General features: G+C 44.4%; 2 protein-coding genes across 3 annotated transcripts; one reads left to right on the plus strand and one right to left on the minus strand.

The window, feature by feature from the left end:
* Positions 1-34,018: 34,018 nt before the first annotated feature.
* LOC135376390 (uncharacterized) lies at positions 34,019-37,151 on the plus strand. Of its 2 annotated transcripts, XM_064608903.1 has the most exons (3): positions 34,019-34,367; positions 34,476-34,537; positions 36,139-37,151. In XM_064608903.1, the coding sequence occupies exons 1-3, from the start codon at positions 34,067-34,069 to the stop codon at positions 36,958-36,960; spliced, it is 1,185 nt and encodes a 394-aa protein (XP_064464973.1). In that variant the 5' UTR covers positions 34,019-34,066; the 3' UTR covers positions 36,961-37,151. The 2 variants fall into 2 exon arrangements, with proteins under 2 accessions (XP_064464973.1, XP_064464966.1); XM_064608896.1 differs by having other exon boundaries at positions 34,019-34,537.
* Positions 37,152-51,177: 14,026 nt separating this feature from the next.
* Positions 51,178-58,456, minus strand: LOC135394461 (uncharacterized). Its single transcript, XM_064625201.1, has 13 exons — positions 58,207-58,456; positions 58,030-58,104; positions 57,351-57,404; positions 57,215-57,245; positions 57,078-57,146; positions 56,683-56,733; positions 56,354-56,461; positions 55,321-55,410; positions 55,189-55,254; positions 54,935-55,033; positions 54,626-54,831; positions 53,828-53,987; positions 51,178-51,266 (listed from the first exon to the last, which is right to left on the minus strand). Exons 1-13 carry the CDS (start codon positions 58,357-58,359, stop codon positions 51,178-51,180), a joined length of 1,251 nt encoding a protein of 416 aa, XP_064481271.1. The 5' UTR covers positions 58,360-58,456.
* Positions 58,457-72,089: the final 13,633 nt, after the last annotated feature.

Raw genomic sequence — 72,089 nt, forward strand, 5'->3', positions numbered from 1 at the left:
GTGTAGCGGTTGGTGCTAAGGTGTTGGTGCAGGGGAGTTACTTCGTACAAAATTTACATTTACCAGCAACGGTAACGCCATCAGGAACGCTAGTTCAAAAAACATTGCCCCGAACAAATGCGGGCTTCCGTTAAGAAAAAAAGATATATATTCAGTAAAATAAAATATTACTTCACAGCACTTAGATTCTGGTAATGTCTTCTAGTTGTGGATGCTGTCAGTGTATATGCATGTCAGTGAGCCAAAAACACTCGGATCATCATATGTATGGACATTATTTAAATTATCTACATACCTCAGTCAGACTGCCTTCATTTGACTGATCTTTTGTTACAATATATGGGCATACAACTCACATAACATGAAAGACTACATACTATCCATTTGGTCATAATATAATTGGACAAAGTTAATGTGGTCCATTCCTTGCATAGTTTCTGAAGGTTGTTGCAGAGTCCAGTTTTATTACCTCAGTATGATCATTTGCAAACAGATTGTACTTGCTGCTCCACACACGTGTGATGGAAAGTAAGAGAATAAGGAATTTCCTTCATGTATGAGGATCATCCAACAAAAGTTCCTCTGCTGTGATCAAAATAATAAACCCATAGGACAACATTGAAAAAATTTATGTACAGATTAGAGCTCAACGTTACTCCCTAACACAGTCACCTTATTTAGCTGAACATTTTTGATACTGTGATACCAAGTATTCAATACGTTGTCTGTGCCATGCTATGCCCTGTTTACAAAATGAGGCATTCACTTTGCATTTCACCTGATCAATTTGTGTTTCATGATCACTTGCAAATTGGTGACTGCCGAGGGGTGCTTTGAGAGGAAGATGGAACAGCAGATTGGGCAAATTTTCATTGAAGTAGGAATCATCACCTTGAGCACGAGGAGAACGAAGTATACAGGAAGCCCACGAAAAGGAAACTCACGTTTGTGTGTCTCCTGTATACTTCATTCTCCTCATGCTCAAGGTGATGCTTCCTATTTCAACGTTGTACCAGCTCGCTTGTGTACTTTTTCTCTCTTTGGCAAATTTCCAGATGAATTTCTGGAACAAATCCCGAGTCTTTCAAGACGAGTGCAGACAGCGTTGACGTGGTTGTACTACACCCTTCCAAGTCCTGTGCGTTTTTGTTTCATTGTAGTTTGACGCTTTCCCAGGATCTCGCAGTACATCTGCATTTACTGTCATTGTGCATGTGAGATAATCTACAAGTTGCACACAATGATAGTCCTAAAACATTGTCGGCATAGCCTTTCCAGACGAAAACGCGAGTTTGACCTCCTTCAGAATGCTTTCACCGGGCACCCACCATGACTTCCTATGGTATTTTGTCTCAGCACTTGCATAATGCATCCAGGTTTCATTAATAAAAATTGTTCCAAGAAATTCATCTTGACCGTCTTGATACCATTGAAGGAAAATGCAAGCTGCATTCATTCGTTGCTCTTTACAAACGTTACCGAGCAAATGTGGCCCCCATCTCGCATAACTTTTGTTGCCCATGCTGAAGGAAATTTGTTCTCATTAGTATCAGAGTGCAGTACCAGTGACCCGCCAGTCTCCGTTAACAATTCTCGGAATTTCAGAAAAGAAACGTCGTTTCGTGGTGTTATAGCTGATCTCCCACTGTACTGTTCATTGTGCAGATTTTCACGACCCTGTATAGAGGACACACCATTTCAATGCCTGTAAAGTGTTTTGTATAAACAGGTGTTAACTGTCAGTGGATATTCTCTAAAGTACTCTTTCACTCTTTTATTCTTTAACGAAAAATAGGATAACTCTTCCGTTCTAGGATAGTCAGACGTACTCGGAAATATTACATCCATGCTTGAATGCCTGACACATTAGGTGAACGGCACTCCATTAACCAACATCTGCAGTGCCGGGATGTCACACCCAACTACTACACCATTCAGTTTGTCCTAGTGGTGTTTCCTTTGAATAACAAATATCGGGAAACTTATTTTTGGATGGCCCTCCTAATTCCAGTTCTCTTTCTGCATTTGGCTACATTTTTTAGATTTCTTGTGACGACTCTTGTGGACAAATACCAGCATGGAAGACTTAATAACAATTGGGGTTTACATTGCGAGACAACTGAGATCATGAGCGACGCCACAGCAGTCAGTCTGTGGATTGCCCACCTGAGTGTCCTTAAATGTGCAATGAAAGCTCACCACACAACACACCGTATTTAATGTCCCTTGTGGAAGATGGCATGTCTAAGCAACCTGTATCCTGGCACTAAGTTGCTGCTGTTTTTGGCCGGGTTCGAACCAGCGATCTCGGGATCAGAAGGCGAACAGACTCACTCACCAGGGCCGGTTCACGGACAACTTGAACACCACAATTATGTTAACTCTGCCATCAAGTAATTCAGTTTCCTGCATATGTTTTGTAACAATTGAACTTCAGTTTTGTAAGCCTGAAAGCTAAGCTTAGAACCACCTCTTATAATATAGTGACTGTATTTGATGTGTGAATGTGTTCACACCTCTTAAAAAGCTAATAAAACAAAAATCTTGATGATTTCTAATATGTGGTACATACAAGGCCAGCTACAAGACGTCTACAATTAGACGTCAATTACTAAATGTCTACAAGATGTCTAGTAAATCACTAATTTTAGACGTCTAAATAATGGTAAGACTTTTAGACGTCTAGTCAACGTCTAGTTTGGGCACTATCCCTAAAGTCTAGGGCTAGAACAGGTCTGGACGTCTAGTTGACTACCATGTGTTCCCTGGGTGACACTACTTTTGTGGTATGTGTGTTACCAACAGGGACAACAGAAAAATACCCCCTGCTAAAGGTACAAGTACCACAAAAACATTGCCAATTTTCTTTCATTGCTGTGTTTGTGAAGTGTCCAGCTTCCAATAAAAACAGACATCCTGTACAGTGTCTTCCATGGAATGCTTCCAGTGAAACATGGAATTACATGTACATAAAAGGTGTTACACTGGGACTGGAGCATGTTTCTGGAATGATTGCGCTAGTTTGCTGTCCTGTACCCGATCAGAAACCACACGGAACCTATTTCTGAAACAACAAATGAATATGTATTTTATTTTCTTCATTGGGAAATTTCTTGCATCGGGGTCATTTGAAGAGTTGCTGCTTCTGTCTTAGGGGTGCGCTCATTTTGCGCTTCGACTACACATTGTGAAAGAAGTATAACAAATATAAGACTAGTACTTGTAGGCCTTGCTAGAATGATAACTGTGATAATGTCAGAATGGAGCAGCATGAGCCAAGTAAGCCGACATAGCATCTGCGTGGTGATGGTCTCCGCTTACAGCTTGTAATTGGAATGACTGTCGGAATAAAAACTTATGCATACAGGTTGTTGTCTCAACAAAACACCCAGCTCGTAGCCTCATATTGCTTGATTTTTTCCACAAATGAAAGCGCTTTTTGCGTCACAACTCCAGGTCCACGCCTCTTGCTTTTGGCTTTTGTTCCTCTTTCAGGATTTATCTGGAGGAAGCACCTGCAAAGCAAATGCTGATGAAGTACAACTTGTACGAAATACATCTTTAATAAGCCGATTGCAGCTTGTGATGAGTACTATGACGGCAAAAGGAGAATCGCAGTAAAAAAATCAAAAGTATAAAAGAGAGATAAGTAGCTTAGTTACTTTACAACGATAATGTAAAATACTGAACACTAAATGAGAGAAAGCTTCAGTGAGGAGCCGCTATTACTTCGGACACAAACTGTTCTTCTTAGGGGCACCACCCTTTTCGTGGGTATCGTATTTAAAGGCTAGGTTGATGACGTGTCAAAAGGAATGTGTACAAGAAGAAAAATCTCAGTGCACGACCCGAGGTGTGGGTAAACAACTGCAAGTCCTTAGGGGTTATTGCTAGAGCAGGGCTGGGAATGAACGTGTGGAGAGTCATACCGAAAGCAAGTGAGAACAAAGGGCAACGTGGAAAAACACAGTATGTGCAGCCAAACAAAGCTGTTAGCTAGTCACTTAGTCCATTTTTAGCGACAAGTATAAGGACACTCGGTTAGACACTGAATAGGAAACAACAGGTCGCAACTTTCAACCACTTTTACTGGAATGAGCCCCCCCCCCCCCCCCCCCCCCCGAACATAAAACCAAATACAATCTTCTCATCTGTACCCTCCCCCTCTTCTTCCATACCTGAGCGCCGCACACTGCGCCAATCAGCCAGAAGAGGGGAGGGTACGGATGAGAAGATTTTGTTTGGTTTTATGTTCGGGGGGGGGGGGGGGGGCTCATTCCAGTAAAAGTGGTTGAAAGTTGCGACCTGTTGTTTCCTATTCAGTGTCTAACCGAGTGTCCTTATTCTTGCCGCTAAAAATGGAGTTGTACCAACCTGCCCTACTTTTTCTGTTGAGTCACTTAGTCTTTACAAAAACTTTTTTTTTCTATTTCTTCGGGCCTTATTGCTTTCCTTCTTTTTGTGACATCACAGATGACTATTTATACTGAGACCCCAAGAAGCTCTCGAGAAAAATTGCAGGAAACTCTTTCACGTATAAAATGACGTAAATTGGTTACACCACAATCATGCCCTGTGCAGTCCCATACGTTACCATGGCGAAAATCAAGAGACATGTGCACTATTGAACTGTTACTTTTGCAACTTTATTTTGTGATTTGACATTATTTTACCTCTGAAGGAAGTCAAGTGTAGCTTCTGCCCTGCGAGGGTAGGCGATGTTGAACACGAAGTACAGAGCCATCAGGGCGCAGAGTGCATTTGTAAAATCAGAGATAGCAGTCATCACAATCTGCTGATCAGCTGCAACCATGAAGGTACGGCAAGTGTAGGGGCTCCCTGTCAGAAGAGGAAACATGATCAACTACAAGAGATCCTTCGACACTGAAAATGCGTTCGTAGGTTCAGACTGACTGACAGTATAGTATTTTCAATTGTGAACTGTGATGGGAATTACAAGCCTTTCACTCATAACACCCCGCCCAGTCGTAAGTCATGACCTTCTTTGGCGGTCTCCTATTGCAATACCGATAGGACTATTACTGTAGCAAGCGAATTGTACAGTTGGTGCTAAAACTGTTATAATAAAAATGTAATCTTTTATTGTTACCTGGAGGACGGGTCTTACGGACAAATTTCATTTCAGAACATCATAAGACAAATATCCCTAACGCGCCACAGCCAAAGATTGTATGACACCTACCAGCACACACAATCACTGGTGTCAGGGGAAGAGGAGCATCTTGGATAAGCACATCGGTCTGGAAAAAAGAAAAAAGAAACATGAATGGGAATGGCAAAATTGACCACGCCAGCCAAGAATTGGCAATCAGCAGGTTGTGTGGCAGTTTGTGTTACTGGGAACGAAGGTTAATTCATTCAAAATTTTAGCAGCACACTGCTAGACGCAGGGCTCAGCTTGGCAGAAAAATTAGCTTGCAGACGTAAGTAAAACAGAGCTGAATGCGTTGACTGCAGATGAGGACGTATGCCTCACTGGAACACATGCTCAATTGGATCTAAAGCCAACTCGATAGTAAATGAGAAAGGAAACACAGAAGGTGACAGTACATATAGCCTCAACAGTGCCGAAACCAGCTTGGGCAAGCAAAACAAAGCAAACACCTTAATCTATTCTCTAGACTAACGCAAGAAGCAGGAGCATCCCTTTCCAGTATTGAATTTCATTGCGTAGAGAATCATGCAACTGTGCTTCAAATAACGATCTCACCCCAAGCTCCACAATGAGGTAGGACGAGTCCTCATTCAAGCTTGCTATGGTCCCAAGAAGCATCCCTACGGGGTCTCCGTAATGAGTTTGAGATTCATGAAAGGCTTGACTGACAGACTGCATGATCTTCTGCACCTCTTCATTTTGACTTGTCGTTAGGAACTGAAGTACAGCCTTTACCTTCTGAGACATAGCATTACTAAATCGTTCTTTACAATCAATACCAGTGAGCCTCTTGAAATGATTGAGTAGGCATTCAGTCGTTAGCAACCACGGCCATTTGTCTTGGACCTGAGAAACTGATAGTCCTTGATTGATGTGTTCCCTTTGTAGAAAATAAGTCTGCTGCATCATGTCTATTGCACGGCTAAGGCTTGCATTTTCGATGGCAAACATTTCTTCCAGATCAGCTCTTTTGTCTTCTTGTGTTTCAGCAGTCTCACCTGCTGGTGGGGAGCAGTTCCATTCAATACAACCACACTTGTCACTGGCTACACGTTTTCTGTGTGATGCACGTGCCACCGGCACTGCCTCCGCAGAGCCACGATTTAGGTTGTCGAGTCTGTTCTCAAGTTTTGCACGCAAAGAGTCATACCCTGAGCCAACAACAGCTCCACCTAGAGTATCTGACAGTGAGACTGGGTGCGCCTCCACAATCCGCCTGGCAACTTCAGCAAGGGCTGCCCGTCCTGGCCTGGCACAAATATTGTGAATGTCACTGCACACCAGCCGCACAAATTCCAGCAGATGTTTCTTTTTCGGGCGCTTTTTCTGTTCCAAATCACTCAGGAAGCCAGAGTTTGCACGATGAAACGGTATTGAAATTGTTGTTGGCCAGTCAGCACTGACACGTTGTGGCACTGGTGGCCGTGCGTTCTCCAGAAGTTGTGACTCTGGGTTGTTGCCCGGAGGTTGTGACACAGTTAGAGCAGTGCTGTCAACTGGAAGTTCAACGTAAAGTAAATGAAATGTTTCCTACTCAGCTGTATAAATATGCAAAGGATACGAAAACATTCTTGTCACAAATGTTAGTTGAACGTATACATTATATAATTATAATTTCAAGCTTTACCTCACAAGGTAATTGTGATCAAACATTTTCATGTTAATGCACAATAATATAGTGCTACAGCAGCAATCAAAATTTACCACAGCTGCATTTCAAAGATACAGGCTTTGTAACCTTGCAACATCATTTGCAAATGCAAATTGCTAAGTAATGTACAAGTGAAGCACTTCTGTTTTGCACAACCTATGCACTGAATGGTACACCTGCTTACAATCATTCCAGAGGTGCAAAAATTTCCTGCTTTGGATGGGGTTTAGGATAGTTGATAATTCCCTCTCTTGAACATATGTAACATCACCAGTGGTGCGAACTCCCAAGTCCCATAGGCATTGATGTAGCAGGGCTTCCTTTTCTCTCGAAAGGTCTGGGAGAAGTTGATTCAGTCTTGATTTGATATCTGCAGACAGCTCACACATACCTTGGACGGCCTTGTACTGCGGAAAGCAACGGCAAAAATGTAACACAGGCTTGGCACCTTGCAAGTTAGGATAACAAAGGAAGCCGAGCTTCTGCAAGCAAGTTTATCAAAACCTAAAAGTTCTGATTTCCCATCGCAAATAACGAAAAAGAAAATTAGGGCATATATTGCGAGGAAGCGCACACCCTGCCCTGTATGCTCGCGGCATTCAGCTTAACTTACTCTACGGAATGCACACCTGCCACTGGAGCACTCAAATCAAGTGGCACTTGGCACCGTTGCATAGTCATCAAATATACTGTGTTTCAGTACAAGGGTCTTGAAATTGAGGCAACTGTACAGAGGCAACGGATAGTAGTCCAGAAGGTCTGTAGCCTTCACACAGGTCAAGGGAGTTGTTTCGGCAACGTCTTCAACAGCATATACACCCAATTCATGAAGATGTCTTACTGGTGTTTCTGTCACAATCAAGAAGAGGTTGTCATCTTCGCACACAGCTAGAGCTTCTATCCTTGCAAATATAATCACCATTTCTTCTCGTCTGATGGCTACATAAAGGCCCACACTGTAAGTCGTGCCAAAACACTGCGCACTCCGGCACATTTCTGAAGGCCTAGGAAGTGCTGACCTGCAGTATTCTAGTACGTAGTGAGGAAATGTGTGCTTCTGAGAAGAGTTGGTTGATGTAACGATGACATCAGCTCCAAACATGGTACCAGTGGAGAGATAACACTGCAGCAGCTCGTGTTTCCTTGCCAGTGTCGATGTCAGATTTACGAAATTATTGGAAACTCTTGCCACCTTCTTTGAGTATGAATGCTTGGACTCAAATCGTAGCGTCCACAGCCAGATCAGTGGGCCATACTTCAAAATCAGTTCTGGGTAGTGTAACAGGAAGTGATGTTTTGGTTTCAATGTGACTCTTGGAAATAGCTCTGTAATAAGTTCAAGGTACAGCTGAATGAGCTCGTTCAAGTACAATATTTGAGTCTGTGAGATCTTCCTTGCACAAACGAGGTTCACAATATCACGAAGCAGAAGGAAGAGTTGCCACACCTCGTCTGTAGGATCAATAATATCTGCCAAAAGGACAGGCAGGAACCTTAAAAAAATCCAGTTTTGAGCAGCTTGACCACCAAGTGTCTTAAATCCTTCCTTGAGTGCTGGAGGCCTGTCTGCAGCGTCGTGACCTTGTAGTCGGAGTTTCTCCAAGCGGGCATTAAGAAGGTTTACGGAAAACCATCCCTTGCTTTGAAAATAACGCAAAAAAATGGCAACATCGTAACTGATAACGCCTTCCAAGACATCATGGCCTAGGCAAGGTGGAAGTCCTCTGCACACGTGAAATCCTGGTACCTCATTAAACAAGGACTCGAATTTAACACCTTTATTGTTTGCGGCGCCTGTGTCGTTCAAGTGAGCCACACAGTCAGCATAGTTCTCTGGTGTTCGGATTTCACCACTTGTGGTTGCGCAGTCGTGAAATTCCTTCCTGGTAACTAAGCAAAATCTGCAAAAGTATTCACCACTGAATGATTCTAGAAACCCACCGATCTGGTGGGCACCTAAGTTGTCACCAAGGATGAAAGAAAGCTTGAATTTGTAATGTTTGTTATCAACACTCAAGCCAGATATAACAAGTTGTTTCACTTCAACTTCACTGCAACTTTCACTTCACTGCAACTAATCGTCCGAATACTTCTCTGTGGCCGAACTTCTTCAACAGCTTCTCAGTACAAAAGAGGCAAAGCTGAAGCTGATCCACCATTGAGCGGTTATGCTGCTTCAGGTTCCCTAGTGTGAAGTATATCCCTAGTACCTTGTGCTTCTGCTTTGCAGAGCCAAGTGGATTCACAACCTCAAAGGAGTCTTGATACAGCATCAGTTGTATTTCATTACTTGAAAAGGAAATGTCTGCGTCCTTAAAAAGTGACCCATCAGTGAAATCGGAGAATGACATGCCAGCATCGTTTCTGCTGTTCAGTGCCTCCAATTGTGAAGTCACAGAAGGGTCGCGTAACATTCGTTGCATGGTCACTGTCGGTGGTACATAGTGCATTGTACCATGTTCCCTCTGGTCACTTCTTAGAGAAATTGCTACTGGTTCAGTATATCCAAAATGTTCCTTGAAGAACTACATTTGCAGGTGCTGTGACGACAACTCGCCATTCTGTCTGCATGAATTAAAAGGCATATTTTGCTCCAGATCTGAAAGGATGCCTTCCTTCAAGCTCTGCCCAGAGTCTTCTGAATTCCTCTCAAAGCGGTCACACACTTTCTTCTTTACTTGATCCATTTTAAGTTCGACAATGGAAGCAACATCCTTTAATATCTTGTTCATTGTAGTGGACGGGATGTGCAGCTTTGTTGTTCCTTGTAAGATCAGCCGTGCAACCAACTCATTTTCACAAATATCCATATCCACATCTTCAGTCATGCCTGTACTTGTATTTTCAATCTCCAGCCCAAGATCGCTCTGAGAAGTTTCAGCTTCAGAAACAAATTCGCTCTCGTGAACTCTGTCACTCATAGTTTGCTCCACATGTGCAGACTGGGCTCTACCATGATATCGTGACATGTGGATGGATACTGCATTCTTGGATTGAAGTTCGGGTCTGTTCTTACATTGCGGATAGGGGCAGAACACAACTTGCCCGTTCGATATGTGCTCACGCAGGTGGGTTGCAATGAGGTTACCGCTGCAGGACCTCCCACAGAAGGAGGCACTGCACTGCAGGAGGATATCATCGACCACATGTGTCCCTTTATCAACATGATTTCTCCTGCAATGGTTGGAAAACGCAGAGTACGTCGAGAATGTGGCGTTGCATGCCCGCTCGAAACACGGAAATCTGTAGTTGTTGATGTTGATATGCAATTTCTGATGACCAACGTAACTCGCTCGTGAAGAATGTGACGTTCTGCATTGCTTACACGTGTACATCATCACTCTGTAAAGAAATAACGAAGCTCTAAAAGCCAAATTTAGAAGGCAACTAAACACATAGCTCAAATGACAATTCGAGAAGGCACAGTCAAGCCAGCAAAGTGAATCACGTGGGTTCTACAGAGCCAGTCAACACCGCAACACAAGAGAAAAAAGTATTTAAAATGCAGTTCAAAGGTTGTTGCAGTATAGTAGAGCTCCGCACGGAACCTGGACCCGCACCATCCTGTTTTGATGTGGTTCGCCTCAGCACAGTGACACAGCGAATCGAGCCCGACCCGGCCCGTGTTTGCCTCAACTATCTGGCCCGGTCAGGTCCGATAACGCAGCGAATAGAGCCCGACCAGGACTGGCCCGAGTCAGCATGCAAGTAGAGCGCATCATTCCACTTTTCTGAATATGCAGCTGAAATACCTCAAATACCTTTCAATGACAAGGCAATTTTGCTGTGACGGTCATCCCAGTTGACGGTAACCGCGCGTAAACAGTCGAGGTACAGCGTTTAACGACGATAAAACCTGCGACACGGCACAGAAAAATAACTCAAAAGCGTATACTTGCGTCGGAAGGGCCGCGTTCGCCGAAGGTCTAAATCTCAACGAGGGCATAGAAAAAACACTCACAAAACTTGGACCCCACCGCACCAAACGTAGGCATGCAAAAATGACGTCTATGCGGCTCTGATAACTTATATTCTTTCAAAAACGGGGCGTCCCCTAAACAAACAAACAACAACAACAAAAAATACAAGAGCAAACATGCGTACATTGCGTGATCATTCTTCGTCGTGAGTAATTACCTGCTTGACATGGCCCTGTCGGGCCAGTCAAGCAGGGTGGGCCAACCAAAATCGATGTCGGCCCGGCCCACAGCGCACTGAATAGACGGCCCGACCCCGGTCCAGCCGACCCACGGTCCGTGCACAGCTCTACTACACAATGATTATTCCTTGGAACAGGTCAAACTAGCTGTAACGTAAAACGTAAAAACCAGTAACGTATCTCTTGCCAAACGCGGAAAGTGTTCAAATAACGTTACAGGGCAATTAGACGGCGAAGAAGCACGCTAACGTAAACCAAAACCTACTCATTCCAGTCACAACCTATTATAGAGCTAGAAAACTGCGTATTCCTAGTATGTCGCGATAAAATGAGCTACGAACCAGCAAATCGAAGTGTTCTGCTCTACACAAGGCAAATTAATGTTCTGCGAAATGTTAACTTCGCGCGGGAAGGAGCATAACACAAACGCATACACTTCGGTTGGATATTGCAACCTGTAAAATGCAGTAAACAATACCTCAGACATCGCTACTTTATGCTCATGTTAACAATACAGAGTCATGCTTACCTTTGAAGACAAAAAAAGCAGAAGATGTAGCAGCGGGAAGCACAAACAAAACCACGCGTTCCTATTTCGCCAGTTGTTCATAGATGAGCCGACACAGTGTTGCTGCTTTGCCGGTGTTCGTCGGCGTTTCTACGCTGATCCCAACTGGTAAACAGCGGCGCGGAGCGTCGAAAATGGCCGAAAGTGCGCTATTCCCGGAAAGTTCCGTTAAATTAGGATAACGTAAGCGACCCGTAAAATTTTACAGTAACGAGTCGGGTAATTCTTCCGTTTTTTAGAAAAATTTCTTAGAGTGTACTTACCAACACCTATAATTAACCCAGGTTCCGGGTCTTCGTCTTTTGCCCACTTGATGAGTACCGGAGTCTTCCTGATTTTGTCCACGTGGGACGGATATGTCGCTATTTTTTCGCCAAGCTGCACGTCTACAACTGCACGGAGTGGGTATACATCCCACTTCTTTTCCGCGGGCCACCTAACAAGTATGTGTGTCATGACGAAGCAGACACCAAGTTCTGGTACTCGAACAACGCGCCGAAACACAACGAGCTTTTAGTTTTCAATATGGCAGAAGTAGAATGGCTGCGTAGAAGAAAAAAGGGAAGGGCAGGAAGCAGGAAGAACTGCCTTGGATTGGAATGGCTTTGAATCGACTCGTTTTGGATTCCAAGCCCACTAGCAAGAACAAGAGAAATTGTTTTACATGAGCTGAAGTAAATAATAAAAAAAAAACGTATAACAACGAAAATACAACTTTTTTTTTTTTGTAGTGAACCAAGACGTGTTGCTCTAAACCGTACAGCAAACGTGAGACGCAGTGGAAATCTGCTGTATTGGGTCCGTGGTGCTTATGGCCGGCTGTCGTCTTGCTCAGTTTCCTCGCTCTGTTTATGTCTTCAAAACATGCCAAAAAAACGCAAGTACAACCAGTTTTTGTGGGATGCTGGGGCCTAAATACCACTTCGGACAAAATACCGGATGAAAAAGCAGGCGGTAGGACAGTCCGCAGATGGAACAACACACGCCGAGTGCTGCACAAATACCCTTGGTGCCTCAGAGATTGGAAGTAGTCCAGACACAGAGTTGACTGAATCTCTAGATGCTAGCTACTTCACATCTGTCCACGAACACTCTGGCGATGAAGCAGCCTCACTTCCATATCTATCAACGGATCTGGAGTCCTCTGTAGACATCGGCGAATCACACTGTTACGCGAGCTCAAGTGACGAGGAATCCACATGCGATCCCGGAGCCAGTGAAAATGATCGGGAACAATCGTCGGATGATGAGGCAGCAACAGCTGATGCTTCAGTACCACCGGGTGTGACAACTGAGCTTGTAAGTAATCCTACCAGACTAAAAGTTGCACTTCACAAAGTGCCACATGTTTGTTTGCCTTTACTGTCTCAAATGCTTACGACAGGAGTGAGGGCATGAAAATACATCCTTTTAATTGTTGCAGGATGAGAAGCTATACAGCAACTCCAAAGTGACACATGACCAGAGTCTTCTCATGATAATGGCACACAGTCTCAAGCATCACTGCTCAAAAGAAGCCACTGAAAGTTTACTGAGGCTCATAGATGCTCACCTCCCAGAAACAGCTACAATTCCGATGACAACGTATCTCTTCTACCAGAATTTTACCGGACACACTGCTATGACACGTTTTCATGCGTATTGCCCAAAGTGTAAAGCACATCTGCATAAAGTGAGTGTGCAGAATGCTGAAAATCAGAGTTCAGTTGTTGTGTCATGCACACGTTGTGTTGATACACTGCGTGCATGTGGTTCACACACAAAGGTCCAAAGAAATACCACATTGGGAGCCACCTGTCCCAGGTAGACAGCAGGTTAAAAGCCCTACAGCCTACATGGGAAATGCCCCGTCTTCCACGTTCTGTTGACGCATGGCGGTACAGGAAGGCATCGGAGTGGCGCAACTGGCTTTTATACTATTCCGCGGTTGTGTTGTGGGGAATCTTGCCAAGAAAGTACCTCAGAAACTGGATGAAATTTGTACAAATTATGCATGTCCTGCTCGGGGAGTCGGTGCCGGTGGATAAGCTCGGAATGATAAAAAGTGCAATGACTTCGTTTTTGACTGAGTACCAGGCATTATATGGAAAGCAACACATGACATATAATGCGCACCTCTTGCTTCACCTGGTAGACAGTGCCAGGGAGTGGGGCGAACTATGGGGATACTCATCTTTCCCATTCGAAGGGATGAATGGCACGCTGATGAAGTTCCTAAATGGGACACGATATGTTCACAATCAAATAGTTCAAAAGTATTTGATATTGCGTAATCTACCAAGACTTTCTCAAATGTGCAATACATCTAGTGTCGGCGTAGTTGAATCCTTTGTACAATATACCCTAAAAGGGTACCACCTCAGAAAACATGTTACAACACATGACTCATTTTTTCTGTTTGGGAAAGGGATCTTGCATAGTTGTGGTACACGCTATTACAAGAAAATTGCAGTGAACGGATTCACATACTGTATTAAAGACCTTGACAAGTCACGGCGGTGCAATTCGTATGTCTACACAGGTACAGTGTTTGGTCGTGTGTGCAGTATTTTTGTTCCCCCTAACTCAAATGCTGTAAAGTTGAATGTGGAAAAAATGCACATAGAGAGTTTTTTCTTAACACCACTACCGGGGTTCTGTACTTTGTTTGCAAGTGTCAAAGAATCGTGTGAAATTGAATGTGTCTGTGCAAGTGAGATCAAGAAGTGTATAGCATTGAAGTGTCCTGATGTCACCTACTTGTGTGTGATGGACAGGAGCAGCACACATGAGATAACATGATTCATGTGGTTGGTGCTATGTTTCATGTCACATCAACTGTGGCAAGAACATTTGCTGTTGTATCAGTTGTATAAACTTTGCCTGAATCTGTTTTGTCTGCATTTAGTGTACGGTATTTTGTATACATCCGTTTTTCTCAATCTTTTTTGCTATATGCACCCCCTTTACCATTCATCAAAGTAGTGATCCCATCTCCCCATATTAACTCCAAAGCAATACACACATAAAGATTCCAGGTGTTTCGTTGTTTCTTCCCAGTACCCCCCATCCTATGTCATTCCTTCCCATGCATTTCCGAACTGGTTGAGAACCCCTGGTACAGATCATTTCATGTGTTACACAGGGTGTCATTAAATTCTTAAAAATAGATTGCATTGTGCAAAAGTTAGCATTAATAAAGGTCTTTGCTACAAATGGTTGTAGTTCACTCACACATCGCTCGTTAATACATCTAACCTTGCTAATTGAACTCGAAAACTAGCCAAGCAAAGGTAGCAGTTTCCTTCAAGAATTCCATTGTCTGTGAACACTGTACACCATTCCGACTACCATCTTGCAGAAGATTTGGATAAAAATTTGGCACCTGAAAATCTGTCACTGGCAACCCACTAAAGTTTGTTTGTTTTACTGGTTAGAACCAATTGTTTTGCCCTGCAGAGGCGAACGTGGTAAAAAAATATAACGATTCCTGCCTGCACCTCATATTTAGTATGTTTTATGCACTAAACTTATTCATGTGTAATACGTTATCTTTAAAGTTTGGTCAGTCAGGTGGTAGTAAGGAAAACGTAACAAAGTAACAAATAACAAGCAAAACATTTAATAAAGTAATGTAGCGTCTGACCAACACCGTTAGAATATGCAGTTGAATTTTAAAGAACATAAAATGTAAATAAATTTTGTATTGTGTTTCTATGTAAAAATGTATATAGAGTATGTATTGTGTGGTTATATACAGAAGTACATACATAGAAAGTGCATAGAGAGGACATAGATTTTCTATTAACAAAAGTCAATAGACTGACAAATGCAATAGAATGTCAATACGTGACATAGACAGTCAATAAGACGTACATAAAAAGTCAACATTCATTTTTGTAAGGGAAGTGAGTCCGTACACTTAGGCTCAGAGTTGTACACGTTACTCGAAAAAAGTAATTGTTTACAGTTACAGTTACTCCTGCACAAAAAGTAATTCTTTACCGTTACAAATTACTTCATCAAAAATGTAATACGTTACCGATTAAAAATGTAACGCGTTACTTTTCCCGTTACTTTTAAATTGTGGGCCATATCAAAGCCAACAAGCCTGCAGTGAATGCAACCATGCAGCTCTTGTTGCAAATTCTAATCTGAGACACCAACATACATCATAAGTGAAATTCACAAATACATTTGAAAGCAACATACAAAACACACACACGCGTTTATTACAGATTTATACATACGTTTAAGACAACTTCGAAAGTTCAGCTTCGTTTTGTTACTGTTGTTATGTTCAGCCCCCACAATTTATCAATACAGTCACCTATTTTACTGTTGCTCTAGTAGGTCGCGGTTGCAATATTATCATATTACCGCGGTTATACCATGTAACTGTGGTGATAACACGTGTGGACTAGATACAGCCGTCACAGTGACCTCTGCGTCATTGCTTCAGTCGAACTGGTGGTGGAACAGAAGAGCAGATTGGCTTGCTGGAAAGGGTTGTCATTGCTGACAGAAGGTTAAAGACGTAATCAATTACTCAGTAATTGACTACGTTTTACTACTACTAACTAACTAACTACTAACTACTAACTACGTTTTACTCAGTAATTGATTACCGAAAATTGTAATCAGATTACTTGGAAAATTACTTGCTCACAAAATTAAGTGACTACGTTAAAAAAATACTGAAAAAGTAATTGATTACAAGTAACGCGTTACGTACAACTCTGCTTAGGCTTGACTTTTTTTCTTACGCATTTTCCGACAGTGCGCCGTACCCTGAAGGGCAGACTGGACCTGTCGGAAGAGGAGCGTCGATTCTTGACGGCAATGTCCTCTAGTCAGGTGCAAGTCGTAGGATCGAGTCTTTCATCGGAAATGTCTGTTCACGTGACATGCACGCTTAGGACGGTTGTTTTTTTTAAATGAGACGGTGTTTCCCGCACTCACTCTAGCTGTGACATCGGTGCTGTGTATTTACTAGCTGACACCTTCTTCAAATTTAGATAGTAATTCAAATTAAAGGGCCACTAAGGCGAAGAAATTTCTCAGCGCGGAATCAAAGGTGCCTTTACTCCGACTCAAGCGTGCAGAGAATCCATTGCGTTGTTTGTGATTCGTTTATTTTTTATTTTATTTTATTTTTACTTCGTAATACTGCTGACTCTTCTAGGAGCCGTAGCAAGAGCGAGTATATGACAACAGTATGTTTTGTGCATAAAGAGACAAGTGGTACTAATTCCACTACAATCTACCGGTGTGAATTCGGCAACATACAGCAGCAACTATGTGTGAAAGAAAGCGCAATTTACGCTTACCTCAGATTGACCACCTCAAAGTAACCTCAAGCGATGATTTGGTGAAAATCGTTTGAGAAGGAGAGTATAAATAACCGTTTATTTCACTCATAAATCACAAACGACACAACTTATAAATCCCTTTCCCTCTGTAGTGGTGTCAGAGTAGAGTCATATTTTGCTCTGCGAGTTCAAATTTTTGCGCTTCAGTGCCCCTTTAACCGCGCGACTGCACCGTCAGTCTTTTAACTGTCGTTGTAACTTCAAGGTAACAGACTGGTCACTATCTGCAGAGCTTCCTGGGAGTCTAGGACAGCCTAGGGTCTATGTGGGTCTATGTGAATGCGTGAGATGGACCGAATCGTGTCACAGCTAGTTCAGTGCAGGTGTTTCTTTCTCCCTCTCTCTCTCTTTCAACAGCATGTGGTATGACATTCTTGTTACGTTACTTTTCCTATGTCCCTTACTGTTACGTTTACTTTTCTTATGTCTTTTACTTTTGCGTTTACTTTTCCTACGTCCTTCTCACGGGATCTCATCCATCGAGCAGGCACCAAGTGCTGAATCTTCAGCTATTTGATTGCGTTTTGCTGTTTTTTTTCCCCTACAATTAGTGTCTCTGATTGGAAAGTTTACTTTTTTTTTACGTAGACACATGGCTGCAAAAGTGAAACCAATAGATCTGTGACGAGTTTTTTCCTATGAGCACACAAATCATTACATTCATGACGCCTCGAACCACGACTGAGACTGCTGTAATGTGACTTTGTGGTTTTGAAACTTCTGTGAAAAAAAAAAAAAACTTCTGTGTTCTCGTAAAAAAATCTGTGGGAAAGGCTATGCCATTTCAGAATACTTTGATTCTATGGGTTACTCTAGTTTACTCTTGGAAACGTGAGCAGCCAAGTGCACTACAATATAATTTTCTCTTCGTGATTTATGTTCTCACGTGTTGCACATTTCATTCACGTATAACACACTACATGGTCACAATTGTAGTGGTGTGCAGATGTGTGTGTGTGAACTAGTAATATCGAACAAGTAAAACAAGAAATAAAGAGAAATAGTCAATGTGTGTTAGTTCTCAGTAGAATTTTCTGTTAGGCCAAAAATGTTACACGTGCGTCAAGTTCGTTTAACTTTTTAACATTCAAAACTGACTTGTACTCTGTGCATTTGCTGTTGACGCACAGACTTTTTTCTGCCTCAGTCGCTTTTCTTTTTCCTTTCTCTTTTCTTTTTTTTGTGGAAGTTTTTACCAGTGCTGTTGTTTGTAAATATATTGTAAAGTGGTGAAATGTCTCCTCTACACACCCTTCTTTTTGATTTTTTTTCTCCTTGCCATTATTGAAACAAAAAAGAGAAAGATGTTCAAAGCCAAACAGTGCCTAAATGCTTGCGACGGACAATTTAGAAATACGTATGCAAAGAGCTCGGTGTGTCCGCACAGAGACGATCTCAACGACGTTCTTTCGAAAACGTTTTGCTCGTAAAATCGTACCTTAAATATATGGCTGGCCACATTTGGAGCCTCGGCAGCACAGAAATATTTTTTTCTACAACCCTGTCAACAGCCACCGTAACGAGGATAGATAAATGTACGCGCAATATAAAAATACGTTTTTGGGGTAATGTATGGACTTTGATACAGCATCTTTGAACTGTTCAGTGTTAAAATTTAGACGTGACATTAAAAAAAATTATGTCCCATTTATTGATTGCCATTTTATGGTGCCGTAGCCTCATGTGATTTCGTAGACGACGCCCTCTTTTTGTGCAGAAATCCCTATCGTTGACTTCTCGGCGCATTTTTAAACTGACGTGGCTGCATCCAGACCCCAAACTTCGCCAGGGATTGTCGGACGGATTTCTTAAGGTGCTGGCCACTTTTGTTTTGCTCAAGATGACCTCTACTAAGAGCTTCCCCCTCTCTCTCTTTTTTTTTTTTTTTGTTTTCCACCAAGGCTTGTTATCTCTGTGCGGTCACACAATGGGCAGAGTGAGAGATATTATTTATTGTGCTGCTCTAGGGTTTTTTTTATTCCGTCTTTTGTTTTTCTTGTCTCGTGATAATCTCTGCATGACTTGCAAACCCGAGAAGAAAAAAATTTCTAATAGATTGTCGTGCTTTCTGGAATCGAGGACAAGATGCTTTTCTGTCCGCTACTTATCGGATATCACGTAGTCACATCCGAACTGCTGTATCCAGTTTCTCCGTTTATTACCTTATCTACTTGCGTGACTAACCCCGCCACTTTGGGGTGCTCAAATGGTAATTCCACACCCCTCCCTTTTCTGTATTTAAATGCTGGTGTACGTAACAAATCGATCGCGGGGGTGCAAGAAAACTTGGGAACATCAAACAGCATCATCTCGTTGCTGTTTGCCAGCAACGAGACAAAAAAAAAATTAAAAGTTATTGGCTGGCATGTGTTTATGTTTTACATTAAAAAGCACAAATTGTAAAGAACTACCCTCATTCCCAGTCGTCTTCGGTGTCAGAGTCTTGTCGGCCATGTTTATTTTTTTTAACGGACTGCAGAAACGTGTTTAATCGTGGGCAGAGCTGTGACTTCAAATTTCCACTCCCATGCTGATTCTAAACTAGTTTCTCTAAAAAAAATAAGACAAAAATTGACAATAAACTGACAAGGATAATGCAGTCCTAATACTTCACGGTTCATCATTTCTAAGCGACTCTGCTTTCTCACACAGACCGATGACATTCAGCGCGAATGTCATTTGCTGCAAATGACATTCAACTTCCCGTACAAGTTTCCGGGTAAAAAGTGGGTTAATTATGGGAGTAAATACGGTATATACAGGGTGTCCCAGCTAACTGTGAACATATTTTTAAAAAAATATATATAACACTTTTTCCAAGATGAAATCAATTGCAATATAGCATATGCTGAAGCGCACTCCCTAGGAGGGCATTAGCAAAGTCCAAAGGCAATGTCTTAATTAACTTTCATTAATCAACTTTTTAATTATAAAAGCAACAAAGTTGTCACAATGACAACATCTGTGCTCTTTCTCCCTCTCACATTGGGGGTGAAGGATAGACGCGTCTTCTAAGAAGCGCAATGAACAAAATAAAGAAAAAAATGGCGTTCCTTCACAATTTTTTGCGGGCGATCTATGGAACGGATTTTTGTTCTGAAAACATCTACGATATCAGGTGGACTGAAAGGAACAGATGTTCTCACTGGGACAACTTTGTAGCTTTTATAATTAAAAAGTTAATTACTGGAAGTTAACTAAGACATTGCCTTTGGACTTTGCTAATGCCCTCCTAGGGAGTGCCCCTTCAGCATTTCATCTTGGAAAAAGTGTTATGTATATTAAAAAAAAATATGTCCACAGTTAGCTGGGACACCCTGTATGTCTTTGGAATAGCAGATTACAGAAGAGTGACTTGTCCTAGGTTGGAGTGAAGCGCATTAGCGGATGTTTTTTTTTCGTCCTTCCCTCGTGAGTGTACAGTATTAGTACTTTGTTTTTCCCCTGCACGGGGTATTCTCCTTTTCGCCCCCTAGAAGAGTATTCCCGTTGTAAATGTCGACGACGCTTTGCGAGCTTGAAAAGTGTTTAGCAGGGTAGAGAAAAACCGGTCTGAAGTTTAATGTGTCCTCTGTAAATTGCTGGGGACAGAAAACGTGTGAAACGTGTTTGGAACATCCACACTCTTAACTTTTAACGGTGGTTGTGTGCTTAGTATATATGGCTGTGTGAATTGAAAGGTCTTATACGAGTAACGTTTGCGCCCGCTGTCAGGCACACAGAGTACTTTGGACTTTTGCAGAGATTTATGGAAGATAATAAAATGTTATTTCCTGAACCAGTACTGCGTCTTGTAACGTTATTTGTTTTTCTTCTAATTATATAATTATTTACTTTCTGTGCATGTTTTACATTGTGAAGAGAAATCACTATGCCAAAATGTGATTGGTCCCATGACCACCAATCTAGCCATCAATAGTCTCCCCTGAAAGCATTTAAACTTAATTACGCTCAACTTTTTTTGGACACTTTAGGAGTTAGGTCCTCGCCGAGAGGAGACTCACTATTTGATTTCAGTTTTCAATTATCGTTCATTTTCATTTTCAATTCCATTTCACCGCAGCTGCCACCAGCAATGGGGTACAATGTCACCCCTGGCGTTGAAACTCTACAATCGCCAACGTCAAATGAAGTTGGTGTTAAGTTGTTAAAATTGTTGTTATCCTTTACACGGGGTGTTCAGAGGAAGATCCAAGGAAGCTTGTCGGGGTGGGGGGATATGTGATGGGGTGGTCTGATGCATTTTCATTTCATATGAGGCTCCACGGTGTTCTTTGAGCTTCATTTACTGATTTGCTCGTTGCAAAACCTAAAGCATCTGGGACGCTTTCATAGATGTATTGTACTGTATATTAATCAACTTAATTTTCGGAAATCAGAAGACCCAGGTTCGATTCCTGGCGTCAGCGCCTCTTTTCCCTGAGTTGTTGCATTCATTCAATGCAGGTTCACTTCAGTGCAAAGAACTGTTTCAAGAATAGTTCAAATGCCGGGAATAGTCATATTTATTGCGTAAAATACACACTGGCACACGCAACATTTAAAACACATTAAAATGACGTTTCGGAATCCGTTCTGATTCCATCATCAGAATGGCATGCGAGCGTCTGATCTCATAAGATAAGATACGCCACGAATCATCATCGCGAAACATCGCGAAGCGCAGGCACGAAACGGTACATCTCATCCCAGCGCATGCTGAAGAAGAAGCAAGAAGCTTCCTGACACATCGCCTGCTCTCTGGCAAACGCACGTGCTGTTTCTAGACTTTTCGGCGCGACGCTTAAATGCTTGTGCGCTCCAAGCTGGAGCATTCATTCTTTGGACTCAGCTGTGTTCAGAGAGCTATCACTCTTGTGTTTTGCTACCAAGTAGTCTAATAAACCGTTCGCTGTTTATTCGACGACTCGCCGACCCATTTTGCTTCGTGACATTTCTGGTGGAGGTGCGGGGCATCCCTTGTCCAACGGCCTGGAAGACCAACTGCGACAAAGCAGAAGACAGCTTGGTCTGCCTGCAGAATTCGATCCACTAGAACCCCCTAAACGCAAGAAGATGATGAGTGCGGAGACCAGTACCCAAGTGGCGCAACCTGTTGCCACGCCCATAGCTCCTGCACGGTCGCCGAAGACATTCAGCGGGGAGTATTACGACGACGTGGACGATTGGGTCGACCACTACGAGCGGATCGCCAAGTTCAACAACTAGAATGACGACCAGAAGCTCGTCAACGTCTATTTCTCCCTGGAAGGCACCGCGAAGACATGGTTCGAGAACCGGGAGACTTCGCTCACGTCATGGGACGTCTTCAAAAGCAAACTCCGCGAGGCGTTCGCTTTTCAACAACGAGCTGATCGCGCTGAACATCTGATCCAGAGACGGATCCAGCTTCCAAACGAAAGCGTTACAGGCTTCGTCGAAGATGTGTTGCGGCTCTTCCGGCGGGCTGACCCCAAAGCATCCGAGGAGAAGAAGGTTCAGCGACTCATGAGGGGCGTAAAAGAAGAAATTTTTCGCGCCCTGTCCCGGGATCCACCCGCCACGACCGACGCTTTTCTGGACGAAGCCGTCCGCATTGAGAGGAACCTGCTCTCTCGCGCTACCGTCGACCAACGACACCAGGGCTACGAGGCTTTCTCCACGACCGCTGGCCTTGACGTCGGTTCGCTCAGACAGCTGATTCGAGAGGTGTTACGCGAAGAAATACGAGCTCTCCTCTGTCCTGAGAAGGCTCAAGACCATTTGTCTTCGATCGGTGCGATTATCAAGGACGAGGTTCAGCAGGCAATCCAGACATCGTCAACCACTAACCCCGACGCCGAAGTACCGACACCAACCTACGCCGCCGCTCTGAGACAGGTGCCACCTACTCGTCCGTCGTACTACGGATACCGTTGGACGCCTCCTCGGCCTGTCCAAACTACTCCGAGCGTCCCGCCACACTCTCAGCCGTTTCGCAAAACGGACGTTTGGCGGACTCCCGACTTCAGACCGCTCTGCTACCACTGCGGAGAAGCGTACCACGTCTATCGCCGATGTCCCTACCGACGCCTTGGCTTTCCCGGTTTTTCACCCGACGCCCCCCTCCCCCAGCGCGGTAGTCGACTATCTACGGCAGCAGAATGCTTCTGCTGGCTCGCGACGCGACCTGTCCCCGAGCGTCCCCCACCGCAGCAGGTCGCCCGGAAGAGCACGTTCACCGTCACCGGCAAGACGACCTGTGTGGCGCAGCCCTAACCGGGAAAACTGAAGACTGCAGCTCCGGGAGGTGAAGCTGCGGACCGACGACAAGTTACAATTCCTCCAACTCGACGAACAGCAACGCAGCACCAACACGACGCTCGAAAAATTACCAATAACCTGAAAATACTCATCGACGGCCATGAGATGATTGCGTTAATCGATACCGGAGCCGACGACTCTGTTATAAGTGGGAGGTTGGCTAAGAAGCTTCGCAAGGTGTAAACGCAGTGGGATGAGCCTGACATCGGCACTGCTGGTGGACACGTCGTAACACCGACTGGCCGATGCACGGCTGTCATACAAGTGCGTGACATCCAGTACGTAGTCAGCTTTGCCGTCTCGCCGAACTGCCCACGGGATGTAATACTCGGAATGGACTTTCTAGTCGAAAACGAAGCAATCATCGACTTCACAAATGGAGTTATCTCTTTTAAAACGCCGGAAACAGCAGAAGACAAGTGGTGGGCACGAATAACCCCGGAGAAACGCGCAAACACGGACGTAACCGCCGTGACGACTCAGCACGTCAACCTGCCTCCCTTGTCGTCAGTCCTTGTGACCGCTACGTGCGACAGAGCACCGACTGGCTATTTATTGGCTGAAGGCAACACGCAACTTCTCCTCGAACGAGGAATTGTAATAGCAAGAGGAATTGTGCCCGTAAGAAACGGAATATTCGAACTCCTGGTCACAAATTTTCGCCCGGAGCCACAACACCTGGCGAACGGCACGAAGATAGCTGTCATCGTAGACCAATACTCCACGACGGATGTTTGCCTAATCGACACTGCTCGCATCGCGGTCACCACGGAACACGAGGACGGACATTTCGACGTAAACCCTCCAACTCAATACAACTCAAAAGCAAACCCTTCTCCAGATGCTCAACGATTTCAGTGACTGCTTCGCTGCATCGTCGAAAGTAAGACAAACGCCCATTGCGAAGCACCGCATCATCGTCTACGAAAAGGCCCGTCCAATTCACCGCATGCCGTACCGGGTCTCCTGCAAAGAGCGAGAAACGATCCGAACGCAAGCAGAAGAGATGCTAAGACATGACATCATCCAGCCGTCGACCAGTCCGTGGGCATCGCCGGTGGTACTAGTGAAGAAGAAGGACGGAACACTCAGGTTCTGCGACGACTACCGGAAACTCAATGAGATAACGAAGAAGGACGTCTACCCGTTACCGCGCATCGACGACACGCTCGATCGCCTTCAAAACGCAAAATTTTTCTCTTCCATGGACCTCAAGACAGGGTACTGGCAAATTGAAGTCGACGAACGGGAGCGTGAGAAGACTGCCTTCGTCACTCCGGATGAACTTTTCGAATTCAAGGTTATGCCTTTCGGCCTTTGCACAGCACCAGCGACGTTCCAGCGTGTTATGGATACAGTTCTCGCCGGGTTGAAGTGGCAAACCTGCCTGGTGTACCTCGATGATGTTGTCGTCTTCGCAAGGACATTCGAACAACACACATTCGACATTCGACATTCAACAACGACAAGGACATTCGAAAAACATGCTGAACGGCTAAAGCAAGTCCTCGAGGCTATCAGAACTGCAGGACTGACGTTGAAGCCTCAGAAGTGTCGATTCGGATACGAGGAACTCAGATTTCTCGGCCATCTCGTGAGCAGCGACGGCGTACGCACCGACCCAGAGAAGACGGCGGCCATCGCAAATTACCCTTTTCCTTCTAACGCGAAAGACGTTCGAAGCTTTCTTGGCCTTTGCGCCTACTACCGACGGTTCATTCCGAACTTTTCAAGAATTGCGTCACCCCTGAATTCCCTCACGAAGGACGGATCCATGTTTATCTGGAGTGAAGCCCAGCAACAGGCGTTTGATGAATTGAAGACTCGTCTACAGACCGCACCCGTGCTTGCCCACTTCGATCCAAACGCTGAAACAGAAATACACACCGACGCAAGCAACGATGGTCTAGGAGCCGTGCTGGTTCAACTTGAAGACGGCGTCGAACGTGTCATCGCGTACGCAAGCAGAACGCTAACCAAGGCCGAGAAGAACTATTCGACGACCGAAAAAGAGTGCCTTGCACTCATATGGGCCATCACAAAGTTGCGTCCCTACCTGTACGGACGGCCGTTCAAGGTGGTAACAGACCACCACTCTCTGTGCTGGCTGGCTGGTTTAAGGGACCCCTCAGGACGCCTAACAAGATGGAGTCTCCGATTACAGGAGTATGACGTAACCGTCACTTACAAGTCAGGAAGAAAACACAACGACGCTGACTGCCTGTCCCGAGCACCACTCCAGCGACACGACAACAGCCTCGAAGACGACGACGCCTTCCTCGGTCTAATGAGCGCGACTACCATGTCTACCAAGCACTACAACGACCCCGAATTGAAGACACTCGTCGACTATCTGCAGGGCCGCGCCGACAATGTCCTCCCATCTTCAGAAGATCACTCCCAAGTTTCTCCCTACGTAACAGTGTCCTCTACAAAGAAAACCACGCACCACAAGGCGCTACGTGGCTTCTGGTTCTGCCTAGGGACATGCGCATCGAGATTCTTGAATGCTGCCACGACGAACCGTCATCAGGTCATTTTGGATACAGCCGGACACTGGCCCGTATAAGGGAAAAGTACTACTGGCCAAAACTGGCCAAGACCGTACACCACTACGTAAGGACGTGCCGGGAATGCCAACGACGAAAAACGCCGCCGGTACGACCTTCAGCCAATCGCACCGCCGTCGGCGCCGTTCGAGCAGATTGGGATGTACTCGGGTCCTTCCCACGCTCGTCTTCCGGAAATCGTTGGATAATCGTTGCCACCGACTACCTGACACGCTATGCTGAGACTAAGGCACTTCCACAGGGCACAGCAACAGCAGTGGCGAAGTTCTTCATCGAGAACATCGTACTACGGCACGGAGCTCCGACCGCCTTAATCACCGATAGGGGAAAGGCTAACACAAGAAATCCTTCGACTCAGCCACACCGCTCACCGGAGGACAACGGCGTACCATCCGCAGACGAACGAGCTCACCGAACGCCTAAACAAAACCCTTGCCGACGTGATTTCGATGTACGTCGACGTCGAGCACAAGACATGGGACAAAATACTGCCTTACGTCCCGTTCGCCTATAACACGGCTGTCCAGGAAACAACGGGATTCACACCGTTCCGCCTTGCACACGGCCATGACGCATCCACTATGCGGGACGCGATGCTGCCCCAGGAACCCAGTGACGTGGAAAACGACGCTCTGGACTTCACACAGCAAGCAGAAGAAGCCCGCCAGCTGGCCAGACTACGCATTGGTCAACAACAACGCGTCGATGAAAGAAGATACAATTTGCGCCGACGAGACGTACGCTTCAGTCCAGGCGACGTGGTATGGGTTTGGACGCCGATTCGACGACGAGGCCTGAGCGAGAAGCTACTGAAGCGGTACTTCGGTCCCTACAAAGTACTTCGACGTATTGGAGACCTGGATTACGAAGTGGTACCTGAGGGCAGCGTTCCCTCTCGACGACTCCCGAGGACTGAAATAGTTCACGTCGTTCGACTCAAGCCGTACTACAGCAGGTAGCGCTGAAGACTGGCTGGAAGGAGACAACATGAAAAAAAAAAAAAAAGAAGGAGAAGAAACGGCATCGAGACGATGCCACGTCTACGGAGGGGGTAATGCCACGAATCAGCATCGCGAAGCTTCCAGGGCAGGCACGAAACGGTACATCTCATCCCGGCGCATGCTGAAGAAGAAGAAAGAAGCTTCCAGACACATCGCCTGCTCTCTGGCAAACGCACGTGCTGTTTCTAGACTTTTCGGCGCGACGCTTAAATGCTTGTGCGCTCCAAACTGGAGCATTCATTCTTTGGACTCAGTTTTGTTCAGAGAGCTATCACTCTTGTGTTTTGCTACCAAGTAGTCTAATAAACCGTTCGCTGTTTATTCGACGACTCGCCGACCCATTTCGCTTCGTGACAATATCTTACCCAGGGAAGACCGTTGGTGCGTACGCAAACAATTCGAATCCTGCTACATCAAACAAACACAGGGAGCCATCAACAAACACCCCGAGCCACTGCCTGATTGCTACGACCCCTTTGTACTTCAGTGGGTCTGAAGCGTGCGAAACGTAATTTTAAAACGTTTTATGTCCTGTGTGTGCCAGTGCGTATTTTACATAATAAACTGCGTTCTATATTTATCTGGGATGACCTGGAGGTCTTTTTCTCTGATTCCAAAGCCAGTGTAGATTAGAGAGACAACGACAGCCGTAATAGTGTGGTGTTCAAAGGACAAGGCTTATGACGGAACCGCTATTTGGCAGGAAACCGCAAGGGGTCTTCTTGGTTGGAGCACGACTCGCAGTAGTATCGCTGAACCTGTTTGGGCTCATGCAGATAGGACAGGGGTCGTGATTCCCTCTCGTGGCGCCTGGGCCTTCGTTCCTTTACAAGGCGATGGAGCGTGCATCGGTCGACCATGGAAGTCATAAGGAATGGCGTCTGCGGGTACATGTCGTAGCGTAGTGTCATATGTCATTCGTGTGCTGTCACACGACATCTTTTAGTGACACACAGTGAAAGTGCGATTTAGTGAGTTCCCCAAACTCGCTTCTCTTCGGCTGACCGAGTGTGTAGCCTCGACGGCAGGCTTTGTGGTACAGGTAAAAAATATTGAGAAAAAGCGACGGGTCACGACACCACAATATTTTTAAACGAATCTTTTCAACGGCGTTTAGTACAGCGTGACATTCTGCCGAAAAAAAAAACATGTCGTTACTCCCGTTAACAGCCCGTGACAACTTTCGCGGTCTCGGCGATTCACCGGTGGCCATTTTTGTTGTGGCAAATGTTTGAGGCCAGTTATTTAATGTTGTAAGAAGATTTGCAGGAGGTGTTTCTAAATTGAATAAAAACATTCTGAGGAAGGTATCGTGACGCACGCCTAAATTTTTTCCGCCATTTATTCTGATATCATAATTGCCATCATTGCTTAAGTGACACTTAAAGTAGCACAGAAGTCATTTTTAACGCCCAGTTTTCTTCCTATAAAACTGTTAAGTACGCCAGTAAGATGCACCATGCGAAGTAATTTACACCGCAGAGTCATAATTATCGCGGAAATTGAATTTAAAATACGCCGCAAAAAAAGACCGTGCGCAACGGTGGTGAAGAGCAGTACCAGCCTGTGATCTGCCTGGAACCTCGCCCTGACGCTATAAGGAGAACGCTCGCTGATTGGCCTAGAGAAATGTCGTCTGCTTCTCCGCTGTCGTCGGCTACTCGGCCGTTCGGGGTTCTGATAAAGCCTTTCTCCTTGCTCGGTAATGCTTCGGCCACTCCTTCTATCCCCAATTCTCCGGGAGAACTGGCAAAACAGGTTTACGGCGGCAAAGGAACAAGGCGCTGACCCCCACTGACCGGCGAACCAGAATGAGTTCTCCTTATACCGTCATCGGTGACGTGACATCATACCTCCTCATCCTCGTTATAGCTGGAGTGGCGAGTTAAGGGTGAACGCGCGGAGCTATGTCTATGTGAGTTTTGCACACATTAAAAAATTGCAAATTGCATACATCAAAACCTTTCGCGCTTTTCGGTATAATGATACCCACACTTTCATCACATGTCTTAATCTGAAATTTTTTTGGATGGCCCTCTGTACTCCTTTAAGCCGCGTACAAAGCACGTAGTGAAAGTGGCATTCGCTTGGTTGAAGTGCTCTTCACGAAAATGACACTAAATTATCCTATGCGACGGGGATAAAAAAGTTCACTGGCGATTTAGCGGTAAATGCGAGAGAAATGTGTTAGCATTAACCGCTTTCTCCGGTCCATAATTGACTTCCGGGGATCTACTTCCGGTTTAAACCCAACTTCCGGTTGTCCACAACCCGTCTACACTTGACTTCCGGTATGCATTTCCAGTCCAACTCAACTTCCCGTCTAACCTGACTTCCGGTTGTCCACCTCCATTCAATGCTTGATTCCCGGTTTGACCCCTTCAATTACTATATATGTAAGTTCATATAATTAACATTTAATTAGCCTCAGGTACCCTTTAATTGCCTTGGGCAACCGCAGGTTACCTGAGGTAGTCTTGAATTCTCTCAATTACCTTTAATTACGTTTACTTGCCATAATTGCTCTAAGTCCCCCTTTAAGTGACGTTAATTCCTTTTAATTACATTTAGTTACCTCGGGCATAACATGCGGTTACCTTTGGTATTCTTTAATTTCATTTCATATATGTCTTAATTACGTATATCATTACCTTTAAACTCAACTTTCTTGTTTCAATTGCTTTTAATTAGCGCAATTACCCTTACACTTAATTACCTTCGACAGATTCAGTTTCAAATCATTTACATTTACCTCCATACCTACGTACCTCCATTTACATTTACCCTCTAATATCCCCTTTGCATGTCCACTTATACCGCTGTCTCGGTGAGGCTTCACCATCTCATACACACACGCACACACATACATACAGCTTTTTTCCATTTTGACACTCCTAATGCTAACCCATTAATATTCGGAGAGAGTGTTAAAACGCAAGCAAGCTCGTGTAACGACGGTCGATGGTGTCATCATTTTCGTGTTTTTGTCCCTACCACCGGCTCAAGCTAAAGGAAATGATACCGTCGACTTATATTTCTTATTTATTGTCGCCGCAAGATCAAACGAAGGTTGTACGTTTCAGTGGGGGTTTAATTTAGTTCACTTCCTTCACCAGTTGGGACCAAAGATTATCCTAAAAAGGGCAGGTCCCCGTCTCCTTTCAATCTCAAAACTGGGTTGCAGTTTCGGACGTTCGGGCTGGGTGGGTTTCTCGCTTTGTTTTCTCTCGGCGTTTATGAAGGTCATCACCTCCTGAGAGCAGCGCTGCAGCTCACCCACCTCTTTGCACAGCTTATCAACAGCATCACGGTTGTCCTTCTGTAGCGTTGACCGGTCGGCCACGTGTGGGATAATACAGTCGTTGACGTCCACGCAGAGCGTATTCATCTCCTCCCCAATTCTCGCGAGAGACTTTCTTGCTTCATCGTTGGAAACTGTATTAATATTGAGTCGGTCTTCCAGAGCGCACAGCTTCACGGCTAAGGACTCCAGAGATCTGGTTATGTTTCGCCCGATGTCATACACATCGGCGCTCATTGGGCGGATTACAGACACGGACGATTCACTCTGACACTGGTGCTCCGCGATATGGCTCTCGATGTCACGACGAAGCACTTTGGCAGTGCATCCGTTGCACGTGACGGCGTGAAAATCACATTCGCGTAACAGGTGACGCTTTGCTAGCGCTACGGGACCAACGAAGTCGCAACCCAGCGTGGAATTACAGCAGAGCACATTAAATTTGTCCACCTGACTGGGCTGGAGAGACAATCTTCCAACGTTGCATTCCTGGACCGTTTCATCACCCAACGGGCACCGCCCGGTGGTTTCCAGGATCTTTTGATAACAGAGTTGGCACACAGCGTGGGAACAGTCCAGCAGATGGGTCAGCTCCGGAATCACGTTGCACAACGAGCACGACCTTACGGAGGGTAAATTAACAAACTGCATGGGGCGCCAGTCCAAGGCGTCAGAGAATCCAGCCAAGAAGCTTTAGGCTGCCATTCTACTCATATGGAGGAAGGAAACGCAAGGAGCGGCCAATGTATATGTAAAAAGGAGTACAAAGTCCCATATAAGGCATTGCGTAATGCGTGAAAGTGCACGCTGATGTACGCTGATGTCAGCGCAATAACGTGTAGCCTAGCCTGTCCGCCGTTGCTGACGTGTCTTGGAACATCATGGAACGCGGAGATTTTTGTTTGTCTGTTTATGTCATTATTTCCTCCACGGTTTGTGCGGTGAACGGTACCAGTAGTCGGGGACCGTGTTGTGGCAAGTGTCTTATGCGCTGATTTAATCCTTGGTGGACATAGATGGGGCATGAAGATTCAATGTGAAATCAGACGGTCAATTCGTTATATGTGTATAAGCGGATTATTTCTCGTTCAGTGAATTAGGAGTCTTGCAGGGAAGCAGCCTTCGCGACAATGTGTACTACCAATTGTGGTGCGAAGATCGCACCCAGGGAATAAGGAGCCAGTTCAAGGAATTCGTCTAATGGATGTCAATGAGAGGTGGAAATACTATGGAATTACTATGGAATTGAGAAATGCTGATTTCGAATTGATTTGATGAGAAACTCTACAATACAAGGAATGCGAAGCCAATTGAATGATGCATAATGTAAAAAACCCCCGAGACTAGGGAACACGGAGGGACAGACACAACACGATTTGAGACTTCGTGTTGTGTCTGTCCCTTCGTGTTCCCTAGTCTCGGGGTTTTTACAATATGCATCATCTTCACCAGCTCGCTTGCTTCCTACCCATTTTTCCTAGCCATTTTTTCAATTGAATGAGTTGACCTAATGCGAACGAATGAGACACGATCAACCCCAACTGAAACTGAAGTAATGAGATGATACTTTTGGGGTGCCGTAGCACACGTTTCCCCATCCGCGCTCCAAGATAGTTCGCCTAATTTCACATGTTTTTGAATATCTCCTGAGAGGTAGAGGCGCCGTGGTAAGTGCGTATCGCGTCTCCCAGCTGAAGCTATTGTTTTTCCATCATTGCATGCAAGATTGCACTGCACGAAAGTGGAAGCGTTTCCGGCAACCGCCAGCGGAATAATTATTATCTTATGAAACGTCGAACTGTGAGGATGACGGACGCGCATCTGTATAGCAGTTCACGCTGTGTCTTTACAATTTTTTGTTTTAATATGTTAGTGGACATGTACGGCGTGCCTGTTCTTTGTACGCGTTTACCCGTGCAGGCATTATGAGGAGCGCTGATGGAAAGAGAGCAAGATGAACCCAAACGGAACAAAACTTCCCGCGGTGTTCCTGGGGATATCCATCCCAGGAAATTCTGATCTCCCTGGAAGACAGACATTTTCCACACGAGCGTCCCCCACATATCCGAGAGGTCACGGTTTGGACTTCCCACAAACATCCGTCGTTTGTCCTCAAAGGAAGTTACACGGAGATGTCAGGACGTTGCACAGACTTAGTTGCGTTCGCGCTCAGGTCCCGAATTTTCTCATTATTATCGATACTGCTTGATTGGGCTGCTGCGTAAGTGGACAAATTCTTACACTGGCCTGTAGGCGTTTATTTCTGCCATTTTGTTTCAGCTTCGGCCACTGCATCTTTCTTTGTTGCTCCTCTTTGTTTGTTTCTCGTATGTCCGTTACGGACAATGAGCACGAAGTTTTAAAAAGTAAAGACTCACACACATAAGCTCTTAATACCGTGATGATAACTTAGAAAGGCAGTGGCATAGCCTTTTGTGTGGGAAAGCTTTATTCAGTTGGCGGCGTCTTTCCAAAGTGGAGACTAATACTATATACTGCTTGTCTCACAAGCTTCCACAAATTCGGGAGTCCTGTTCGCCTGCGAGTCAAACTAAAGAGTGGGGTGTTTAAGTTTAATGCGATTGCGCATACCAATAACACAGGACTGAAGAACTGCTTGGCGTATTAACTCACTATGCCGATAACGTCTGCGTTTCTTACTGCTTTTGATTTTATTCATTCAGTTGGTTCATCGAAAGTCGAACTCACGCCGCGACAGATCTTGCCATGTTCCTCCTCTCCTGCGGTAATGCTCCATGTAACGTGCCGTCAGGAACCCTGTTGGGACAATTCTTCAAAGGGCCGTTACGGTACCTACTGCGGATGTACGGCTAGGGACGTCATCCATGTAGCTCCCAGAGATGTCCACTTGACACCCCTTTCAGGAAATGGACGTTGGGATCTATTTGAGACGTCCAGAGGAGATAGTGTTCTGTCTGCGTAAGCCAGCACCCAAGTCTCCTTGTTCACTGTCGACAGTGTCACATAATCATCCGAACTCTCCGATCCCGCCATTTTCACTTCTGTCCCCTTCCACACGAATTCGCGAATTTATAAGACCGCGAAATTAAGCACTTATACAGTATATCCCTTTTTATGTTTTTCGTCAACATCAACATCAGTACCCCTCCTTCTGCTTCGTCTTTGTTCAACTATGGTTCGTGGTCAATACACCATTTCTGCTTACGCGTATGCGCATGCGCAACAGCCAAAAAACTCGCCCCCATCACAGTTTCCATATCAACAAACATGGCGGCGGCCGCCGTGTTTGTTGATATGGAAACTGTGATGGGAGCGAGTTGGCGAGGTTTTCTTCTCGCAATGCCTATGATGTGCCAACTGCCGAAACATGAAAGGCATAAATGTCGGTGTATGGTTCTTCTGTTTCCCACTGTAAAGGCATCACGCAATAAAGCGGGAGCTTTGCATTCACGCCGTTGGGCGCGTGAAGAAAGATGGTTTCGTGTGGATGACGAGGAACAACTCAAGTGTCACGCTCTCCGTCCCCATCATCTTTCTCTTTGCCTGTGTGTGCGCATGCGCTTCGAAGCTTTCGCAGTGCCCGTAATGTGTTGCGTGAAACTGTACGAGCGTCGCCATGATAGTTGGCATAAAAGCAACGCGTGTTATGAATATGCCTTAACAAGCTCTCGTGCAGTTTTTGGGGTGCATCACGTGCTGTGTGCTTCCACAGGATCAGGCTATACCATTGAAAACAAATATCATCCTGCTATATTAGCAAAAAATGCCAGCTTCGCCCACGTGGTGTTGATTTGCCATCATTGCTTCGTTGTCTTCTCATCATGTCGTCTCTTTCCGCCAGGAGCAACGCGTGGAAATGGTCCATTTTCCTATGGATATGTGTCACATCAAGAAAAGACGAAAAATGTCCAATGGTCTATCCTCGTGCTCTGTGCTCGCTTCCCGTCTGCGTTCTGACAGCAGCAATGCTTGCCCCTCTGCTCGCATTCGTCATCCTTAACCCGGACTTTCTCACCTCTGCGGCGATGACTGCTCTGCTTACAGACCATCTCATCCACACACCGAACCATAGCGAAGCCGTTAATGAGACTAGCATGGACCAATATCAAGGAGCGCTGTTAACCACCGTGCAGTTGGACATCAAGCAGGGACGTCCGTACATGGTCCTTCTCCTCAAGGATCCTGAAGACGTCCGGTGGACCACCGTCAACGCGCACGAGGAAAGGATAGCCAAACGTGACGTCGTCGCCAAGTACTCTCCTCTTGAGGACCATCCTCAATACGTCTACGATGAGGGCGACGTTAAGTCCTCCGGCCGGACTGTTGGTAAACTGCCGCGTGTCTTGCAAAGACTTGGAATGAAGTTGAAGGCGTTACGGACAAGCCTTGGCTTTCAAAAACCTATGGTGACAAGAATATTATCTGTATCTGCAGATTCCCTGACGGCTGTACCGAGAAGGGTGAAACGGCACAAAGAAACCTCCGCGGGCGATGACGTAAGTTAACGACGTCACAATTTTAGGCACGCTTCCTGGTAACTTAGTCTGTATCGCATGGGCGATGAAGAATTGTAGTACGCTGGACACAGTTCCCCGACAACACCGACTATCCTCTGGATGTACGAATGTCCTAACGGTTTCGTATGTCAGGTGGATATATGATGGATATCCGTAGGACGTATTAATCCGTTGCGACATTATTCGTACATCCAGAGGACAGTCGGTGTTGTTGGGGTTGAGCACCGCATCACCAATAGGACTGTCGGGTCCGTCATCACCGATTCCGAAACTATAGAACCCTTTTACTTCCCGTTCATCACAGAAAACGAACTCGAAAGTCCGACGCGAATTAGTGAGGTAGCTTTTATGCAATTTGAGGTTATGAATGGCAGAGGCAGACGTCGGATATTGAGTGTACATGATGAGTTTTCGTCTCTGGAAATCGAAGAAAACGTCACACGGAAAAATCGAATGAGGGAACGCCCTCTGGCGAACGATGGGAGGGCGGGCGTCTGTATATTGCCGAGAGTCTGTGGCCATCTCACGGAATGCCATTCCAAGGCTCTCATACAGCCGGGAACATAACACCATATTCCATGGTTGCGACAGAGTTCGCACACTGATAAGTGAAAGTCGGCGCATTTATCGGCATACTGTTGTGCGAACGAAAAGCAAACAAGCATGGAAGACAATCGCCTGCGCTGCGCCAGCACCACCTAGATAACAAAGCTTGCGCGCTCGCTCGTCAACGTGACGTAACATTTAAGAGTCAACCAATCCGGGTCGTGTTTTGAACGGCCGCAGCCAATCACGAATAGCAGATGAGCTGCAATCATTTGCTGGTTCCGGAATTCGCAGAACGGTGTATCACTATAGCAGACGAATTCCGGCTCGGGGTAATTCCGACCCGAAGAGGGAGAGGAGGCAATGCGCAGGCTTTCTCTGTCTAGGTGGTGTTGGCTGCGAGCCACTGGTGTGCCTTGCTTAGGTCACAATGATGTCATGCACGCTGGAGCTTCCATGGCTGCTGAGGCAGCACGAATCTTTAAAACTCGTTCTTTTAACATGTTTCGCTGTTTTCAAGAGAAACATGGCGAACTAGACTGTGAAACGTTGCAAAACATTATCGCATCGGTCCCGTAGATGTCTCCGAATCCCGAACACAATCTTCTTTTGATATTACTGCCTGGACTCTGTCCACGTGTCCCCGTCCGACGGCTCCACACCTGGCAGGGAGACATTGTACATTTCGCGGCCCCCATGTGGCCTGGTTTTTAGAGTTCTGGTCCCCAATTTTTAGAGTTGTGGGCCGACTTGAGGACCGCAACACACGTCTTCAAATTGTGCTCGAAAACTCGGCTCTCCTAAGACAGCACATGCTGTGGTATGATTCAAGCACACCAGCTCCTAATACTTAATATGACCTTCGTAGCATCGCCAGCACCTTTTAGACCCTATTTCGTATTGCGAATGATAATAATAATTGGGTGTTTACGTCGCGAGACAGCTGAGGTGTTGTGAATGAAAAAGCGGCACATAGCGGCAAACAATGGTTTGCGACATTTCGAAATATCCTGACCCTTCAATGTCGTTCGCAGAGCCACTCCCAAGCACATGGCCTATTCGCGGACAGCGGCAGACCCCAAGGTACCTTCGACGCTTACAGAGGAAACCTAACAAGAGACGGCGTCATACCTCACTTCTTGACCGACGCACCGAACCAACTGATCAACGTCGACTACGGCTACGGCCGCAAAATCCGAATGGGCAATTTTTTCGTAGCTCAACGACTCTGGCTGGAACCCTTGAACGTTTCTTTCCCCATGGAAGAAGGGAACCTGTACACACTCCTTCTTACTGACATCACCTTCATGTTCTGGCAGTATTGGCTGGTGGTGAACATCGTCACCGAGGACGTGTACTCTGGCGACGAACTGATCCTCTACAGCGGTCCCTTTCCAACCTCTGGACGCCCACACACTCTGGTCTTCCTCCTCTACTCTCAGGGGACTCGAGTCATCGACATTGCACAGTTCAAGACGGAAACGGGCTACGACCTGGCCACCAGAGACCCCAGAGTGTTTGCGCAAGAGTGGAATCTGGGCGAACCAATCGCGATCAATTATTTCTTGACGGACGCCGTGCGGGATGACGTCAGGGCAATGTTGATAAACCACAGCGAAGATAAGAAGAGGAAGAAAAGGCAGGAAGAAATTTTGAAACGGAGGAAGACCAAGGAACCTTTGCTGGAGGCCAAAGGAGACACAGAAGCTGAGCTGAAGCAGCCGGAAGAAGCTAATGGCGGCCATATTCTTAAATTGTGGTGGCCGATGTTGCTGATGTGTTTTATAGATGAATATTGGATGTGTGCTTGTGTGTTCTTCACGCATACCATGGTGTACTATGGTGCGTTACGGTGACCGAGCCTGGAGGACCCTGTTACCATTCGTGTTTACATAATAGGCTACGGTCTATCATACGTGACGAAATGTTTCCCCCCTTGTTACATGTGCACCCAGGTGTGTCTCAAGGATCAGCAATAGGACCATTAGTGTTTCTCACTAATGCATAAAAATGGTGTTACTGAGAAAATAAAGCCGCTAACATAGGACTTTTTGCGGATGACTTTTCATTAAGTGGATTTTCTTGGCAGAAATATCCTAATGCTGTAACACAATGCTGTGAGACGTGGCTAAAGGTCAAAAGTAATGAGCAAAATGCGTTAGCATAACAGTCATGACTTCATTATGTGGGGTCCGTTTTCTTCACACGTTTTGGCACGAAGTACCTGTTCGCTTTGTAGCGAATATTTTCGATGGGACAACTGTAAGGTTGCAGTGTAAGGTACGTGCATTGATCCTGCCACGGAAACATCGGCACGACTGGTCCAAACACCGCTGACTTAGATTTATTAGCAGGATAATTGGTAGATAGCCATTATTGGTTTAGGAGACACCACAACAGAAAGAGTTTACTCTCAACTGGCGAATTTAATACAAGGAAACCAAAACATCTGAACTCAAGATATGATGACGTCAACAGCAATGACAGGAGGTTTAGCAACTCAAACGGCGATATCACGATCTGTGCGACTCTCAGTTAGATAATCAAATTCCGCAGAAGACAAGGCGGGGAGCTGACTCATTCGGCACCATGCTGAAAAACATTGAAGTTCCCTTTGGCAGCCTAAACCAGTAATGTCACACCAACTACCACAACTTTGCACTGTGTTAAATGGCAATTCTGATTGACTTTTCCAATTATTTCGCGTTGAGAAGCTGTTAGCGATTAGCTTGAGACAAGTTGGCTGTCCCAGATGCTGTCACTGCGGTGCTCTAGAGGACCCGGAGCGCATTCTTCGTCATTTCTCCCATTACCAACCTTCTCGAAGCGCCATCCCTCATGGTCTCGTAGTCAGGCAGGCTCTCGTCCCCTTCTTCCTGTAAGAATTGTTTGGTCCCCGGCCGAATGCAGCCCACCAACGCTCTGCGATCAACGCTCTTTTGACCTTTTTGCACACATTAGGACTTGGATCCTTATTGCGAAGGAGCCCACCATTTCATTCCCTACATCACCACCAGCAATGGGGTAGGGTATCGCCTCTGGCGATAAAACCCCCACTCATCGTCTTAAAATAAAGTGGTGGTGGTTGTAATAAGTATCCTTGGTATAATGCTCAATCACGGTTGCCGCTGTGGGCCGCGTCTCCTACGACTGCACACAACGTGTAAAAAAAGGCGATTGACTAATCCTAGAAAAATGGAAAATCTGGCGGTCTGAGAAATGTTGATAGAAGCCGACGCCTCGAGCCGGGAGAAACCAGATACGTTCATCGAGTTCTTGAATCCTGTCCACAAGGTCCTATACGAACGGTTTGCGGACGTGACGGGGGACGGAAATACCACCACAGACCATTCGCCAATTCGCTAATCCACGCCAATTTTGGCAATTTGTCACACCGGAATCTCGAAATTCTAAGATTGTCTTGGAGGGTTTAAGCGGCCAATTATTACCTGATTCTGAAGCCGCAACGGTTCTGAACAGTTTTTTCTGCTCAGTATTTACCATTGAAGATATGTCTGCCATACCTCAGCTGCCGCCTCTTAACCATGAGCGCATGGCCTCAGTTACTGTCACATTCCAAGGCATATATTCCATGATTGACAGACTGAAAATATCGTCGTCCGGTGGTGACGACGGTATCAACGCTAAGATACTTAAAAGTACTAAAATGGTTTCATCACTGTTCTTGTGTGACATTTTCAACCAGTCTCTTCGGCTAGGTGTTGTTCCTGAAGACCAATTTACAAATCAGGAAGCAGATATACACCATCAAACTGTCGACCCATCTCGTTGACAAGTGTATCTGGAAAGCTCATGGAACACATTTTGTACTCATCTATCATTAATTTTCTTGAAAGCAACTCTTTGTTATCTAACACTCAACATGGTTTTCGCAAGGGACTAAGCTGTGAGACGCAGCTGTTACGGTTTACTCATGACATTCATCTTAACTTGGACAATAGGATACCGACAGACGCTGTTTTTATAGATTTTTCGAAAGCTTTCGATAAGGTCCCGCATTCACGTTTACTCCACAAGCTATCTCGACTAAACATTGATAACGCAGTTTCAGAATGGATTCGGCATTTTCTTCACTCACGGGTTCAGTACACAATTGCAAATAACACCTGTTCAAGCATTTCACCAGTAACATCCGGAGTACCGCAGGGATCCGTGCTTGGTCCGTTGCTCTTTCTGATCTACATCAACGACCTACCAAACTACATCAAGTCCAATATATGCCTGTATGCTGATGACTGTGTCATATATAGAACCATACATAATGAACATGATCGAGCCATATTACAAAACGACTTACATTCTTTTCATCGGTGGTGTTCCGACTGGCTAATGGAAGCTAACTACTCGAAATGTAAGTCGATGACTTTCACTCGGTCATGCCAACCTTCTAACTTAAATTACGTTTTGGGAACATCAGTACTAACGCAGGTAAATAACTATAAATACCTTGGACTTCACCTAACACCAGACCTATCATGGCGCACACACATCCGTGCTATCTCATCCAGTGCAAACAAATCCCTTGGCTACCTCAGGCGAAACATCCGTATGGCTTCACCACTTGTTAAAAAGCTTGCATACACAACAATAGTGAGACCCAAGCTCGAATACGCATCTGTAATATGGCACCCCTGGCAGGAAACACTAAGCACTGAATTGGAGTCTATTCAAAACCGCGCCATCAGGTTTATAATGAACAACTATAACCCGCACAGCAGTATCACAGATATGAGGCATACCCTCGAATTACCCACACTGAAACAAAGACGTATACATGGCAGCATAACATTCCTTCATAAACTTTTCCACAGCCCTCTTGACATAAAACACGACATGATATTGAAACCCTTCCGGTCTTCATCACGCATTAACAACCTGAAAAAATCTGTCCAATTCATGCTTCTACAACTTCGTTCCAAAACTCTTTTTTACCACGAACTATCGACCTCTGGAATAACCTGCCGAACAGCATAGTGACGATCACAGATAACACACGCTTTCAACAGTCTCTGACAGAACACCTGAAAGATTAACACTGAACTAACTTGTTAGATGTTTTCATTATCACTAGACTTACCTTGATAGTTGCAAAGTACGCTGTACATTAATGAGATGCATCATCATCGTAGTCATTTTTTCCTTTTTTTCTTTTTTGTAATTTGTTATTGTTATTATTATTGTTATTGTTATTATTATTGTTATTGTTATTATTATAACTTGTAACATTGTAATTAGCATTACTGTGTTTTGCTTTGCCTATGTCCCTTATGTAATGCCCTCGGGCCTTTAAGGGTTAAATAAATGAAATTCGCCTCCCACCCACAAACGGTTCCCGGGTGACATGAGGACGGAGCAGCGTCTTTTGGCTGTTTTTGTCTTCTGTCGGTAGGCTGTTTTACAGCTCTGACCGCTGAAGCAGAGGGGATTCGAAGGATCGCGTAATAAAAAGGAGGAATCGTGCACGGGTCTTCACGAAACAAGGGTTTTGCTACGAGTCAGTGTATCTCCAAATATGTTATTCACTAGAGCACAGCAACAGGCAAACTATGATTACGAGCTCTTAGTACGTGTCCGGACTTGAGATCTGACTGAACTGATACAGTAGTGCAGTTTGAGCTCTTGATTCCGCAACACGGCAAACCTTCTCCTACGCAAAGGCGTCAACCGCGAAATATCTGTTGTCATCGACTTTAACGGTTTCTTTATTTCACTGATGCGATGGTGTCCTGCATTGTGGAATTTATAGAATTGTATGCACCCCAAAGTGGAAAACGTCCATTTTTCTGTTGAACCACAGTACAGAAAGGTGAGAACACTTGTTCACGCAGACTAAAATATCCCGATAGTGTGTTGCTGGAGGCGAACCTATCCGCTCCCATCCCTCGTCCCGTGTGAATCAGTGTTGCCAGGTCACTTAGGCGGAAATTCAGGAAGTCGGCGCCAGAAAACTGTACTAAAAACAAGGGCAAACGCTCCACGGCGAACTAACTAGAGGGCTATATGATAAATAAGCACGAACTACCACGATATATAGGCGATAGGATAAGTAAAATATACGTGTAATTTGGTGTACACAGTATAAAAACGTGCTTGCAGACCGCCATTCGATCACGTACTCTCGCTCATACATATTCGCAGCTTCTATCAAGTCACAGTGAAGTTCTTGTCTCCGAACAGTCGCTTCGTGTGCAGCAGTCCAGTGATAGTTTCTGTCGAAAGATGTTCATGAGGTTCACCGAAGAAAATATTCGTTCCACGCAGGCGCTCCAATGCGGCAAGCAGAGGAGGTTTACAACAAAACTTCCTAACGACGGAAACATAAGCTCGTCGGAACTTGTCCTCACGTTTGATGCGTTACCGGGTGTCATGTGGCATATACTTCTGCAATGTTTTTGCTATGAATTGTTTTACTTGGGCAGCTGCTCGCTTTTTTAAAGGTGAATGCTTGCAGATGCCACATAACGCGTAGACCCCTCACTATGTCAAAAGTACATGATTTTCTCGCTCGTACGCGGACTACGATGCGACAGTGCCAGCAAACGTAAATTGGAGTTCGCTATGTAAAACCACGTTTTTTTCAGGCAAAAAAAAAATCAGTAGATTTAAGCGCGTTTTGATCTCTTTTTTCAGTATTTCAGTAGACCGACTCGAAGTCCAGTAGATCTACTGAAATTCCAGTAGACCTGGCAACACTGGTGTGAATGCTCGACAGGGACGTTGACTCCTGCGTCTAGGTGGCGTCACCAAGCCAAGCAGACTTATCCGGGGATTCGTCCCTGGTGTGAACCCGCCCTTAGGATCACGGAATAAAACAAGACAGGAGGCGAATCTTGTCCCTTCCCCACATCCCGATAAAGATAGCCGAGCACCTTCAGGGTGACAGAAGATGACACCACCACCATCTGTCCAGGCAGACCTCTTAGTGACTCTCCTTGCACGTGCACATTTGAGCAGACGATGGGCATACGGATGGGCAGCTGGTGCATTTCTCTGCGTTATGCACGCCCTAGTGGCGCAAGCTTTCCAGCTCACTTGATCGTAACCTCCGTCAGTATGCAAGAGATGGCTCATGCCACTTCCACCCTCTCTCTCCCGACAGAATATTTATCAGGCCATGCGCTGGTGCTGGCTGCTCCGAGCAGTTTCATCTCCAGTCTTACTTTACTCCGTGGTTGCCATCCACACAATTTACACATAGGCAGTTTTACCACGGCCAAAAGGACGTCCGATTCAGATACTTAAAAAAAAAAGGCACGTTTTTGGTGCGGTTTTTAAACAAGGAAGGACACGAAATCTGCTTCTTGGTTTGGGGCTTGGTGTGTTGACCGATGAAAGCATTCCCAGCTTTCGTGGACAGCGACGCCTTGCGCCCTCTCGCAACCGTTGAGTGAAACTTGCCGCCAAGACAATAGAAAAGTGTTGTAGTGGCTGTTCTATCCAAGGTATCGTAATATTCCCGAGGATACACGTTCATTTATTCTAAGCTTATACAAACGAAAAATATCCTTACACATGAAATACCTTTCGTTCCCCAGTCATCCCGCTTTTCGGACCGTGAATACATGGGGGGTATGGGGATTTTCACGCAGGAAACCATTTCATCGCTTAATATCTTTGGCAATGTATGATGCACTGTAATATCCCGTGGATATGCGTTGTAGGGTACCTCTAGATTCAACGTTTAGAAGAAGTGCCAGAGTCACTCAATCGTCTGCGGTTCCCTTGTACGGCAAACTTGGCCCAGATGCCAAAATTCGGAAACGGTCAAAGTGGCTTCTCCGCGTAGTAGCGGTGTGCAGCAGGGAAGTTACCTTTACGCGTCAGTTGAACTTTTCTCTGCTTATTTAGATTTAGTAACTGCTTTTGACCTCATTTCTTGAGTTAGACATAATTTTGAGAGCACGGTTGGTACATTATGCGCCCGCGGGTGGAACACGAATTTCGAACCGTTATCTCTTGTCATATAAAGTATTAAGATGTCGCTGTTCGATGAATTCATTTGTGTTAACGTATTTGAGAAAATTTTAGCAGTATACTTTTTGTTTATCGCCAATTGCCGTTCGGTCTGACAACACAACAGTGCATGTTCACGTAATTATATTGCACACACTGATAATAACTTCCAAAAGCATTCCCAGAAGTGCGGGACACAGCTTCTTAAAGTTGGCTTGACCGGCGTACTCGCTGCCCTCCACTGAAGCAATGCATCCCATCTGGTTTTGTTAGAATATCTGTTTAGCCTGAGCTTTTGAAAGAAATGCCCACACAAGAGAGTAGTGTATAGATTAACTCTGCAGCCAGGAAATAACGTCAAACAGGAAATGACGTCATCAAGGACGTATGACGTCACTCCAAGCCGCAGCCGCTCGGCCCTCATATCAGTGAGGTCAGTGGATAAGATAGTTAATCAGTGACGTCACATAGTTAATCTTAGTGATATGATATCAATGATAAAATTAAGTAACAATAATGACGTCATGGTGAAACACACTAGGAATCGAACTTGGGTCCTTTAGGTTGTCAGACGAGCACCTTAAGCCACTGGGCCACGGGCTCTACATGTTTACTTGCGTCGCTAATCAGAATAGAATCGTGTGGGGTGGAGAGGTTGTTTGATTTCTTTTACGCCAGGTGGCGTCATGGGGAATTGAGTTCGTTCATCTAGAGATGGCAGCACTTCCAGCAAATTTACCGCCGTTGAACAGATGGCGCTACCTGCGCCCCCAAATTTTAAATTTCGCGCCCATTTGACTTCGCTCTTGGTTTAAAAGAACTCCTCACGATCATGTTGTTTTCATTTTAGAAAAAGAAAAACAATGGCGAGCCAGTTCTATGTCAACTTACTGTCAAACGCCTCGAGTGATGTATTTCCTAGTAACACAATGAGCAAGTTCAGAGTTAAACTAGCTCAGCCAGTGCAATTAGATGGAAAGTGGGAGGTTGCTCTGGCGGAGGTGAATATCCCATTTGCAATTAATAATGTCACAGATATCGTTAATGGTATATCGGAGACTAGCCTCTTCGGTGGCGTAACCACAACAGAGCAAGTTAAGTTTCTTGCGGGAGAAAACATTATTGTACCTTTTCGTCAACTTCTAACGAAACACTTCAAAAACCAAGCCAAAATAATACGAGTCAGTGGTCGTTATGAAATACAACTTCCACTAAATACTGGTCTGGAATTAAGTTCAACTCTCTCTGCTAAGCTTGGCCTTCCTGAAAAGATTATCGGTTCTTCGGAATTGGATGAAGGCCAGCCAGTAAAAGTATTGAAATATCAGGTGGCCACTGAAGAGAAAGTCACCCTAATCACGTATCGTTCACGTACAGCCAAATACGAAGTTCCAGAAGGGTATTATGAGTCAGGGAAGGACCTCGCCGATGCGATAAATCACGCATATCGAGCAAACTTACACCTACCAGAAGATGCTCGTCTCATATGTTACAATCCCTATAATGGAGTTTGTCAACTGGAACGTCGCAATGAGGGTTACGTTACATTTCACCCATATTTAGCTCTGATGCTTGGATTTGGAAAACGAACAACCTTCTCCAGTTTCACAGTTGCTCAGCGTGATGTCTGCCTCTTCCCCCCAGCGCAAAATTACATTTTCGTTTACAGCGATATCATCGAAAGTGAAGCTGTAGGTGATATAACCGCACCCCTTCTTCGACTTCTCCCATTTAGACTGCAGAGTCGGAATGAGGTTATGTCCTACTCTTTCACAAATCTTTACTATAAATATGTGACTGTCAAGGAGCTGACTAGCATTCAAATCGAACTGGCAAACGAGATAGGTGATTTCATTCCCTTCATTGCTGGTTCTGGTCGTGTGGGAGTAACATTACATTTTCGAAAATGCATATAACTCAGACACCCTGTTGTATATCGCATTTCGGCAGCGGTAAACGGGATCAACCATTGCCACATTACTCAGCTCCTCTTTATCAAGTTGGATCTGGCTTTTTTTCTGAGTTGGTGCAGCGGTTTATACCTATACTGACTAAACAGGTAGCGCCCTATGTAGGTCGGAAACTTCTTGACACAGGACGTCACATAGCGGAGGAAGTGAAACAGGGAACAACGTTTGGAGAGGCACTAAGGAAAGGGGTTGGTCGCACCATCCATTCAACTCGTGACGAGTTGCTGCATAGACTCAGAGGGAAGGGTAGGAAACGTAATAAAAGGAAGGGCAACAGAATTGATCGATCAGTAAAACCAACGAAGAAACGAAGAAAGGTTGACTTTTTCACCTGAGGAAAAAAAGATGTCTACCATCGCCTTAGTACATAAAAATTCTTGCTTCTGCACAACAAATCAGTTGGACCTGTTTTCTGTTCCACCGACAAACTTTTCTCTGGAGAAGTCAGAATATGTGGAGTTTTTCCCCATTTCTGCACCTACCTCGAGCGGTGTGATTGAATATAATGTTCCAGGTCTCGGTGGCGGCTTCTTTGATCTCCAGTCGAGTTTCTTACACATTCAATGTAGAGTTGTGCGTAAAAATGGAGACGCAGCATTGACTACAACTGGCAGTACAACTGACAACGTTATTCCTGTACAAGCATTTGCATCTTCTCTCTTTCATCATGTCCACATTTATCTTAATTCGACTCTGGTATCTAATTTCGAACATTATGCCTATCGTTCTTACTTGGACATTGTTACAAATGCAAACAATGTTACTCAATCTCACACCCTGTCTGCAATGCTTTACGAACCAGATCCAGTGGGAGAATCTGAAAATTTTGCTGTCCCCAACGAAGCAAAAGGACTTTTCGCACGCTATAAACGCACCAAAGGATCAACTCTCTGTGATCTTTGTTCTCCTATCTTTAGCGACATCTGTCAGCAAGATAAATTTGTCCTTAATAACACCGATATACGAGTGGTGCTAAGACAATGCACTGACGAATTTAGGCTCCTCTCTGGTCCCAGCGAGACTGAAAAGCATACAATAGAGTTTTCTCGAATTGCGCTCTACCTCCGACGTGTGCAGGTTTCTCCAAGCGTACTCGTTGGCATTGAAAGAAGACTTCAAACGACACCCGCCACATACCTTCTTCGAGGTTTAGAGATTAAGTATAGGACAATCGCTCCAAACCAATCTCAGGTGATATTTGATGATCTCTATAGTGAACGAGTTCCTTCTAAGTTGACCATATTGATGGTCAAGAGTGAAGCATATCAGGGTCATAGAGAACGGAACCCTTTTAAGCTTGAAAATTTTAAACTCAAAAGAGCAGTGCTCGACGTTGGCGGTCAACACTACACCGACGACTTCGACTTTCAACGAGACATCTATGCAAAGGGATACATGAATTTGCATCACAAACTTAAGAGCAAGGATATACCTCTAGCTCCGGCTGCATATGCAAAAGAGACATTTATGCTTTATTATCACCTCACACCGGATGTGGAACTGCAGTCACTAAGTCCAGTGCTTCAAGCTAATGTTCGTCTCACATTGACATTTGCTGCTAACCTTACAGAAGCTGTCACGGTGCTCTTTGTTTCCGAGACACCTCGTGTTCTGGAAATAAACAAAGACAGACGCGTTAAATTCGTATAAACGAATCAAAATGGAAGAATGGGAATTTTATGCAGCTTTTGCTCGGAACCATTGCACAAGGACATGCTTTCGTGGAACTTTCGCTCGCGATGAAATTGCATTGCAAAAAGCTGGACCGGGTCTTTATGTGGTGAATACAGCTCCAAGATCTTCCCCGGGAGAACACTGGACTCTATTCCATATCTCTAACGATAGGAGCATTTCTTATTTCGATAGCTACGGAATGCGACCACTATACAAGGAGTTCTACAAATTCATACACCCAGCATCTTCATTTCACTACAACAGGAAACGACTTCAGGGATACGGCTCAGCCACATGTGGAGTTTATTGTCTCTATGTAGGTAGTCTTCTCTGCTGTGGGTTTCTACTTGAAGAGTGTACTCGGAGGTTCTCACACACCAACTTTAAACTCAATGATAGGTTGATAGCAATACTTGTGCGTAAACAGATACCACGAAAAACAGATAATATGTCATGTTGTAGTGTACTCTAAAAGTGAATAAATTTGTTTTTGAAAAGAAAAGAGCCTTTATTTAGTCATCTTAGCAAGAAAGTAGGATACATTACATCAGGCAGCTCACAAAAATGGCGAAAAGTATTATACAGTCACAATTTCATCATCACTTTGAAAACAAGAGAACTGAAACAAGCTGTTTTGCAAAGTACATACTCCACTTTTTTTGCAAACACTTTGAAAAAGTTTCATTATTTAAGGAAGTGACAACTCTCTCATTCACATAAAAAAACTTAGGAAAAAAGGTGCACTGAATAAGTCAAATGAAGATATGTACAATCAACACTCCTTTAGTGTTAAACACTTGTTAGAAAAAAACACAAGAATAAAGAAAGGGTAACATCTATATAGATGGTAATTGGCTTTTCCATCATTTACCATCCTGATGCTTCCATCTTTGTTTACACTTGTCCGATGCATACATATGATTAGGTGTGAAAACCAAAAGGGAACGTTTCAATTCCATCTGCACAAATGTAACGCTTTGTATCCAAAGGGTTGAGAGCAATCTTTGTCACTGAGACACTTTTGTTTACATTGTCTTTGTGTACGATCAGGTTCTGTTTAATAGAGTGTATTCTGCCATACTCAAGAGCGTCGGTGTACAGGGAATAAAGAAGCTTCTGTGCTTCAGAATGTTTCACACCTTTCGCACGGTTGTACTGCTTTTTGCTACTCAGTTCGAGAGCGTACAGTTTTGGTTTCAGACAACTGAAACCGAGAATGTGATCACGAGGCATCTTGTTTTTAAACATTCCCAGTACCATCTTATTTTTCGCCGAATATAACGGATGATCGGGGTCATAGCTAGAGTTATCCAGATGCTTGTCAGCTAGTTCGAGAAGCGCTTTCTCTTCACTCAACTTTATGATGAAGAAATGTGGATGAAGAAAGAAGATGAAGGTGGTTGTGGTAAAAATCAAACATCTTCAGCTTGGACAGTTCCAGTATCGCGAATCCTAGGTACAGTGGCTGTCTCATGCGGAGCACAGATTGAGAGAATTGGAAGAGGATAACATGAGAGCTCAGCGGTCGGAACTCCTTTAGGTTTGGTTTGCGTAGGAGTCTGAGCACTTGTTCGTCGGTTACTGTGAGACGACAGTTTACAAACTTTCTAACCTGCATACACGAACGTCCGTACACGCTATTAATTGCAATCTTAGCTTGGGAGCTTTCGAAGGCATTCGTAGCTCGTTTTCGAAGATCGTGATTGAAGTCCACATAGGATCGGAGAAAGGGCTTTTGATTGAACTTTAGAACCCTGTGAACTTTGGTGAGACGCAAGCCCAAATGCATATACAACTGCAGATTGCGATAGTGTAGAAAATATCTCTCTTTGTCGAATAATGTCAACAGTAATTTTGCATCGGTAGCTTTCTCAGGAAGGTGAAACTTCTTCATCAATTCCTTTTGATACTCTGACAGCAGATCATAGGGAACTGACATTTTCTCGGGGGCAACTGGCAGATCTCTGTGACGTTGGTGGATTTCTTTGTCATATGCTAGATCTACCTCGAGGAAGTAACCCATAGGTGCGTCATCTGGGAGGTGTGTTATATCCAAGTTCGTGATTTCATCCTCTGTGAGCCACTCGAAACCTCCGTAAGGTAGTGGTTCTCTCATTACTGAACCGTAAAGCCCATTAACGTCTATGTAGTGGATCAAGCTACTTGGGCTTTTGGGGTCAAACTGCTCTGTTCCTGGTACATTTGCAGTCGCTTTCCTCAGCGAACACTGTGTAATACCTCCTCGTATGCCATTTTCAATCAGCAGGTATGCGTCAGGGTCGTGAATCAACTCTAGCTCTACCTTACTCATTTTTAGGGCGCAAGACATGCTTAATCCGGGCAGAGACACAAAGTAAAAAGGTTCAATCTTGTGAAAGTCAAGTGTCCACTTACGAAAGCCCTGAAACACGTCTGCTAAAAGCAGTGCGTCTGTGAGTAAACATAGGTCTGAATATACTCTCCCAGATTACGGAGTTGAAATTTTTCAAAGACCCTCTGTGCATGACAATAATCTTCTTCACTTACTTCTGTCCCATTCAAAGTGTTGAAGAATTGATCCCGAGGAGGTAGAGAAAGCTCACTGTAGGCTTCGAAAGTGGTGACAAAATTGTAACAAAACACTCCTTTGCGAACAACTAGTTGAAAGTGTTCTTCGTTTGGAAAAAATTGACGAAGACAACGAAAGTTGTCTTCACCTTTCTCACGTAGATTTTTCACTAATGTTTCGAGACTTGCATTCAGGAAGTTTAAACTATCTAGGAATCGATAAGAGCCAACGTCTATAGCCTTGAATTTTTGGGAGCTACTGGCAATCACCTTTAGTCTACTTTCTTAAGCAAATGCAAGTGAGTCAAAAGAAAACTCAAGTCATAGTTGGCATTGTGTGCAATGATTGGAATCTTAGGAGGCACTCTCAGTTTTAAGTTACAGGTGTTACACAAAGTTTGTCGAAATTTTCCACTTACATGGTCATGGTCACGAACTTTTTGCTTCTTTGCAAAAGATTCCTGGCAAACGTTGCAGTGACTTGCTGTGGCATGCTGCTGCTCGTTTTCTGCGGTCATTTCTAGAGGGGCAATTGTACGTATCCATTCCAAAATGTCGTCATGGAGTCTGTGCAGTAGCTCCATAAAGACAGTGACACAATTAGGTCCACGATACAGATGCTTTTGGAGGACATATGAGTCGGATGCGCGTATCACTAACAGACAAAATGAAGAGGGGATGTGATCTTCATACACATTTCCTAAATCCAGACACGGTGACAGCACACTTTCAAAGTCATACACACAGTAGAAGGGAACTTCTGACATGAGATGTTCCCCTGCAAATGCTAATGTCTCTCCCTTCTTTGGGTAAATGGTCTTGGCTACTTTCTGTTGCTTACACATACTTAAATGACACTTCAGACTTCCCTCTGAGCAGAAGCCCATTGTACATCTTTTACAATGAAATTGTCCACGTGGAACAAACAATCCATTAAAATTTGCGATGAGCACAAAATGAGAGTCAACTAGTAACAAGTCCACATGTTTCTGACCCTCCTCATCAACAACTTTGATGGGGTAAATGTAGTTTTCTTCCTTTTCGTACGCGTACACATTAATGCTAATTTCATTACGTTTCTCAAATATCTCTACATCTTTTGGGAAAGCTACGGGAAATGTATCAGGAAATACATACTGTGTTATGTATGGTCTGTAGGAAGATGCCCTCCGCCTGTGATGCGAGGCAGGATGTAGTCCAGCAATCACGGAGAAGGCAAAACACATGTTCTCTTCATCTTCATGTAGTCCGTAATCCACATTCAACAGGGAACGATACTTTCGTTTCAATTCACTCGGTAACTCAAATTGGGAACATCCAATTAGTTGAGGAGCCAAACGTCCAATGTTTAGAATACAAGCAAGAATGCGAAAGAGAAAAAAAACCGGAGCCTTGAATTTCTAAGTTTTCTAATGTTTGTGCTATCTCACTACTCGACTGCGCAATCGAAGGCAGTACATCTCCTCTGACCAAACAGTTCTCACTTTAGAAGGTACCCCAGACAACAAAACGTCATCCCACAAACGGCCCAGGGATATTCCTCTATGGATATTCAATATCCCCCCTGCATTCCAGAAATGTCCCTGGGTTGGCATATGCATGTCCCAGTGGTAGGCCTTTGGACATGCCCAGGAATATCCCACGAATGTGTCACGTGGATGTTAATGGCCCTTAATGTACCTACCGTTATTTGATGTGTCCACACTACCAGACAGTGCTCCAAAAGTTTACATATATACTGTACGGTGCACAAGTCCCAGGCGTTTCACTGCATTTCTCGATCGTGACGCAGACTTGCACACACATGAGGACAAATGATTCGTGTAATAAAAAAGTGCCAGCCGAATCCTGAGTCAGTGTGTAGTGCTCTGGCAAATTTTATTCACTACATACAACTTTCAACTACACTCAGTTTGCGTGCCGGAGGTATGATTGTATGACACTCTCTACCTCGAAAGCGTTTACATCTCGGAGCCTTCTGTTTCCCCTCACCGCATCTGAGATATGAAAAGAAGAAAAAAAATTAAAGCATGTCCTGTACATACGTATACATGTGGGTTGGCTTTTTTATCCGATTTTTAAACACACAGGTGCTGAAAGCTGCACAGCCCAGGCGAAAATCTGGACTGGTCCCAGAATGGTTCCAGTTGAATCTGGACTGGTTCCAGTTGGATGTTTGATGGTCCCGGAATGGTTCCAGTTGAATGTGGATGGTCCCAGCTGGATTTTCAAGTGGGGTGGCTGGTTCCACTTTGGTGACATCAGTGGTACCACTCTGGTCTCAGATGGTTCCAGAAGTTCCAGCTGGAGCCTCACAGGTACCATTTTGTTCCCAGAATGGTCGCTGAGACTCCAAGTTGGGCAGCTTCCCAGCTTCCCTCTTTGAGATTTCATCTTGTCCACACTTGCCATGTTTTGTTTGATCTATTATTCTGATCTATTTTAGCACAGGCATGGTCTCTTTTTATTGCTGTTTATCCAGGTGCGCGCGTCTGCGAATGCTGTAACTCCAATTCGTGCACATTCTCATCTGAGGTGAATATCATAACATATTAAGTACTAGAGAAATGTAAAAAAATACATCTCAACAACAACAAAAATTAAGCTAAATACTAGAAGAAAGACAACAACAAAAAAGAAAATGTAATTGCAGAGGCTGATGCAATGTGAAGACGCCACGGCAATTCAAACTTCAAACGGCGAGCGAGAGCCGAGAGGGAGAGGAGAGAGCGACAGGCTAGCGACGGAGCGAGAGTGGCAGGTGGCAGTTGGATGTTAGAACTTCGACGCGTCGCAGAGAGTTGGTTTTGTCTTCAGTAACCGTCGCAAGGATGGTGATGGTGTATCTCCTGTGCAGTATTTACGTGTGTTTCAGTGCGCTTTGGAAGACAATGCGATGACAATGGTTCCTGTGCAACACATTGTCGATTTCCCGGAAGAGTTCTGACGCCAAGAAGACGTGAACAGCGTAGAGGCAAGAACGCACTGTGAAACGCCAATCGGACTGCACGTCGCGAATGTTTGCAGGTATGAGTGATGACCGTGATGTTTTGATTACTATTAATTAGATGTTTCGTTTTAGAAACTTCGGAGGAACTTGAAGAGAAACAGGATATATAAGAATATTCCGAACGTACGGTGAAGAGGAATGGGGTGTATGTCGCGACCTGCATGGAAAACAGGAGTGTCGTGTCATCTTCTCTAAGAAAATACAAGATGTGAGGTGGCCAACGAACGAAAGCTCCCTGTGGTCCGTGAGTGCATCGCACAGTCAGGCATATGCTTTGTCTAGACACAGTGAGTGATCAGATTTATACGACGTGGTATGTAAATGTAGAGATGTATTGATTATTTCTTTCTGCTCAGTGTATGCTTTTAGCAGAATAAACGGTAATTAGTTGAGCAATATGTGCATTTCTACGCATTATTTTCGGTCATGCATTCAGTGGTCCCAGCTGCTAGGTGGCCGGATCCCGGACCACTTCGCAGAGGGGACCACTGGATCAATTCCACTGGTTCCACTTCAAGTGGGACCATCGTGAAGCTGGTTCCACTTTCAACTGGTCCCAGTCACTATAAGTGGTCCCACACTCAAAGTGGGACCTGTCCAATAAACCACTTTGAAGTGGTCCCACTCCAAATTTTTGCCTGGGAGGTACCGTTTCTTGCAGTTTCTTCACACATGAAATATGGCACCTGCCAAATTACGTCAAACTGAGGCAAACCTAAAGGCAAAACTACCTGTGTTGAGTGCAGGGAGAACTGCCTCGAACGATCATACGCTGTGACGCAATAATTTGCACCCGTACTCGAAACGGTTATACAGACAGACTACAAAAACCATGCCTGTGCAGTTTTCGTACCTGTTTCATACAGATTCGCTATTATTGTGTAAAAGAGAATGCAGCCTACTTTCAATATTTAGCACAATCGTGCTATTGCTTAGCTTTCTAACATCCTGACGGAAAGGAGCAGGAAGTTCTTAAAGCGAAAATGATACCAACAAACAATATCAATAAAACAGTAAGAAATATTACTGACAATGCAACGCCACCACTACTGGCTTCATAGGAGGCCAACAAGAGACGCCGTAACGAATGAGGCTGCACAGTCGATATAAGAGCATATGTAACTATGAAGCATGAACCGTAAAGAAAACAGGCTGTGCTTGGGCAATGAAAGGTGACAGTCAGCTCAAACCAAACGTGTTGTGTCTGTCCCTTCGTGTTCCCTAGTCTCGGGGTTTTTTACATTATGCATCATCTTCACCAGCTCGCTTGCTTCCTAGCCATTTTTTCATTGTTCAAACCAAACGTCTCCACAGCCAGCTTGTTAATAGTTGGAAACAAATGCTAACAGCTCGTGCCTTGTCTTTTGGTATGAGGTGTTTGCGTGAACATTTAACCTTTGTTTCTCGTAAAGTTAACCATCCTGCTCGTTGGAATTGTCTTCTGTGTGTCATTTTTCTTGATCGTACAAGCACAGGCTGTCTCGTTTTTGAATCATGGAACCACTAGCTTGGTTGTATCAATGCTAGTCGGGGAATTGTACCACTCACTCATGATTGCACTGCACATCTTGAGAAGGCAAAACTTGTCTTTTCCCTTGTGGCCAACCCAGCTATAGTTCTTAGCCACTCTCTTAGTCATGACGTAGCACAGAATGCGACGAGTTGTTGACTTGATGTCTTTCCCACCCAGGTATTGTAGCTCCTGTGTCTGCATTAAAAAGACCAAATATTATGTCCCCGTTTCTACACTAGTGTCTAGTGCACCGGTCGCTATAGCAAAGGGACAGATTCACTGGTGAAAGACTGAAGCACTGGCTGAAATGTGGCAGTATGTACTTGTTTCCATTTGAGTCCGAGACCAATGACCGCGGTACCAGTCATGACAGCAGTTTACTTGTCATGCAATTTCGTAACTTATTTTTTAGGTGCCTACACATCAGGAATAGCGTGCTGTTCTAGTTCGTACACACTTGAATAAACCCTGCACAAGGACACTAGCACAAGAAGGAGTAAACTTGACTGTGCTGTTGCTGACGAGTGTACTGTATCACAAGCAAGCAACTTCTACTGAACACGATGTACGTTTCACGGAAGGAAACTAATAGGGCATATGCTCCTAATAGCACAATTCAATACAAAGAATGCATCGCCAACACATTTTCGCACTGCTCCCAGAACTCTGGCTGCACACTGCATTCAGTAATGGGCCGCTAACTGGCTGTGGAAATAGACGAGGTGAAGCAAACGAACGTTGTTGTTCTGTGTCCTAGAACGCTATTGGTTCGACATTCAAAGCCCCGAAACATATGCATGCATAAGAGCAAGAACTGATAAATAAAAACTTACAAGCTTCTCTTCTTTCTCAGGGGTTAGGGATGCCTCAAAGGCCTTGAACTCTTCGAGGTTATCAAATGGCTTCTTAATAATGTTTTCTTGAGGTTTCGAAAGCAAGGATGTTCGAGGGTTTCCACACGTGTGCTGATTAATGTCAGCCTGCTGCTGCAGCATGAGGCGGATAACGTGCAGCTGGCGGATAACTTGACGCTGAAACTCTGCACCACAAAAGCAAACTTAGCTTGGTGTTACCCATATTACAGCACCCTTAGGAGGCATAACCATCCTTAGTATGTCAACCAAGCTGTATGATACACTCGCCTGCATGTGGGAGCACATTGACACCAGGAGCAGGAGCAGAGCACGCTGATGTCACATTTGAAGGGCTTGAAGATGTAGGCGTGTTGCACCGGTCCAGTGCTGAGCGAAAACAAGAAACATATTTTGTGTGAAAAACCAACGAAAGTACAGTATGTGGGATATGATTCTGCATGAAACTATTGTATTACTGCAGCACTGTGACCGTGATATAATGTTTAGATTAAAAACTCATACGAAAAAAAATAACAGGGTACCAATAGGATACGGTGCGTTGGCTTCCGAGGCAATGTTTGGTCGCAGACCTGTTACTGAAACACGGCCTGAAATAAAGATCAACATAATGAAACATGAAAATGGAGTACCCCTGACCAATCATGCAAACTCACGAAGTGACGACAGCTCCTGTACATGCCGTGAGCTGGTGTCGCTTTCTGTGTGACTAGCACAGTCCCTATTTGTTACACCAACGTCCCCACCTGAAAAGTAAAGTTATTGTGTAAGTTACCTGCTTGTGTACTAACACCAAATAGAGCACAGTCTATAGTCATCAAGCCACCCGCCCCTGTCCTGGAGGTCTGGCTACACGGCTAGCTGTGAGTGGATGGAACTAGAGCTCTTAAAATTTTGATGAAGTAGCATGTATAGCAGAGTACCTGCTCCTTGTGTCCATACCTACTGGATTTTTCTTTTTTTTTTTAATCTCATGTTGAAATATTACAAAACTATATGAGAGCTGCAGAGTTTCCGTTTTGCAGACGGTTTACATGCTGAGGCAATCATTTAACGCGAGAAATTCTCCACCTGCCAAATTACGACTCATGAACTAATTTAATTAGGGTTCCTGAAAAACGTATAGCAGAATCGATGGATACCCACGTGTAACGTTGGCCCATTTTTGGAGATGCCCAAAATGGGTTCTACTGACAGCGAGGCTTCTTCCACATTTTGCAAAAGTAAGGCTAAAACTCGGTAGGTACGCATGAACTTAAGCGCAACAAGAACAACCACTACCGTGGGAAGATCATCTGCTATGATAGTTTGTGACCACACTCTGTACCACTCCAAACCGCTGGTTGACTGTACATTGCAGATGATGCTGAACTGTCATGCGGACACAAGAGGAAAATTTAGGCTCAATCCCACTGCAGCTTGGAGTTTTGCCACAAATTGTGCCATTGCAGGTGATTCATGTGCTTACTGTGTTCGGTACAAGTAGTTTCGGCTTGGAAGTATTACAGCTGGCCCGAACAGTGCTGACACACGATTCTCGAAGACAAGTAATAAAGAAAACAAGTTCAGTAATTTTTAATTGTTGGTCACCTGGAAATTGTGTGTTACGTGCATTACGCAGGCAAATCTAATGCTTGTATAACAAACACTACGTGATTTTTTTTCTTGAAGAAGAGTAATTTAGCTTACCATGGTTAGTTACGCTCTCGATGCATTCATCTGCATGTGGGAGTATATCAAAGGCACTAGCAGCAGAGGCAGAGCAGGCTGACTTAGGCATGTCGTATCGGTGCAGTGCTACGGAGAAGCAAATTATTCCATGTTATAATATGATGACAGATCATGAAAATGCGGGTGTATGGCAAAACTGTCGCATACATACTGCAAAGAGCAGAGCGCACAGACCGCGATAGAGTATTTCAGATAAGTTGCTGAGAGAACACTGTTGACTGGGAATTGCAGCATACAAAACAGCATATCCACAGTGCAAGTGAAATGCGCATGCAAGGAAGTCTTACCCTGAGACAGGCTGGATGGACGCACAATGTCTGGGGCAGTGTCTGGGGTGCCTAGCGCACAAAACCGCAAAAAGCAAGGATGAAACATTGTGTTAATATCACATATTGTGTAAATATCATAAGGATGAAAATGTGTTGAAATGATTAAGTGAAAACGGTAAAATATTTCGTGATTTGTAATGGGTATTGAGAAACGACATCTACATGCTGCCAGCAGCACGTCAGAAGCATTTACATGTGCAGTGGTTATGTATCTTACACCACGAATTATTGTGACGACTCCTGTTTTAACCACACTTCCTCAACACGTACATGACATGTCACCGACACGTATGCTCATCTTATTTTCGCAAAGAATCACTGCGAGAGTAAGGTACAAAGGGCCTGCCACATACCATAGTGTGTATTTTCTGCTGCACGTTGTATGGACTCACATGGGCCTGGTAGTATAGGACCAGAGATGCCTGCAATACAACGAAGCTGTACACTCTGTAGAATACCTCCTCTCCTCTGTGGCGCAGGATATACTTACGATAAACGACGAAAAGGTACATAATCACGTTCTACTCTGTGCAATAATACAGTTACCTTTATTAAGAACAGAAGAGGAACACGGGGACTCTCTATTCTAAAAAACTCGCTGCATTATACACAGGACAGGCACTTACCAAACAGGGATGACTGGGTGCCACTACAAAACTGAGACATGACCGGTGAGATGCCTAATGAAATGTACACACACAAAATAAGTGAAATACCCACACTCATCTTAACTTCCTGTAATGATCACCACAAGCATTGCTAGAACAAAAAGAGGATTCTATCAGAAACAACCATGTTCAGCATGACTGTTCATTTAGAGACCAAAGCCCTACGTACAATCTGAACACGTTTTCTGTCGTGTGTATGAGGGCTGTGCAGTCGAAGTGCACCTGATGAGTGCAATGCAGGTTGTCGAGCACCACAGTATGATTTCGAGTATTTTGTATGATTTCTTATGTCGAAAGAAAAATGCCGATCGATGTTTGCAAAATCACACGTACATTGGCAGAAGTTCATTGGTTTTGCCTCTGAACCCACTTCCTAATTTACACACGTGCAGGGAGCTACATTTTTTTCAAGGGTAGTCCACCAGATTCAGGCACCATTCATATAGGTGAAAGGAAGAACACAAAACCAGGCCTTCCTTTGCATGATTAACCGATTTGGGGCGTCTTATACCTTTTAGCTTTTTCCGGCAAATTGTAGATGCCTGACCGTAACAGGCACTTCGTCAAATGCCTAATGTCATTCAGTCATCTTACAAAATGCCTGGTTCCGCATCGTGCATACAACACACATACCTACCAGCCACTGGTATGCGTTGTTCTGGAGCAGGTGTCGCACTGCTTTGTGTGACATCTTGAGGTGCTGGACCGCTTTCTAAGAGGAACATGTGAAGTAGAAAAAATATGGTTTTACGGGAAGTGGCTAACACCCTAAAAATTCACAAAGGCTAAATTGGGTTTGGTGTGAAGATAATACCTGCAGAGCACAAACCAGGTGGGAAGTTATCAGGTATACGTGGGAAGTCATCTTGAAGAATTGAAGGACACACCGATTTGTGTGTTTTTTGTGCCCTCCTTGTCTTCTTTTTCTCGTGGGAGGCCCATCTCCGGCATTTTGTCGGAATTTCATCTGTGTCACTGTCACTAATGTACTTTCTCTTTGACACTCTCTTCTTCAATGTGGTGTCTGAGCCAAGGTCCGACGTGAACTCTGAGAGCGGCAATCTCTTGCGACCTTCTTCATAAGACGCTACAGTGATAGGTCAACGGCAACAAATAAGTGGAATTCTGCCCATCTGCATGCTCTAAACTGTGAGGACTTACAGAAAACGCCTTTCACTTGTATAGCATACTTGGTCCAATCCGAGCCTGGGGGCACGCCTCTTTTTATCATGCGCTTGACTTTTGACGTTGGAACATTCGGCCAAGCACACTGGTTCCCAATGATCCAGGAACAAGGCACTACTTCTACCTCATTTCGAAGCAGGAAATGTGCTATGGCAAACTGCATCTAATACAAGGAGTAACACAGCAGATATAGAATGATATTTGTAAATACAGCCTTGAAAAATAGGCACTGTAGTCTTCAGTACAACACAGGACAGATACATTGCCAAGAGGGTCTCACAGGTATGGTAACAACTGGGAACAAACATCAGCACAGGGTTGCATCAATGTTCGCGTGTTCATAGAAGCCAATATCAATGTTTCTCGAAGTTGTATCGCACTACCGTGCCCATTTGAAACGCAGAAGTATATGCGAAACCGACTGGCTCATATTGAGTTTTACAGCATCAATGGCGAAGAATACGCTCGCACGTGGGGCACATAAGCTTGCGTGACCACGTACGTAAGTTATCTCACTGTGTGTAGCAGCGGGATCACAACATGCTTTCCTCGGTATGGGATTTTCATTGCCTTCTGCACATTTTGTAGAGGCCAGTATCTGATACTTGAAGGCGCTGACACCACAAATATCCCCACTCTAGATGATTGAAATGGCAACATGTAGAGGTCCCCCTTGTGATGGTACCCCCCCTGCCAATGACACACGCCTCACCAGAAGACCTCATGTGCGCTATGTTGAGCACTTCGACGATGGTCTCACCAATTATGCAACAGCTGTCTGCTTCCATTGTTCCAAGCGTGAAGCCTTGTTCCCTCACAAGTCTATACTCCGGTGAGCAGCACTGACGAGGAAGTGGTCCTAAAGAATGACGCCTTGAGAACCTTGCCCTACTAGGTACGTCTTCTGCAGGCAACCCTGTCACAGTGTATGACTCCATGGCCCTATTAAAAATTTGCAAAAGTGGCAGCTCAGGCTTCCGCAGCTGCGCTTTCAGATGTCGCATATTGTTTTCAAACGGGAAAGCGCTGAAGTCATCAAGCAGTCCATGAAATCTCGCATCTTCTGACAAGTGTAGCAAGCAATGCACGTTATATGAAATTTGGCTTGGCCCATAGATACTTGCAAACCGCTTCACAAATTGCTCTAACAAAGACCGTGCATAGTCATTTTGACGTGGAGTTCTTCCTTCATTAAGATCAAAACAGCACAGTGGAGCATGAGGAAATGATTGTAATGCTCTTGTGAAAGGATGCCATTCAAAACTACGGGACCTATGTACAACAGGAATGTCCTAAACTCCGCCGCCTTCCAACGGTCAACGTCATCAAGGGACCGGGGTTTCCGACTGAACTCCCGTGGGGTATACGGTGCCAAGCTCTCTATTTCCTGGGAGAGTAGATTACGTTTCTGAGGACCTAGGCGTACAGTGAGAGGTCCAGCTAACCACAGGTGGAGCATCTTCCTCATTACCCCTAGGCACACTAAATGCATGTAATCCAGAGGCACACATACTACACAGTCTATTGGCAGCTCTGTTAAGATTGAAATCCCATTATGGTGCTCTGGATTACTCTGCTGACGGAAGCTGTGATCTGTCCGCGGACGTCCTGATGAAGTCGGAAAACATACACGGTTGTTTATGAAGTCGCCTTCTGCATTGCACTTTGGGCAACCAAAATAGCCTGTGTGGCCCTTGGTAGCCAATATAAAACTTCGGGCGGGAGCATCACAAATGAAGCTGATCACCTTGATCCTAACCACGCGATCCGCAATCCGGACTCCCTCTCGAAGAAGATGCTGCAGTTCTGATACAAAAGGTTGCAGGTAATTATTTGCAGAGTGCGGTTTGGCATTCCCAGCATAAACACCAACCAGAAATGGTTTCTGTAGGCCACAGCTCTTTACGAGGCATTGAATTGGCCACAATTGGTTGCGAGTGCTTTTTGTGATAGGTAGCCCATCAATACTGAAACTAAGGTTTAGAACTGGAGGAATAACGGTGACACGTCTCAACTGTGACACAAGCCCCGCAGCTAGTCCTAGGTGACAGTACTGGCCAGGGGGCACATCAGTGAGTTTGCTACACTTCAAGCTTGCCCGTGGTGTGTTCAGGAGTGTCCTTGCATCACCTGGCAAATCCGAAAGGCAGGAGTGAGTCTTAAGCAACTTCAGCAGGGCAGTTACAGTGGACTGTGGAATATTGTGGTGAACTGCAAGAGCCCTGAACCTTTCTCTAAAACTTGCTGAATCGTCATTTGTGGCATCTTCTGTACTTAAATAGCCTGCCGTAGTAGCGGGGGGAATGTTTAAGTCGTCGTGTTCATACGTTTCTGTAATGATGATATGTGGAGGGCTTGTAGGACCACTATCCCGTGTTGAAGTTCCTGAGGTGTCACTGCTTTCTCCATCTGTTGAAGTAGTAGAAACTGGTGGCAATGCATCACTGCATCCAGGTACTGCGGAGGCATCGTCCTGGCTCTGTATGACAACACTGTGCTGACAAGGTGTTTTAGAAGGTGAAGGTCCACTGAGTAGCTCAAGAACCCTATTTGTGGCCCTGTTAGCACTCCGACTATCAGCTGTCATGCGTTTCGGCATTTGTGAAAAAGTTCATATATGGGAAGCACAGATGGCAATGCTTACGCTTATTAATGCCTGCCGCCACTTGTTCAAGTGAGGACCGCACCCAGAAATGCCTACAAGAGAGGTATATTTGAGAATTAACTTCCTGTTGTTGCCACACAAACCACAACAAGCGTCAGTGTGTACTGGAGATCTGAAAACGAAACAGCGCTTGCGGTCATGCATATATGTGTGTGCGTTCATATTAATGCGTCTCCATTTCACACCAATCACGTTCAATCGCATAAAGGACCGCACCCAGCAACGCCTACAAGAGATGTATATTTGAGAATTAATTTGCTGTTGTAGCCACACAACAGCAAGCGTCACCACGTGTGTATCTCTAGGCGAAACCGCGCTTGCGTTCATAGTGCGTCTCCAATTCACACCCATTGCCTTGAATCGCGTAACGCAATATCACTGTGTTAGTTACTACGTTATTACCCAGCAGTAAACCCGCACTGATTCTACCTCATAATGACACAGTATTTCTTCACTAGCATTCCTAAAAGCGGCAGAAGATTGTTTAAAAATTGGCACTCTGAACATTAATGTGGTTACGCCATGTAAACAAACACTGCATTTGCTTTCTAAGGCTCTGTATCTGTGCGTCATGTATACGATATAGTATGGAATACTTACTTTCACCAAGGAAGAAACCTTTGCCTTTGCGTCGCAGTCCAACAGCCGCGTCCACTCCCGCGTTTCACATCAAGCAGCTTTCAACTGACTGAACTGCGTCTTGACTTGGCTCCGTCGCCGAACAGGCAACCGCCGTTCGTCTTCCGGCTCGAAAAGTGTCATGTGACTACCGCCGCCAGCGCGAACCCCACTTGCCCCTCGACATTTCCTTCCCCCACAGGAGTGAAAGGCCTGACCGCGGCGTTCTCGGTGCATTTTTTGGACATATCTTTGTGGATGCTACCGGAAATGCCGTCTTTGGCAATCTTCGAACATTCTTTGGACATATCTTTGCGGGCCTTCACATGGAATGCCGGCTTCGGCAATCTCTGGATATTGTTTGGACATATAAATTTTGTCGTGGTCGTCTGGGACAAAATGAATCTCAAGTCGTAACTCCTCATCGGGCGTATGTCGCCCAAGTTCTACTTTAAGAAATGTGAAGTAGCGCAGTGGGAATTCAAAGTGTCGCAATACATTAGCAAGATAGTGTTCATACTCATGAAAAAACGTTGTCACTTCATGCCCCGCCTCGTCTCTGTCATGTAGATGCAACTCGAAGCGTTTCGTGTAGTTCTGTAGTGTGCAGAGAGTCTCACAAAATGGTATGCAGGGTGTCTGGAGTTCGTGAACGTTTGCCAGATGAATTTGGAGTCCCTCTATTGTTGCATAGTACTGACGTTCATGTTGAGGACATAAGTGACAGGTCACCATGATGTGGAGAGAAGTGTCTCAGGATAGGAGCTGCCGATATGTCGATGTATCATCACTTTTTCTTCCCATGAGTGAATAGAATGTCGGGCGAGGCAACTCTCTTGCCATCTTTGAATCTCTCCTTTTTCTCAATTTTAAGATTTGGCAGTTGTCTCATCTCCTCTAGATCATCCTCTGTCAAACGCTTAACGCGACTAGGAAGGTAGAACTTTACACGTTTGTCGTTCTCCATCAACACTTCTACATAGACCGCTTCGCCGTACACCGTGTCAATCTTTCGCAAATCCAAGACCTCCAGCTTTTCATTCTTCGGTAGGGTACTCATTTTCTGAATATCTTCATCTCCAGGTTTCTTGAGTTTATCGAGCTTATCCAAAATAGATGTCATACCTTCTCTTGTGGTGACTTCTCACTCTGGCTCACTTCCCCAAGAACACAATGACCTCCTGTGTACGTCCGAGGAAGGTCATCAGCGGACAGGGATAACATCCCCAGGACTTCCCTACCAGGTCCTCAATTTGTTAGCAATGTGACAAAGTGAGACTCCCCGTCATATCCTCAGGACCTCCTATGGGAGCTACCAAATGACGTGGCTAGTACAATTATGGGAGCAAGCAGATACCTTAGTGAATTATTTATTTTGGGAAGTGAGGACACATTTGCAGTATCCAGTCAGCGTGTGTGTGTTTTTATATATTTTCAACCTCGGTCACTACCTACCATTTGAGGTTTCTCATCTGTATTTGTTCAGCGTATTTCTCATCACAAACAATGAGTGTCACAGTTTTAAAAGCAAAAAAAAAAGATATGTATATATAAAAGGCTCGTAGGCCACTAAGACCACCGAAATCGCTTAGAAAGGCGTATGGTGTAGCAACATTTCCTTTCCAAGACAGAACAGATACAACTTATTGCTTGTCTTGCGAACTTCAGCAGATTCGGGAGTCCTTTTCGCATCTCAGTCAAAAGAAAGGGTGAGGTATCTAAGTTTAACTTGATTTTGCACATAAGCAACAATGAGCTGAGAAATTCCTTGGAGTATTAAATCGCTATGAAGGTAGTGTCCGTGTTTCTTACTGCTTTGGTTTTAGGAATGCATCGTAAGTGAAGCTTGAGCAGTGAAACACTATTATTTTTTGTCTCTTCGGAAATAAAATGCTCCGTGCAACCTCCTGCCAGGGACCCTTTGCGGACACTCATGCAACAAGACCGCAGTGAAAGGTCTTGCAAACTGTATCTTACTGCACGTCAAACGCAGCACATGGACGGATTCCTTTAAAATTCGAAGCTCAGTATTTGCACCACTATATCTGTCTTTATTTTATATTTTTGTTTGTATTTTTTAAATTTATGCATGAACACTCCTTCTTTGATATTTTATTGGGTAATGAGAAATAAATCGGGGACTTGATAACTGCTAGCAGGTATTAAAATGCACAACGCAGGATTAAAGTTATTTACTTCTCCTGTGCTCGTCCTCTGGTTGACGACCGCAGGATGTACGCAAATGACAGTCACTGGAATCTCCTATGATGACAGCCTGGGGACCTCCTCCGTTCATACCATCACGGACGAGGACGTGATGACACTTTGAGGACATCCTGAGGACCGCGTGTGTTCTTGGGGTTATTCTTTTCTACACACAGAGTGAAGCTGAAAATAAGAATAAATATAAGCACACTGTCCCACATATCGGAGCGAAAGGAAAAAAGTGTAACGTACCCTTCCTCCTGTGAGGATCTGTGCGAAGAATCGTCATGGAGGACAGTCTTATATAGCGCTTTGCGAACAGTGCATGCATAGACATGTTAGACTTTGTTGGTTACCTTCTCTGACGTAACTAATCACGTGCTCATCACATGTCTAGACAAGTTTGAACAGGAAAAAAGTAAGAAAAAAACCCGTCTAGAACAGACTTGTTCCGAAAAAAAAAGATACAGTCACAGACTCATATTGCGTGTTTGCACAAACTGAAAGTGCTAGAACTTGAGAATTCTACACTGACTTGCTGCACAAGATATACAGATATGAGTTTCTCAGCTCCCATATCCAACATTGACAAACTAAAGGGGTGCATAAAGGTTAAGTGTTGTTTGCCATTTATCGTTTTCATAAAAAAACACACATGCTTGAAGAAAAAAAAGAGTAAAAGTCTTATGTAATGTGCTATTTATACCAGTCTTTATTTACTTGGAAGAGATGACTGAGGTTAGACCTTATAGGTTTATCACTCCTGTCTCAATGACTATATCTGGACAAAGTCAAAGTGGAAAGACGACACTCGTTACACGTTTGATCAAGCATAGAGCCACTGTCTTCGATAAACCTTTCGATCGTATACTATACATATACTTGTACAAGCAACCTATTTTTGATGATTTTCCCGAGGTAACTTTCAGTCAAGATATTCCCACTAACCTGGAGGATGTTAGAAATTCTTTAATCATATTTGACGATTGCTTGGCTGACAAGAAAAGGCTAAAAGAAATCTGTAACTTCTATGTAGCTGGATGCCACCATCTCAACTGTTCGGCCATCTTCATTACTCAATATTTATTTGTTAATGATCCTCTGTATAGATGTATTCAGTTCAATAGCAGTGCTCTAATTCTATGTCGTTCTGCTCGAACTGTGGATCAATTACAAATACTTTCACGACAATTGTTTGGACGGAACAAAAGCGACTTATTGACAAGCATATATAAGGATGCTTGTAAGAAACCGTATTCATACATCGTAATTGACTTGTCTCAAAATTGTTCAGACCACTATCGAGTGTGGACGAACATATTTCCCGACGATCATCGCCAAATAGTATATAAAACATGAAACGTGTAAAGAAGAATATTCATTTTCTTCACTTGCTCGCAGAAACTACGTCACCCGAGAAACGTTATGATCTTTTGGAGCATGCTACAAAGGATCAGTTGAATACGGTCAGAGAAATTTGTATGAACCTTTGTGAAGGAAACGTCACAGTAACTCCGAGAGTAAGAAAGCAATTAAAACCTTACGCAGCATCAATTCGCATTTTGGCAAAACGAGACGCAACGGGGGTCAAGAAAGCTAAAAAGGTCTTGCAACAATCAGGTGGTTTTCTGCAGTTTCTATTACCACCTTTGTTGGGTCTCACCTCCTCATTGGGTGGAAGAGCGATTGCAAAAGCAATCGGAGTATAATCGATGCAGAAATACGAACTTGTACCTTACCGAGAAGATCACATCCCAAATATATTGAAGAAAGATGAACCGGATGACATCAAGGCAAAAGAGATAATTCAGTATCTTCACTCTTTGCTACATTCAAGTAGAGCTGCAAAACAACATACAAGCGAAACACTTCCTGGATCGCGAGAAGAAGGAACACAGACCGAGGAGGGGGAGAAAAGTGACACAATTGTTGGTTTTATGAGTAGTGGTAATAAGGTCAGAGCAAACCAACTTCTGCAACTTCTACAACCAACAATCTCCTGGAATGCGCAAACCTTCGAAGTAATCGTTGACGGTCAAACGTTGGAGAATAGTAATATAATCGATCTCGTTTATTATCTTGTCTCAAGAGCGAGAAATGTTCCAACTCCTCCTTACTTCGATCGCATCTTGCTGCTATTGGTCAAACTGAATCTACCAACACTTATTGTGCATCCAAATCGTTTAAAAAAACACAGAGTAACGGGAGCATCGAGCAGTCGAGCATCGCCTGTTACAAGTGAAGCAAGCACACCTGAAGGTGCCTCGCCAGCAATCACACGTGCTGCAAAGCGTGCCCGCCGAAACCTAACATGGAGCCCATATTGAAGCCTGTGCTGGAGGAACAGAAAGACTATTTTCAAGATGAAACCATATTGTCGCACTTCCCTCCAAGGCATCATAAACAGGTATTAGCAATACTCAAACTGATAACAAATGTTCTAGCTTACGACGAGTACGGAAGAGTTATATGTCACGGGAAGGTAGTGCCACACTCGTCCATTGTCGAATTGCTGAAGTATGAACTTCACAACAGACAACCTTCCTGGATGAGAGGAGACGTGTCAGCTACAATAAATGCCTATCTATCCCTTGACGCTCTTCGAGTTCGCAGCAGAAGAAAGCACTAATGGCCGCCTATTACGACCCAGAACATGCCGGCAGTTTTGGTGGAGTGCAGAGACTCGCTCAAGCCATCGGTGAAAAGAAGGGCAGAGTTGCTAAATATCTGGAGACAAGTGATGTTTACAGCTTACATAAGGAGTACAAGCGACCCAAGACCTTTCGGAAAATAATTGCACTCGGAAAGCAGGAAATGTTCCAAATCGACCTAAAGGACATGCAGTCTCTAAAAGGGCAAAATGATGGTTTTCGCTATTTGTTCTTCTGTATAGATGCTTTTTCCCGGCTCCTCGCTGTTGTACCCATTCGCAATAAAAAATCTCCTGAGATTCTTCGAGCATTTAAAGTTGCATTTAAGAGGATCGGTACTCCACGGCTGATACATAGTGATCGAGGAACAGAGTTTACGAACAAGGTAGTGTGAGAGTTCTTGAAAAGAAAAGGCATAACGTTATATCATTCTATGTCTATTTATAAATGTGCGATCGTTGAGAGATGTCAGCGAAGTATTGTGTCTACACTTTACCGTATCTTTACCTATCAGGGTCATAAACGTTATGTGAGGATTCTACCTCAAGTAATCAAAGCGTACAACAATCTAGTGCACAGGACTCTCTCTGCGAGACCTGTGGATGTAACCAAAGAAAACGAGCACATTTTCCGAGAAAGACTTTACCCCACCCCAACTGAAGCCCCAAAGAAACCACGTTACAATCTTGGTAATCTCGTTAGAATTGCCAAATATAGACACCAGTTAACAAAGAGATATTTGCAGTCATTTACGAGAGAGATTTTTTCGGTGAGAGCAATCAAAATAGGTTATCCTAATACATACCTACTGCGTGACCTTAACAATGAAGATATCATTGGTAGTTTCTACAAGAGTGAAATGGTAAGAGTGAGAGAAGTACCGAAAGTAGAAAAGATTATAAAAAGACGAGTTAGAAATGGAAAGCTCCAGTATTTAGTTAGATTCAGTGGAACTACGGACAAGAAGTGGATAGCAGAAAATTACCTCGGTTGAAAAAAAAAATGACCAGTACAGCATGGTCCGACGTTGAAACCCAGCCTGGCAATTCATGGTCCACAGACGACGAAACAGAGCAATCGGAAAAAGGAGAAGATGAATGCGGTAAATGGAATAGGAGGTCCCACATATTTCAACTCCATCTGCCATGTAATGAGAAACATACCTCTTGGAAGCAGCTATCAAATTGTGGGTTAACAACGGTCAAGAGGACGCCATTAGCGGAAGCTTTTCAAATTGTGACGAACATTGTGCTGTTTCGAGCTCTACCGAATAATCCTCCAAATCAAGTCATTTGGGAAACTGCAAAGGAAATGTATTCCATGCTTCATACAGACGATTCGTTTTTAACAAGTTCATCCTTCGTTTTACTAACCGAATGGTCACGGCAAATGAGTGAGCTATTTGACTATTCGACTCGTTTCGATGCCATGCAACTTGCTACAAAGAGTCTGTGTTTTATCGACACTGCCATAAAGCATGGATTCCATTCAACTGCCAAGTACATAACTTTATTTACTCTGGACCTTTTGAAAAATCGACTTGTTTGTGAATAAGAAAAATGTATCGTCAATAAGAAATAAATTCATCCTCAATACTAAGACTTTCTCACTTCATCATAAAAGAGCGAAATGGATAGGGTGTGTTTTCTATTTTGTCTTCTGTGTCACATATTCTTTCTCGTTATAGTAACTTTAGAGTTAACGAAGTCATCATCTTCACTTCGACAAGGTAACTGTAGCAAAGAAGTTGAGCTGGAAGAATACGTTTATGCCCATACGTGTCCTCCTAATGCATCACTGCTGGCGTTACGACTTTGGGACAAGACTGGTCTTCCAACACGCTATGGAGTTACTCTCACACACAATGAAACACAACAGCTACAGATGTGCTTGAGATTGGTGAATGTCAGTCATAGCTTTTACGATCAGGAATGTGTAGAAGTATGTTGTTTGTGTGAGGATCGGGAGCTAAAAGTTCACCGCTGCCCACAAAATGTATACACACTCGGTCGAACACATGGCCAACATCATTCTGGATATGGAATTACGCTGTCGAAGAGGGCTGTTATATTGTTGTTAAAGTATCTCAATAAAAAGATTTTATCGGAGAATCACTAGTTTATTTTATTTTGTTTTTAAGTGAGTAGAAATATGTACATAATAATGAAGCACTCTTTGAGACATTATACTATTTCGTTTCAACTTGTTTTTTTTGTTTTAGTTCTTAACATGTGTCGCTATCATTCCATGCTCGCCTCTCTTCGGAAAAGTGATGAAAAGCAGACGACGCTGGATCTCTTCCTTTGCGAAAGCAGATTTCAAAAGTGCTACCCACGCTCTACTTTGCAAAGGAAAAAAGAAAAAAAGGTTAACGAAGAGTTTGCGGACCGTGAGTAACGAGGATGTTGACTGCAACGATGTAACACGAAGCCATATGCATGGAGCGATCACGTGGAAGGAAAAGATGTAACACGATGTCGAATGCGCAAAAGTTGTCAAGCGGAACGAAGTGAGATTAGGCTAGCGATGAGTTTGCGGAAAGAGGTGATTAGTGTCTATGACGTCTACAAGGCACGCTGTTGTCACGTGGAAGTTGTCAATAAAAGTATGGGAAAGAAAACCTTGACATAAAGATGGCTGAAACATTCAACAGAACTCCTAGCACAGCGTCGAATCCAGAGAGGGGGGGCAGTCATGTGGCCTGCCTGTCAAATCCTTATGTTTTCGCCGTCACTGCGAGCCCCTCTCTGGTGAGGCTGAGCTTTGCTCAATGTTCATAGCATCCGAGTTCATTGTAGCATTCACGGAAATGCAGTACGAACGGTTCATGATTGTCTCCGTCACTTCCCCATACCGTCTGGCTCACTGTAGAAACTTCAGCGGCTCGTCGGCATCATGTGTAGACGCAGTGTTGCGGATTTGGCCGCTCAAATCGGATTTAAATCAAATCGGCACTTTTTCTGAAGGTAGTAAATCAAATCCAAATCAAGTCCGGATTTAATTTTCGCACGTTAAATCAAATCCTTTTAAATCCGGATTTGTTTTTCCGGCCCTAAATCAAATCCGCTTTTAAATCCGAATTTATCGAATCTTTTAACAAATCCGGGAGCCAAAATTCGTGCAGTAGCATTACTATACCTATAACCGTGTCTACAAATTACTCATACTGCACGTATTCACTAAACAACGCTTAAATAACAGCGTGACGTGGCACAAAGTGCAATAAATTTCGTCTGATTGACGAGGATATAAAGGGCCAACATATCAATCCGCCTGCCGAAATTTCATATTTCATTCATATTTTAGGACAAATTTTTGAGTTTAGAAAGACATTTTCGGTTACGCCTGCTCGGCGTGTACCAGACTATCAGTCACCACGTATCAGCCTGTGTAATTCCCCGTTGGCTGAGACGGCTCTCCTCGCCGGCGCGTAGCCGACAGCTGGCCACTCCGCCGCGCGGAGCCAGTGGAAGAGGGGCGCAAAGGGAAGCCCAACGAAAATACATGTAATGAAAGAATGATGTGAGCTGAGTTGAAGGCATCCAGAAAGAAAATAGTAAAACTTTATCGAAAATCAGCCGCACTTTCTGTTACATTGCCAACACGTAATTCGTTAAGTGCCCTTAAATTTTTGTGTTACACCAAAATAGAAAAAGAGATACTGGTAAAAGTGTATTGAATCGTAGATGACTGGCTCACTCTGTGAGGTGCGGTGCACAACCCCCATCTCCATCATCACGTATGGTGTTGGTGTTGACTCGGGCTTAACGGGGCATGAACAGTGTGGGGTTGGTAGGTATGGTACACCTTCAAAAAAGCGGATTTTGGGTTAGGAACCTCCTCATCATTTAGCACCGAGCGAACACGCCTGACTGAAGGAATTCCTATCGCGGGCCTAGGCTCAGCTACGCCCAAAAACACACGCCTGCGTCGATTTCTACCATCAGTACTCAAAAGACCACAGGTCGTTGGTTACTATACCCTGGGGGTCACAATTAAATGGATCGTTTATAAATCTTCGGACATGTTACGAATATTTATACTAAACATGTAGCCCATGGGTCTGTTTTAATGCTGACGTTTCGGGGCTTTGTAAAAATTTTCCTCGCGCAGTACAGACTGTTGTAATCAAGGAAAAAAAAAGGGGGGGGCATGCGAGGCAGAGGGAGTGGCACATCTTGCGAAGGGCTTTCCTTCCCGAAATCACGAAATGATAGGATGTGATATATTTATTGTTCGTTTTTACTTTGTTTTGACGTGAATGCGTGTACCTGTATGCGTTTAGTATGATGGAGAAGACCAAGAATTTCACGACATGATTTGGCAAGCTTGAAATGGGTCGTGCTTGAAGACTCAGCTAGAGGTCCACGGGAAAGGTGCCGTTGAATCGACAGAAAACGTTAACTGCGTTCAAAGAACTGCACCTGGTGTACCCTCGGTGCGGTGAGGAGAAGTGATTGGAACAAAACGGCTACTCCTGTCGCTCTGGGGAGAGGACGCCGCAGATTTCGGACAAGGTCACATCAATTCGCGTAGAATGCGAAACGGCGCTTCGGTCAATTTCAAATCCATGCATCTTGTGAGGGAGCTTGGCGAAATCCACGCGCAAATCTGTTGAAAAAGGGGCGATGCAATCCAAATCCAAATCATTCGTGGAAAATGCGATTGAATCCAAATCCAAATCATACCTGGAATATGCAATTGAATCCAAATCCAAATCCTGCCCATATTTTTTTGTGCAAATCAAATCGCAAATCAAATCTGCCAGCTCTCCGGTGGATTTAAATCCGGATTTAAATCAAATCCGTGGATTCAAATCCGCAACACTGGGTAGAGCGACTTTGCTCCTCATCGGAGCGAGACAGCCTTTCTAAGACTCTCTCATGCAACGGGAAAGTTGTCCTACAACTTCATCAGCCAAGACTTGAGTGTGATGACCTCCTTTTGTCGGAAAATCTCCGCAAAGAGACCAGTGATCTGTTGGACTTTCTGTTCGCTTTGGATATCACCAACACAAAATCAACACTGCCTCATCGTCGTCCTCACACGGTATGTGGATCGACTTAATTTAAATGTCGATTCGATGCTGTGTTAGGTTGACTGTGTCATGTAACGTCAATAGAAGGAATATTTATCCCTACAGCGAGACATGTGTGTAATTGTCTTACAATATGTCCGTTACTTACTTTGCATAACACAGTGAATTAGAGTATGAAAATCCAAATGTCAACGAAGCTCAACTGTTTTGTAAACTAGAGTAGCACTATGCTTTGCTCATTCTTTGAAATGACTATAGACTTGAAAGATAACTGTGATCTAACTGTTATAATAAAAATAAGTCATGAAAAAGCGAATGAATTTGTTCTTTTTTTA

This window comes from Ornithodoros turicata, chromosome 1, assembly GCF_037126465.1.
Source record: "Ornithodoros turicata isolate Travis chromosome 1, ASM3712646v1, whole genome shotgun sequence".
NCBI classification, from domain to species: domain Eukaryota; kingdom Metazoa; phylum Arthropoda; class Arachnida; order Ixodida; family Argasidae; genus Ornithodoros; species Ornithodoros turicata.

Coding starts and splice junctions, on each gene's coding strand:
- LOC135376390 (XM_064608896.1), top strand. CDS start 34,067: ATGACTGCTCTGCTTACAGACCATCTCATCCACACACCGAACCATAGC. Junction 34,538..36,138: donor AAACCTCCGCGGGCGATGAC/GTAAGTTAACGA, acceptor TGTCGTTCGCAG/AGCCACTCCCAAGCACATGG.
- LOC135394461 (XM_064625201.1), bottom strand. CDS start 58,359: ATGAAATTCCGACAAAATGCCGGAGATGGGCCTCCCACGAGAAAAAGA. Junction 57,246..57,350: donor CACCCAGTCATCCCTGTTTG/GTAAGTGCCTGT, acceptor TGCACAGAGTAG/AACGTGATTATGTACCTTTT. Junction 54,832..54,934: donor CAATGTGCTCCCACATGCAG/GCGAGTGTATCA, acceptor TTTGTGGTGCAG/AGTTTCAGCGTCAAGTTATC.